The 72,089-nt window shown below is 36.8% G+C and overlaps 5 protein-coding genes across 6 annotated transcripts; all 5 read right to left on the bottom strand.

The window, feature by feature from the left end:
• Window positions 1-33,164: 33,164 nt before the first annotated feature.
• Window positions 33,165-41,308, bottom strand: LOC141683038 (pentatricopeptide repeat-containing protein At3g62890). 2 transcript variants are annotated; one of them, XR_012560078.1, is made up of 5 exons: window positions 34,872-35,674; window positions 34,677-34,746; window positions 34,394-34,424; window positions 33,632-33,665; window positions 33,165-33,521 (listed from the first exon to the last, which is right to left on the bottom strand). XR_012560078.1 is itself a non-coding variant. In XM_074487726.1 (1 exon), the coding sequence occupies exon 1, from the start codon at window positions 41,239-41,241 to the stop codon at window positions 39,529-39,531; it is 1,713 nt and encodes a 570-aa protein (XP_074343827.1). In that variant the 5' UTR covers window positions 41,242-41,308; the 3' UTR covers window positions 38,649-39,528. The 2 variants fall into 2 exon arrangements, 1 of the variants encoding a protein (XP_074343827.1); XM_074487726.1 differs by lacking the exons at window positions 33,165-33,521; window positions 33,632-33,665; window positions 34,394-34,424; window positions 34,677-34,746; window positions 34,872-35,674 and adding an exon at window positions 38,649-41,308.
• A 990-nt stretch (window positions 41,309-42,298) lies between these two features.
• On the bottom strand, window positions 42,299-47,362 carry LOC141684446 (DNA-directed RNA polymerases II and V subunit 8A-like). The gene is made up of 5 exons (XM_074489432.1): window positions 47,209-47,362; window positions 46,066-46,162; window positions 45,167-45,324; window positions 42,983-43,077; window positions 42,299-42,674 (listed from the first exon to the last, which is right to left on the bottom strand). Exons 2-5 carry the CDS (start codon window positions 46,136-46,138, stop codon window positions 42,563-42,565), a joined length of 438 nt encoding a protein of 145 aa, XP_074345533.1. The 5' UTR covers window positions 46,139-46,162; window positions 47,209-47,362; the 3' UTR covers window positions 42,299-42,562.
• Window positions 47,363-51,550: 4,188 nt separating this feature from the next.
• Window positions 51,551-53,992, bottom strand: LOC141686257 (uncharacterized). Its single transcript, XM_074491301.1, has 2 exons — window positions 53,983-53,992; window positions 51,551-52,026 (listed from the first exon to the last, which is right to left on the bottom strand). The coding sequence occupies exons 1-2, from the start codon at window positions 53,990-53,992 to the stop codon at window positions 51,551-51,553; spliced, it is 486 nt and encodes a 161-aa protein (XP_074347402.1).
• Window positions 53,993-66,759: 12,767 nt separating this feature from the next.
• LOC141686255 (uncharacterized) lies at window positions 66,760-67,899 on the bottom strand. Its single transcript, XM_074491300.1, has one exon. The coding sequence runs from the start codon at window positions 67,897-67,899 to the stop codon at window positions 66,760-66,762; it is 1,140 nt and encodes a 379-aa protein (XP_074347401.1).
• A 2,054-nt stretch (window positions 67,900-69,953) lies between these two features.
• On the bottom strand, window positions 69,954-71,982 carry LOC141684441 (large ribosomal subunit protein eL22z-like). The gene is made up of 3 exons (XM_074489428.1): window positions 71,836-71,982; window positions 71,496-71,736; window positions 69,954-70,250 (listed from the first exon to the last, which is right to left on the bottom strand). Exons 2-3 carry the CDS (start codon window positions 71,723-71,725, stop codon window positions 70,106-70,108), a joined length of 375 nt encoding a protein of 124 aa, XP_074345529.1. The 5' UTR covers window positions 71,726-71,736; window positions 71,836-71,982; the 3' UTR covers window positions 69,954-70,105.
• Between the last annotated feature and the right edge of the window lie 107 nt (window positions 71,983-72,089).

Below are 72,089 nucleotides of genomic sequence, written 5' to 3'. Positions count from 1 at the left end.
TTTAATGAATATTATTTATAATATTCATTCGAGGTATTATGACTCCGCTTATTACTGAAATATATTCTTTATTTTATTAAAGAATAAGGTGTCAATAATCAAACTTATTTTTGATTATTCAAATAAGATATTACTTTCGTATAAGTATATCTTTGGTTATTTAATATCCATTTCAAGTATAAGTTTTAAAACTTCTACTTCGATTATTTTTATAAGGATTATCTTTCTGAGAATATTATTTAAATAATAATATTCAGATATTTTCTAATATATTGGGACTAATTTATTTTAATAAATCAGCAGTACTCCAAACATTCTTAAAATTGTTTTCGAGTCTTCAAAATGATTTTTAAAGTTAGAGTGGACCCCAAAACTCATTTTTTTTATATTTAAGATCTTCCTTTCAAAGGGGATTTAAATACTCGCTCAAAACCTGGGGGATCCAGCTCTGTGGTGCATTTTACATTTGCAACGTGGTTGCTGTTTTGAGAAAACAAATGAATTGATTACTTACCCAATGTTCGGGAAGTAAGCCCATCTAATTGAGTCGGCATAAGCGACAGGCCGGGGTACGGTCTATCAAAGTGTAAGTGGCTGGGTGGCAGTCCATCAACGCGTAAGAGGCCGGGTGGCGGTCCAGCACAAGGTCCTTATGTGGCCAGGGTGATGACCGGTGGGGGATTCATCCATCTACTAGTAGAAAAGGTTACTTATTGGTATCTTTGCCTGATCAGCAAGATATCTGGTTTATGCCAAAATTCTTTTCCTTTCCAAAATTCATTGGATGTTACAAACTCTGTTCATACTTTACATAATAGAGGTTCCAGGAAATGTTTAAGAGATATATATGTGGATATATATCGGGACTAAATAAAGTATCTCGTAACTTTATTTCATTCAATAATATTTCAAAGATTGAATCTATTTAAGTTTTAACTTGTGGTCTCATCTATGGGATGACTTTTTTTAATACCTATAATACTTTGAACAGTGGTAGTTCAAGTAGCCTTATAAATGATATAAGTATAGTGAAGTATTTGGTAACTTCATCTTCCTTTAAGCTTATATCCAGTAAGTAATTATCTTACTTTTGATAAAGGTTTTCAGTAAGTTATCTATTAGATACTTGCATTATTGATTACACTATATATTATCTTGCGAGCTGTAAGGCTCACTCTTGCTTTATTTCTTCATCACACAACAACAGTTAGGAAGGATGGCCAGACTCCAGCAGACCCAGCGCAAGCGCGTGGGAAGCGTCCCGCATCTTCCCGTTGATGTCATAGCTGCTATAGCTGCAGAGGTAGACCTATCTGTAGATCAGACCATCTACTTTTGAGAATCAATTATGTATAATTATAACTTATGGCAGGTAATGGCAATTAATTGTAAACTTATTAAGTAATCATTTTGGGTTGTAATAACTTTTAAATTGTGGATTCAAAGATTTGTACTTATTTAAATTTCATCTCTGAGACTATAACGGGTTGTGGTGTGTGTTAGTGTGGGGTCACAGCATAAGGTTAATTATTATTAATTAAGTGAAGTGATATTGTGGAAAGAAAGACCGTGACGACCCGGATCCCCGACCCCGGATCTGGGGGTATTACACTACATCTTAAGGAATCAATCTGATCACAAAGGGAAGTTTGATGCAAAGGCTGATGAAGGAATATTTGTTGTTTATTCTGCTGGAAAATCATATAGGGTCTACAATCTAAGAACCAACATTGTCATGGAATCTGTACATGTTGTGTTTGATGATAAAAAGATTGATGGACTAACAGATGAAGGACATCATGAAGGACTCAAATTTGACAATATTGAGATATATTGTGATGATGGTGAAGATGAGAATGATGAAGAAGGCATCTCAAGAGGGATTCAAAATCTGTCTTTGGATAATGCACAGAATGCTGCATCCGTTGAAAGTCATAGCTCAGCTTCCGTTGAAAGAAGCAATGCAGCATCCGTTGAAAGACAAAGTGCATCATCCGTTGAAGTTCATAATGAAGCATCCGTTGATCACAGTCTGTCAACGGATAATCAATTCACTTCATCAGTTGATAGAGCTCCCAATTCCTTTCAAAGGATCAGCAACTCAGGGGGAGTTTCAACCAATCAATATTCTATTTCACATCATGACAATACTGAGGCAACCTCATCTAGAGCTAATCTACCACCTCAAAGGAAATGGACCAAGAATCACCCTTTTGAACTGATCATTGGTGATGCTACATCTAAAGTGCAAACTAGAAGGGCTACTCAAGATGAATGTCTGTATAGTAGCTTTCTATCACAGGAGGAACCTAAGAGAGTGGAAGAAGCTCTATTGGATCCAGATTGGATTTTAGCAATGCAAGAAGAGCTAAACCAATTTGAGAGAAACAAAGTATGGAAGCTGGTACCCAAGCCAAAGAACAAGAGTTTTATTGACACAAAATGGGTATTCAGAAACAAGATGGATGAAAATGGCATTGTCATAAGGAATAAAGCCAGATTGGTTGCTAAAGGCTACTCTCAACAAGAGGGAATAGATTTTGATGAAATATTTGCTCCAGTTGCCAGACTTGAAGCCATCAGAATCTTTCTAGCCTATGCAGCTAATGCCAATTTCAAAGTCTATCAAATGGATGTCAAGAGTGCATTTCTAAATGGGGAATTAGAGGAAGAAGTTTATGTAAGCCAACCTCCAGGATTTGAAGATCCAAATTTTCCAGACTATGTGTACTATCTGTTGAAAGCACTCTATGGACTAAAGCAAGCACCTAGAGCCTGGTATGAGACTTTGTCAAAATTCCTTCTAGATAATCACTTCACAAGAGGTACTGTTGACAAAACTCCCTTCTTTAGAAATGTTAATGGCTCTAAAATACTTGTTCAAATTTATGTAGATGATATTATATTTGGATCTACAGATGATAAGCTTTGTAAAAAGTTTGCTAAGTTAATGCAAAGTAAATATGAAATGAGCATGATGGGAGAGCTAACTTATTTTCTTGGTTTACAAGTTAAACAAGTTAGTGATGGAATTTTCATTAGTCAAACTAAGTACATTTATGATCTTTTAAAGAAGTTTGACTTAATGGATTGTTCATCTGCAAAAACTCACATGGCCACTGCCACCAAGCTTGAATTAAACAAGGCTGAAAAGTCTGTGGATATTTCAAGTTATAGAGGCATGGTTGGCTCACTTTTATATTTAACGGCTAGTAGACCTGATATAATGTTTTCTACATGTCTCTGTGCTAGATTTCAAGCTGACCCTAAAGAATCTCACTTAGTGGCTATTAAAAGAATTTTCAGATATCTCAAAGGGACTCCAAATCTAGGAATTTGGTACCCTAGAGAGTCTGGTTTTGATCTAATTGGCTACTCAGATGCAGATTATGCAGGCTGCAAATTAGACAGGAAAAGCACAACTGGTACCAGTCAATTTCTAGGGAACAAGCTTGTGTCATGGTTCAGCAAGAAGCAGAATTCTGTTTCCACATCAACAGCTGAAGCTGAGTACATTGTTGCTGGTAGTTGCTGTGCACAGATATTATGGATGAGGAATCAACTATTTGACTATGGTCTGACTGTTGACAAAATTCCAATATTCTGTGACAACACAAGTGCCATTGCCATTACTGAAAATCCAGTGCAGCACTCAAGAACCAAGCACATTGATATCAAGTACCACTTCATTAGGGAACATGTGATGAAAGGTACAGTGGAACTTCATTTTGTTCCAAGTGAAAAGCAGATTGCAGACATATTTACCAAGCCACTTGATGAATCAACATTCACAAGATTAGTAAGTGAGTTAGGTATGCTTAATTATTCATAATTTATGTCATCTATATAATCTGCCTTGAAGCCTGAAATGAATTTGCTGCAAGAACAAAGTTGGCTTTAAGTAAGACTTATCCTATCAACGGATATTCCCTATCCGTTGAAAGCCAAAATTATTCTATCAACGGATGTTCATTATCCGTTGAAAGACAAATACATTTCTGGTAATTTTATCCTTCAACGGATAAAATGGTGTTGATCATCAACGGATAACTATTTACCTTATCCGTTGAAGTGTCACATCAGTTACTATAAGTGAGTCACAGTCGTTGATTCTTTTACTCAACCGTTGATACAGATATACAGTGTTGTATGTCTTTGTATTTAAGGTAGTTTTCAGAATTTCTACAGTTTTATTTATTCTTGAACGGCTGTAACTTACTTAAAAGTATCATTTAATCATTTTATTTACGTTTTAATTCAAAAAAGTATAAAAGCCCAATTGAACTCTTATTTTCACTTTACGCTTTCTTGCAATTCTTATTCTCCTTCTCTCCCAAAAATTCTCAAGTTTTTCTCTGCAACCTCTACTCACAACAATGGCACCAGTAGTCAAAATTATGTCTCAAACAAGATTTGTTTATGAAAAGAATAATTTCGTAGCCTTGGTTGAAAAGAATGAAGTCCATTCTGATTATCACAAGATGATGGACTTCATCAAAAACTGCAAACTAAGCTATGCAATGCTGGAAGCCCCAACCATCTACTGTGAGGTGATTGAGGAGATTTGGACAACTGCAGAGTTCAACTCCACAGATATGACTATTGCCTTCTCTCTCAAAGGTAAGGACTATTGCATTAACTGTGATGATATATAATCTTGCTTTAAGTTGCCTGAGAATAATGCCATGACACCACACACTGATAAAGATGTATCTGCTATGTTAGATTCCATAGGCTATGCTTTTGATTCTGCTAGTTTAGGTAGTATTAGAAGGAAAGGCCTTAGGAAAGAATGGAGTTTTCTTGGAGATGCCTTCATTAAAGTTTTCTCTGGGAAGATTAGCAATTTTGATGCCATAACTTCATCTCTTGTTAATATGCTCTATATGCTAGTTTCTGATAGGTACTTTAATTTTAGCAACTGTGTTATGCTAGAATTAGGATCCAGATTAGGTAACAAAGCTAATAGACCACATAACATCTACTATGCTAGATTCTTTATGTTATTGGCTAACCATGTTGCTGAAGGTTTGGTTATATCAAATGAGAATAATAAACTCAAATGCTGGGCACAAGAGAAAAGGGTCCTTGCAGACCTTTTGAGAATGAACCTCAACAGCCAGGTGCCATTGGTACACTTGCCAATCATGAATGCACCACAGGTAAGTGAGGTAAACACTTCTATAACTCCTACTATTTCCAACCCCATTGTTTCTTTGCCCTCTAGTGTGGCCATGAAATCTGTGTCTTTGTCCAAACAGGTTCCTGCCAAAGCCACCAAAACCAAAGTTTCAAAACTCAAGTCAAAGAAACCTACCTCTGTTGTTTCTCAAAAGACAACAGTTGTAATAACTACCATAAACCCTGAAGGGAGTGGACAGGGTGTGAGTGGTGAGGGGAGGGGTGAACATCAAGAAACCCCCCAGGATAAGGTGGGAGAGGTGAGTGGTACCCAAGCTAGCCAAGCCACAGTCTCTCAAAAGACTGTGGTGGTTCAAAAGGAGTCCAACACATCCCTAGTTGCATCCTCCCAAAAGGATGTAACTATTGAAAATAGTCCCCAACCAGGGACACAGAACAAAAGAGGGAGGGACACTGAAGCCACACATTCACCAATTAAAGCCTTTTCAAGTAAGAAGAAGGCCAAGACCCTAGTTTCCACACAAGGGACACACACAGCACAGATACATCCACCTGTATCTGAGCCTTCACAAATTCAGCTTGATGTGATTCCAGCAAATGTGGAATCACATCCCCATTCTCTCATAATACAAACACACCAATCATCAAACTCTCCATCACCCTATCTGGATGTGGATATGATATTCACATCAATTCCTGATTCTCCCTCATTAAAACTCAGGGAGGAGCCCCACTCAAAACCTGATGATCATCATCTTTTAGATGATTTGTTGGATCATCATCCTATTCTTTCATATGTAGTTGAAGAATCTGTGTTACCTCACTTAAAATCAATTCCCACAGATTCAACAATTATGTCACTTTCTATATCTACATCTTTTCCTTCTTCAACGGATATCTCTCATCCGTTGACAAATGGTTGTTCTTCAACGGATAAGCTTAACAGCAGTTATCCGTTGATATCATCAGTTTCCACTTCAACGGATACTCCCTATCCGTTGATGGTCTCTACACACATAACAGAAACAATACCAACTGTAGAGGACATGGCTACTGTACAATCACTTTTAGGTTTGAGGGAAGGGAGTGATCTTTTGAGTGAGAGGCTGGGTTGCTCCCAGGAAAAAGGAGAGGTTGAGAGTCACCATATGCATGCTATTTCTTCCAGCATGGCAAAAGTGAGTGAGGGGAGTGCCACCTTAGAAGGTGAGGGTAAGGGTGTGAGGGTGTGTGTAAGCCAGGGGGAGCCCCTGATGCAAGAAAATAGAGAAAAAGAGAGAAAGGCAGGTACAGAAGCTATAAGGGTGGATCCAGCCATTGCTAGTGAGTCAATGAAAGTGGATGATGCAGAAAAGGAAAGACAATTTCAGCAACATTTCAAAGCTGCAATTGATAACATTTCCTTGGATGCTGACACTTTTACTCATCCTGTTTCAGCCTATCAATTATTGGCTGCTCAGGGCAATGTGGAGGCAGAACAGACATTACACATTGTACACACTTCAGAATCTCTTCTCAGAGACAAAGCTGCTGTTAACAGGATGCCTTCTCAAGCTGGTGAGCCATCTGAAGAATTTGGAGTGAATTCTAATGATGATGACTCTAATTCTTTGGATGAGAGCATGAACTTAGGGGGAGTAGCAGGCCCAAGTTCTGTTCCTGATCTTCCTGAATGGGCATGGGCAAAAGCCTCAACACCAAGAGAGTTTAGTGTCACTTTGATTAGACAAGTCATGACAATTCAGAAAGCCCTTCAGGAGACTACAGATGCTGGTACCAAGGCAATTCTTCAAGCTCATCTAGAATCTCTGCATCTCTTGCAGTTGCAGCATTTCCAACAAAATCTAAGTGTGGATGAGCTCAAACAGGACATTGCTGATCTGAAATCCTACAATGCTGAGAAGTTGGATTCAGTCATACCTTATGGTACTATGCAAGATTTGTTGGGAAGACTGAGAAAAGAATCTGATGCTGACAAGAGACTGGCCAGATTGGAAAACAGGGTTCAAATCATTGAAGATTCTATGGTCACAATTCTTCAGAATCAACAAACTCAAACAAATCTACTCATGCAGCTGGCCAATGCACAAGGCTTGACTCCTACCCTTCATGATAACAAAAAGGGGGAGAATAAAGGGAAAGGGGAAGGAGAGCCATCAACAACAGTTCAAATTTCTCAAGTGCTAGTTCCTGTCATCACCACTTCTCCAATTATTCAAATCAAAGGAAAGCTTGATGGAATTGATCTAATCCAGATAGCAGCAGCTGAATTGCAAGTCAAAGAGCAAAGGAAGAAGATTGATGAAAAGATGCAACAAATATTTGGTTCTACAACTTCTCAACCACAATCTGTGAAGCACAGCACAAAAGTGGAATCAATTATTATGGAACTCAAGCCAGTAGGGAGGAATAAGGCTGGGGAGACTTCTTCCAAGGATTTGAAACCTATGGTCCTCAAGCCCAACAACAGATCCAATAAGGACTCTACAAAGAATCCTCTGAAAGAAGTGGATTTTCCTCTTCCAAAGGCTGATGAGGACAAGCTTTTGGGTAGAAGTATCCCATATCTCAAAGAGACCATGGATGTGGCTGTAAGGAGAAATATGGCTATTATCTTCAGAGAGGGAAAGAGCATATGTGTGATGCAAGGACATCCCAAATTCTCAATAGCCAAGAGGGAAGAAACCAGAAGGTTGAAGGAAGAAGCCAAACAGCTAAAGGCTGACAAAAGAGCACAAGCAAAGCTTGAAAAACAGCTAAAGTCAAGTCAGGCTGAAGAACAAAAAGAAATTGAAGACAAAAGTGAAGATGAAGCTATGGGGGACATGGTTGGTACTGAGATGGAGGAAAGAAGTAAGGGAAGAGAAGAATGGCAGAAAGGGAACAGAAAGAAGGTCAATGCAAAGAGAAAAATGGTAGATAAGACTGAAGAAACCCAATCAATATCCAAACCACTACCCTCTATTCCTGAACCCATTGTGCCTGACCCCTTCATGAACATTCATGGTGAAACAATCATTCCCAAGGAGGAACCAATTGATTGGGATACCATCAAATTGCCCACCTTCCTAACCTCTTCTCCACCATCAAAGAAGCAGAAAAGAAGAATCAAATCAACACCCTCTAGAGCCTCAATCAAATTCACACAGAAGTCTAAGCCTAAACCTCAAGCCTCTAAAGATGATTATGTTCACATCTGTGACATAAAAGAAGTTTCATACATTGAACTCTATCTGGATGAGCTGGAGGAAGTAAGGGGAATAGCTGCCTACAGACAGCTACCAGAAAGACTAGTGTTCAAATACAAAGGAGATGGGGAAAGAACCTGGCCTCTTTACAGAATTCTGAATGAAGGCTACTCTACCTTGATTAGAGTCTACTCAGCCATACAAAGGGATTCTGGCTTTACCAGGACTGCCAAGACTGAGATTCTCAACAAGATTGCCAACATAAGGAAAACTTGGAGGGAGCCCAATGCTTTGCCTAGAACTTTACTCATTCAAGAAAGAGGAATTACAATTCACAAATCACCTCATTGGTTGATGGAGTTCAGAGACAACAAAGGAGTCAGAAGATTTTTCAGAATTGAAGATCAGCTCAAGATTGCCAGTAATGAAACTCTCAAGGATATGCAATCTAAGTTAGACATCAATGAAGAAGATGAAGCTGAATTCTATAGACAACTTCAACTTCAAATAGAGGAGATTGACAGGAGGATAGGAAAGAAAACAAGGAATCAAAGGAAAAGAAACTAATCTGCTCAGGCTGAAGGAGCACCCTTGGAAACAATGTAACTCTTCAATTCCATCTCAGCATACACATTTTTGTAGCACTTTTGAATTTCTGCTTTATTACAGTTAATATATTTGTCAAGTGTTTTGTTATCATCAAGCTAAACCCAAATTTATGCCTACAGTTCTAGTAGAGATAAATAGGGGGAGATTGTTAGGAATATGTGTATTAGTTTGATAATAAGTTAAACAAAACACTTAAGTAGAAATCTAGTGATTGTAGCCTCAACGGATAAGACCATCTTGACTATCCGTTGAAGGAGTAGCTTTACTTAGCAATAAGTTTAATATTGTAGCACATTTCATTCTCTGGATTCAAGTTGTAATTCTTAGATGTTGTAGGAAAGTATCAGTCATGTTGACTACTAGTGGATATGCAAATAGGAGGGCTAATTGTAAATATTTCATACCTTGTAATTTTGTATAAGTGAAGAAGTATCAACTGATATTGAAGACCTTCAACGGATAAGAAACAAAGCTTCAACGGATGTCTCTAATGCTTCAACGGATAATATCCATCAACGGATAAGTGCTTCAACGGATAAAGACTTCAACTGATAATGCATCAATGGATAAAGTTTCAACGGATAAAGCCTCAACGGATAAGGCATCAACGGATGAAAGCTTCAACGGATGCTTAGTTCATTAGCAGTTGATAGTGACAATTCATAAGCTGACAGAGGCACATGGGTTGACAGAGACAAACTGGAATGTGGAAGCCTCTAGGAGGAATCAAGAAAATGCAGCATTCCCATTCTGATGCAAACAAGGAAGTATTCAAAAGATTCACTGATTATCCTAGATTGCATTGGATAGAGAAATGAAGAAGAAACATGTGAAGAATCCTTTCAATTGTATTTTACAGTTTTGTCTTCACTTGTAAACTTGGTGTTATATAAACCAAGTAGCAGCTAGTAATTAGATAAGAATTTTCCTGAGCTGTTTAGAAATATCCAGAGAGAAAATCATCTAAATTGTACTAGGAAGCAGCTGTGATTTAATTCTTTGAATCACAGATTTTCTGAAATAACACATCTCTGGTCGAACAACAAATCCACCAGAAAAGTTTTTAAGTTCTTTGTGTTCTTTACATTTGTGTTTGAATATATATCTGTCTGTATCAGCTTCAAGCAATTCACACACATTTGTTCACTCAAACACTTAGCCTTAGAAACTGCTCAAAACTTGAAAAAGTTTTGAGATTTGCATTCAACCCCCCTTCTGTAAATCTCATTGTTAGTCCACTGGGAATAACAAGTTATTTTAAAACCGTTGCATTGAAAACCATAATATTTTACCTGAATACATATACAAAACATATAAATTAGTGCATTAAAACAAAAGTCATTATTCTGCTAAAGGAAATTTTTTATTCAAAAGTATTTTAATATTATTGCGATGCCTCGTCGTTTAAATATTATACAATTAAAATATATTTTTTATCAGCACAGATCTATATCAATGCTCTATAATTTGCAAAATGATTCTCCAATTTTCTAAAAGATTTGTTGGAAGTCTCTTGAACAGTAGATGTCATGGAAATCACAAATTGATTCCAAATAGCTAATGGCAAGATTGCAAGCATATGTGTGTTCTGCAAATGTTATTAAAAAAGTTACTAAAAACATAGATATGAAACAATATACTATTCGTATTCACATCCTGATTATAATCCTAATGCTGAATTTGCCATAATATTCTATGTGAATTGTAATCATGGAGAATATATTTGAGAGTTAAGATTGTAATCACATCCTCATTCTAATCCTGATACTGACAAACCCTGATTCATATCTTGTTACATAAGAAATCAGAATTTCTCAGCATCAAGATTAGAATCAGGATGTTAATATGTAGAGTATGCTCCAATAGATGTGAGAAATGGGAATGTTCGCTCGAACCTTCAATGTCCAAGCTACTTGAGTAACATCCAGAGCGGACAAATGTTGATGGTCGTCCATATCTGAATGCAAGAAGAGGAGAAGCTTAATAAATTACTATGGAACTTCAATGTATATTTGATAAAATAAAAAATGTGTACCTCTATTATCTTCTTTTGATATTTGAGTATAGGTTGAGAGCCCAGACATGTCAATATATAGTACGGTTAAACGAAATTGATTATGGTAGAGTTGCATAATCTTTTTAACTTTTAAACAGATATGCACTATTTTCATTGATTAATTGATTGAGAATTTGTGTAGCCATAATATTCTCTGTGAATTGTAATCATGGAGAATCTAATTGAAAGTTAAGATTGTAATCACATGATGATTCCAATCCTGATGCTAACAAACCCTGATTCATATCCTGATATTGATTCATATCCTGATGAAGGAGAAATCCAGGAACATATCACGATCTTGATCATATTTTGTTGCAGAAGAAATAAGGATTTCTCATCATCGGGATTAAAATTAGGATGTTAATATGCAGAATATGCGCCAAGAGATATGAACAATGGTTCGAATGCAACTAATATAATTAAATCACACCTCACAGTCCAACAGAATAAGATTATGCCTGATTGTCTCCCCATGGTTATTCCTTGATATCCACATTCTTGTCACTCGAACCTTCAATTTCCAAGCTACTTGAGTAGCATCCAAAGCGGAAAAATGATGATGGTCGTTCATATATGAATGCAAGAAGAGGAGAAACTTAATAAATTAATATAAAACTTCAATTTATATTTGAGAAAATCAAGAATGTGTATCTCTATTATGTTCTTCTGATGTTTGAGTATAGGTTGAGAGCCCAAGCATGTGAATATATAGTACAGTTAAATGAAGTTGAATATGGTAGAGTTGCATAATATTTTCAACTTTTAAACAGATATGCACTATTTTCATTGATTAATTGACTGAGAGTTTGTGTATCCACAATATTCTCTGTCAATTGTAATCAAAAGAATATGATTGAGAGTTTAGAAAACTTGTTTCATGAATATTGTGTCTAACACGGTAAGAAATGTAACAATATAACTGGTCACGCGTAACTTGCATTTAAGGGTGATGAAAGTGATATAGGTATAAAAATGCGCACATCGATAGCATAATCACCCGGATAGAAAGCATATTCATTAGTTCCTCTTAAAAAAATTAAATTCTGGAATATTTATAAGATATGTTGTATTTAAACTTGCCGCTAATAATGTTAAAATAAAAAGATATAGAAGAATAAGTAATAAAAAAATAATGTAGTATGTGTATCAGTGATACCACATTTTTTTACTCCCCTATGTTTGAGCAGCGTGTGATGATTATCAAGTTGTTTTGATAACCATTTTCTTGTTGTGAGTCAAAATCCCCTTCAACATGCTTAAAACCGATATCATGTTTAAACTTTTCACATAAATCTAAGATTACCCGTGCATGGAACATCATACACAAAATAATATTGACGAAATTGCAACAATAAATAAATATCTACATAAACAGATGCAATAATGCACTTGGTTTAGATATTAACCTTATAACCTACTTTAGTTAGATTATAAAGGGAGATGAGAGCTCTAACAAAAAATATGACGTTATCAAATGCTAATCAGGTTTGAAAACGACACAGATGACATAGAATTAATATAAGGATGGTTGAAATACCCGTCGACACAAATTTTGATTCTTCAACATTTTAATATTACTGATAGTCACCTTAAAGTGATACTTCCAATTTTAAACATTATAAAATGAATTCTTCAAAAAGAAGATAATAAAAATTAGTATATTCAAAATAATAGCTAAATTTTGATATAAAATTTAGTTCAATATTACCCGCCATCACGTTAGGCGACACCTCACATTTTAAACTTTGAAAAAATATAAATACTCTATATAAGTTATTTTAAAATATGTTAATTGACAACTTATACTTGATGTATACAATTTATAAAACCAAACATTAGTACATTAAAATTATTTTTTAACGGAATTTTTTCTATAAAAAAATCATTTTAATATTACTGATATCCACCTTAACACCTCCTATTTTAAGCATTATAAAATTAATTATTGAAAAATATATTATAAAATTAAAATATTTCTTTTTTCGACATAGTTTGCATGTAAAAAAATTAAAATTATATAATATATAACAATGATTTTGAAATGCAGATAAATAAAATTTTTCGAAAATGTAAACTGTGTATGCATATATTTTGAAATGCATAAAAATATCATATAAATATCACACTATCTCTTTTTTAAATTTTTGGAGATTTTCATTAATTCATTCAATATTTGATATTTTAATATCAAAAGATAATTGACCTCAAAATCAATATTACATAAGGCTACATAATTTATCCAAACTTTTCATAGTTTAATATTGCACTTTTATCTATCCAATATTGTTTTATACATAATTTGAATGAACTTAATAATTTTATTAGTTAAATACAATAAAAAGTATTCATATAAACTAAATTTATTATTTATATACTATGATACTATTTAATCTGATTTTTTTCAATAAAATGTAAAAAAATATAAATTTGTACTAAATTTATTATTTATATACTATGCAATTTCTGTAAGTTCTTTTTTTACAAAGTCAATTAATATATTAAAATAGAACACAGCAATCCTGATAGTTCAAACCTCACAAAGAAAACACTAATACAATTGTTAAACATATCAATCAGTTCAACATTACTCGGTGTCCCACACCTGACACTTTAAACTTTGAAATAAGTTATTTTAAAATATGTTAATTCAAAATCACTATGTTATATTTGATGTAAACAATTTGTATACAATTTACAAAAGTAAAACATTAGTGCATTAAAATTATTTTACAACGAAATTTTTTTATTAAAAAATTATTTTAATATTACCGATATCCACCTTAAACTGACACTTCCAATTTTAAACATTATAAAATTATTTATTCAAAAAAAATTAAAATATTTTAAAATTACAAAAATTGCATTAATTATCAAAAGGTAAATATATACAAATAAACATTATATAGTTATATTCAAAATAACATACAATTTAGTTCAATATCACTCGGCATCGCACTTTAATGTTTAAAAAACAAATATATATACTTTACATAAGTTATTTTAAAATATGTTATTTGACAACTATTATATTATAATTGATGTATACAATTTACAAAAATATATATTAGGGCATTAAAATTATTTTGCAACAAAAACTTTTTGTTAAAAAATCATTTTAATATTATTGATAGTCACCTTAAACTCACACCTCCAATTTTAAACATTATAAAATTAATTATTCAAAAAATAATAATAAAATCAAAATATTTATTTTCTCGACACAGTTTGATGTAAAAAAATTTAAAATTATATAAATTACATTAATTGTCAAAAGTTAAATATATACTATAGACAAATGAAAAGTATATCAAAATAGCTGAATTTTCATATACAATTTAGTTCAATATTACTCGCCAATATTACTCGTCATGGCAACACCTCACACTTTAAACTTTGAATATATATATATATATATAAATACTCTACATAAGTTATTTTAAAATATGTTAATTGACAACCACTATGTTATATTTGATGTATACAATTTACAAAAGTAAACATTAGTACATTAAAATTATTTTTCTAACATAATTTTTTTATTATAAATTCAATTTAATATTACTTATATTCACCTAACATTGACACCTCCTATTTTAAACATTATAAAATTAATTCTTAGAAAAATATTATTAAATTAAAATATTTCTTTTCTCGACATAATTTGCTGTAAAAAAATTAAAATTACATAAAATATAACAATGTTTTTGAAATGCAGATAAATATAATTTTTTTGAAAATGTAAACTGTGTAGGCATATATTTTGAAATGCATAAAAATATCACATAAATATCACACTATCTCTATTTTTAAATTTTTTGAGATTTTCATTAATTCATTCAATATTTTAGATTTTAATATCAAAAGATAATTGACCTCAAAATCAATATTACATAAGGTTACATAATTTATCCAAATTTTTCATAGTTTAATATTGCACTTTTATCTTCATAATATTTTTTATACATAATTTGAATGAACTTAATAATTTTATTAGTTAAATACAATAAAAAGTATGCATATAAACTAAATTTATTATTTATATACTATGATACTTTTTAATCTGATTTTTTCAATAAAATGTAAAAATGAATCAACTTGTACTAAATTTATTATTTATATACTTTACAATTTCTGTAACTATAAAAATGTCCTTTTTTTATAAAGTCAATTGATATATTAAAATAGAACACATCAAGCCCTGATAGTTCAAAACTCACGAAGAAGATACTAATACAATTATTAAACATAGCATGCAGTCTCACATACTCTTGGACCAAATATACTAAAGAAGAACTCACTCACTATTTACTTTACTATTACAATCTTACATTACTTGGTCATAATTTAGAAAATTGAAGCTCACTAAGCAACAGACTACAAATTAGCAAAAATCACCTACACTAATACTGAAATATGGCATTACAGTTAAACTTCAATTCATTCCTCTAGCATTAGCTTCCTCCATCATTGCCAATTGCATCAGCACTTCTTTGCATGATATATGATATAAGGTGCAATATCACTGTAATTTAATAGTATTAACTGCAGCAGTCCTAGCCAAATGTATTAGCCATGTAGCCAAGGAAAGCTAGCATTGCAGTCCAACACAATGTCGACATTACCACCAAATTCTTCTTGATAGGGTATAAGAGACCTGGATAGGCGTCAACCTGGACTAAAGGAATACAGGCTCAACTAACCTACTAAGACCCCCCTCCCAGGCCAATTAAGCATTGGAGCCCAGGCCCGGGTCTATCCTATTACCCGGATCCGGACCCACCCACATACCCGGATCTGGATCAGGGCTAAGACCACCATGAGGGGGGTCCCAGCAAATACATGCACATCCCACAACCCGCCAAGGAAGGATACGTGAGCACGTGACTATGACAGCTATCAACAACCATAAAACCAGACAAGCACGACGCGTGTCAGAAGGCCGTTAGGACACTCTGGAGGTGGTCCTCCCCTGGACACGTGTAAGCAATCCACCCAAGTCAGGCGTCCTCCGCTCCCAAGATCCAACGGCCCAGATTTAGAGGTAACTACCCCTAAACCCTACCTTGGGGCTATATATACCCCCAAGGCTGAAGGGTTTAGGGGTTGGAAAATATTCACTCTTGCACACTCACACTCTCTCATATATTCATACACACACAGCAATCTTTCCATTACATACACACACCTTCATCTTCTCAAAAACCCTGTTCTTATTCTTACACCGGAGGCGCCGTGGGAGCCAAACCCCCCTTCCAGTGTTGTTTTGCAGGCGCCCAACCAGCAGTTACACCTCATTCACGCACAGAAGGTCCAGGAATGGCGTCGGACGGAGCCGCCCGCTCACCGGAGTTATCATTTGGCGCTAGAAGGAGGGGGGCTCCATCCTTGGGTCTCGGTGCCCCTGAATTCATCTTCATCAGCAAACTCTTGAGAGAGTCCACTTTTAAGCCTGTAAGAAAACAAGCAACCAAACCCTTTCTTGAATATGAATGTTCATTTTAGCAACGTTTATGTGAGCTCGTTACTTTAGGCCGCGTTTGTGTGAGCCCGCTCTTGTTTGTTAAGTTTTGGTTGTTTAGGGTTTGATAATCTTGATAGTCTTGAAACCTGGGGTTTAATAGTCTTGGTAATTTTAAAACCCAGAACTGTTTTAGCTTGCTTATTTTCTTTTGTGTTCTAGAGCCTGTTGTTCTTGTTTGGTATTGTTGTTAGAAAAGCCCAGAAAGTTTGTTTGCTGTAATTTTGGAAATTTTTTATAGTCTTCAAAAAAGCAACCTCAGATCCACATTTGTAGCCTCGAATCTTGGTCAGTTGTTTGTACAATTGTGGTAATGGCAAAAGCAGGAAAAAGTACGGCTGGTAGGCCCTCCGCCAGCACCCATATTTAGGATCAAGACCCCTCTCAAGTTCAAGAACCTGGAGGAGACAGGGAGACCTTCCAGGAGCAACCACTGACGCAGCATACCCCGATCAGGGATGCTAGAAATGTCATAGAGCTCAATCAGTACAAGTACACCAATGTTCCAGTTGCAGAGGAACATATGGCTAACTTAACAAGCCATGAACTCGCTGAAGCAATCAGGCTCTACAGAGACGAACAAGCCCGAGCTCAGATGGAATTTGAACAAGATGATTAGCAAGAAGAGTCCGGGGACTCTCAGCAATCCAGGAGATCTGTCTTCGATTGAATCGGGGCTAAGGCAAAGAAGAGTCAGAAAGAGCCTAGTAAGAAGGAGACAGAAGCAACCAGAAAGAAAAAGTTAGAAGAAATCAGAGAACAGATAAGAAAGGAAGAAGAGGCAAAGCTGGAGCAAAAAATTCAGAAAAGAATGCAGATGGAGGAGGAGAGGCTCCTAGCTAAAACAAGAGGCAAAAGAACTCGGAGGGACCCTACCCCCGAACTCATTTCTGATGACGAAGATGAGGGTCAGAAAGACCTTAAAGACATGATTTACGAGCTCCAGAGAAAAATGGAGAAAGATTCTGGGTTGGAAGTTGGGGAGACCCTCACGCCCTTCAGTCACTCCCTAGAAGCCATCCCTCGACAGAAAAATCTCAAACACTACAACTTCGACTCTTTCGATGGATTGGGGGATCCGGAAGAGCACCTCAACTACTTCGAACAAATAGCTCAGATATATTATTACAATGACTTGACGAAATCCAGATTCTTCGCCTCGACCCTCAAAGGGGGCTCAAAGATGGTTCAGCCGAATCCCATCAAGAAGCATCCACTCCTGGAAAGAATTCAGAGGAGCCTTCCTTAGAAGATTCAGAGCCAATAAAACACATAAAATGCACATGTGCCACCTGGAGACAATCTGCCAGTATGATAACGAAGCACTTTCAGCCTATATGCGGAGGTTCCAGGAAGCTATCAACAAAGTTTCGAATCTCGATGAAAGGGAGGCTCTAAGCATATTTCGAAGGAACCTGGATCCAGAACACAATGAGAGGTATATTGTGGAGTTGATAAACAGAGAGCCCCAAAGCCTGGCCGCTGCTTATTCTATGGCAGCCCGGTTCATAAAAGAAACAGACGTTCTCCAGGCGATGAGAATGACTCGGAATGGAGGAAACATGAACAAATCTTCTGATGACCGACCGAAAGGGGGTTACCATCAGGAGAAAAAGTTCAAACAAAGCAACCAAACCCAGTAGACAAATGTTGTACAAAACACCCCAATATTCCAAAGATTGGATCCTAAAACAGAATCCAAAAGTGATCCCGGTCCACCTAGGCAGGCCAGAGAGCCTATGCAAGAGCCAGAGTGGAAACCACTAAACAGGACCCGGGAAGAAATACTGAAGGAGATCAAGGGAAAGCCATTTTATTATAATCCAAATCCAATGCAGACTCCCCTAGAGAGCAGGCCTTACAACAGGCAGTGCGACTATCATGAAACCCATGGGCACAAGACTGAAAATTGTCTCTCTCTAAAATACTTCATTGAAGATCAAATCAAGAAAGGCAACATGAATCAATACATCTCAAGGGAGACAAATCAGAGAGAAGAAAGGCAAAGGAAGGGTAAGAATGTAGTAAATGTGGTCCTAGGAGAGTCACACTCTCCCTCTAGGAGCCCGGGCTCAGGAGATGAGGTGTTCTCCGTCCAATCCTACCCGGAGATGATGATCTCATTCAACAGCAAGGATTATGAAGGAGTCAACCCGAATCACAACGAAGCCTTAGTTGTAACACTTGATATCTTTGACAACGAAGTAAGAAGGATGTTGATTGATAATGGATCTTCAGTAAACATACTCTTCAAGCATACTGTGGACAGGATGAAGCTTGGGAGCGTACGCTCCAATGAATGCCAAGAGGACCCTCTGTATGGGTTCGGGAACAACTTGGTCCCGATCCAGGGAACTTTATACTTGCCAGTCATATTTAGATCGAGCCCAAACCAAGTTACCCATGTGATAAAATTCTACGTGATCAATACTCCTTCATCCTACAACAGCATAATCGGGCGCTCAGCCTTGACCAGGATCCAAGCAATCACCTCCATATCACACTTGAAAATCAAATTCCCAACTCCAACCGGGGTAGGAGAAATCAAGGGAGACTATGAGGTAGCTGAAAGATGTTATAGCCAGGCTCTGGTAATGGCTGAAACCCACCAAGACAACAAGAGAAAGGCTGTAGTACTCCGGAAACAGCAAAGTATTAAGAAACATCGCCCCCACTTAAGGGATGACGCTAGAAAAGAAGTTTAGGTCATAGAGTCCCTCCCAGATCTGAAAGCAACCAAACCAAGCTCAGAAGAGCAAAAAAGCAACCAAGTCACAGAAGGGATTGAATTGAGCCCAGGCTTTGGCCAAACCAACCCTACTGTGCAAGCAACCAACCCTGAAACAATTGAAGTAGGGGAAAGCAACCAAAATGAGATGACAACCCGGGGTCAAATCTACATTAAAAAAAAATACAGAGGCCTGAATCCAACAGTTGGTATCAAATATGGATCAATCCAAGATAGAGGCTGCTGTAGAAACGGAAACAATTCTGATCAATATAACTGATCCTTCCAAGAAGATAAAGATAGGGTCCGGGCTCGAGGCTAATTTCAGAAAAGACCTGGTATCACTACTCCAAGGGTACTCTGATATATTTGCTTGGACCCCAAGAGACATGCCCGGGTTGGACGAATCCATAGCGATGCACAACTTGGATGTCAACCCCGAGAGGAAACCAGTCAAGCAAAAGAGAAGAATTTTTGCCCCAGAAAGGCAGAAAGTAGTTGATGAAGAAATTGAGAAACTACTCAAAGCCGAAATAATATGCGAAGTCAAGTACCCGGAATGGTTGGAAAATGTTGTGATGGTGAAAAAAGCAAACGGGAAATGGAGAATGTGTATCGACTACACAGACTTGAACAGTGCATGCCCTAAAGACCCCTACCCCCTGCCGAATATTGATCAGTTGATCGACGCAACATCCGGGCACGTAATGCTAAGTTTCATGGACGCCTACTCGGGGTACAACCAGATCAAAATAAATCCCAAGGATATCCTAAAGACAGCCTTCATCACCCACAGGGTGGTCTACGCCTATGTGATGCTGGATTGACTAATGCGGGAACAACATATCAAAGAGCAATGAATAAAATCTTCAAAGACCAAATTGGAAGGAATCTGGAATCCTATGTTGACGACATGATTGCAAAGTCCACAAGCATCCCCGGTCACATAGGAGACCTAAGAGAATACTTCGACAACTTGAGAAAATACTCACTCAGGCTCAATCCAGAAAAGTGCACATTCGGAGTAGGGGCAGGAAAATTTCTTGGATTCATGATAAGCAACAGAGGAATTGAAGCCAACCCAGAAAAGATAAAGGCAATACAAGAGATGAAGCCTCCCAGAACGCAAAAAGATGTGCAGAAGCTAGCAGGGTCACTGGCTGCACTCAGAAGATTCATCTCAAAGTTAGCTGAAAGGTGCCTACCCTTCTTTGACCTGTTAAAAGGAGCAACCAATAAGAGAGAAGTTAATTGGAGCCCAGAATGCCAAAGCGCATTTGAAGAAATCAAAAGGTACCTTTCTCAACCCCCCGTGCTCACCAAAGCCCAGCCCGGGGAGCCCCTATCCCTTTACCTATCAGCAGGGGCCCTGGCAGTTGGAGCAGCCTTGATCAGGGAAGAGAACGGCAAATAGCAACCAGTTTATTATGTGAGCCAAGTGCTAAAAGATGCGGAGACCCGATACTAGAGGTTAGAAAAGTTTGCTTTTGCCTTGGTCACAACATCCAGAAAGCTCAGACACTACTTCTAGGGAAGGGAGATACGGGTTGTAACTAACCAACCCTTAAGGAAGATAATACACAAGCCAGATATCTCAGGAAGATTGGTGAATTGGGCAATTGAGCTGAGTCAGTTCAACTTGAGCTTCATTCCAAGAACAGCAATCAAAGCCCAGGCTCTAGCTGATTTCATCATAGAATATAATTTCCCGGAAGATGAGCATATGCCCATGAGCGTTGATCCGGAGAGAAACACGGATCAAGACATAGGAGCCTGGGCTCTCAAAGTTGATGGTTCTTCAACCAATGAAAGATCATGAGTCGGGCTCATCCTAAAGAGCCCAAAAGGATTCACAATCCAAACAGCAATCTCCTTTGCCTTCTCAGCAACAAACAACCAGGCAGAGTACGAGGCCTTGATTTCAGGGTTGAAGCTAGCAAGAACACTCAGGATCCAGGATCTCAAAATCTACAGCGACTCCCCGATCGTGGTAAAGCAAATAAATGGCGAGTACATAGCCAAGGATCCAATTCTAGCCAAGTACCAGGCTTTGGTCCAAAGCTACCTCGCCTTCACACCAAAAACCCAAGTCATCCAAATCTGCAGAGAGGAGAATTCAGAAGCTGATGCACTATCTAAACTTATTCAAAATTCATCAGACCTGGATTGCTCCGTCTACTTCGAAGAATTGCAAAAACCGAGCATAGAGTCTGAAGAGGTCATGGAAATAGACAACAGTCCGAATTGGATGACTCCATTTATTAACAACCTGGAGAAGGGAGAGCTCCCGGAGGATAAAGGGAAGGCTCAAAGGTTAAAAGCAAAAGCTTCAAAATTCTTCATCGAAGAGGGTATACTCTATCGCCGGACATTCTCCTCCCCAATCCTAAAGTGCATAGGCCCAGGAGAGGCGCAGTACTGTCTTATGGAAGTTCATGAAGGAATATGTGGGGATCATATGTCTGCAAAGGCCCTAGCTCACAAAATCATAAGACAAGGATACTACTGGCCAACTATTCACCAGAATGCAATAGAATTTGTGAAAAAGTGCAAGGAATGTCAGTTATTCAGCAATGTCAGCCGGATGAGCCTAGTCCTGCCCTCCTCAGTCTTGTCACCAATCCCATTTGCTGTATGGGGAATTGATATCATGGGACCCTTCCCCAGGGCCAGAGGAGACCTCGGGTACTTACTAGTCTCAATTGATTATATGACAAAATGGGTAGAAGCAAAGGCAATGAGAACAATAAACCAGCAAGATTGCATCAAGTTCATGGATAATATTCTGATGAGGTTCGGGATCCCAAAAGTACTGGTCTCAGACAATGGACCACAGTTCGTTGGTTCTGAATTCGAATCCTACCTTCAAGAACGGGGTATCTGGCACAAGAAGTCATTTGTAGCCTACCCTCAAGGGAATGGCCAAGTCGAAGTAACCAATCGAATACTTCTCCGGGGGATCGAGAAAAGGCTCAGGGAAAGCAAAACCAAATGGCCAGAAGAATTGCCTAATGTACTCTGGGCATATAGGACAAGCCCCCGAACAAGCACAGGAGAAACACCCTTCAAACTGGCTTATGGAACTGAAGCTATGCTACCAATTAAAATAGGATCCCCCTCCCATCGAGCAATCAACTTTGATGAGATAGCAAATGAGGAGGGGCTCAGGACAAATATTGAGCTAATTGATGAAGTCCGAGATTAGGCGGTGGCAAGAATGGAAAAGTATAAAGAAAAAACCAAAGAGCACTTCAGCAAGAAGTCCCGGGTCAAAAACTTTCAAGTTGGAGACCTGGTCCTTCGAGACACGGAGGCTTCAGATCCTACCAAAACCGGGAAGCTAATGCCAAGGTGGGAAGGCCCATATAAAGTCAAGGAAGTTCTAAGGCCAGGAACTTACAAGCTCATGAACATGGACGAATCTGAAATCCCAAATACCTGGCATGGACTCAGGCTCAGAAAGTTTTACCAGTAAAAAAAGCAACCAAAAGCAACTAGATTTTGTAGCCTATGGCAAGCAACCAATCTATGATCCTATATTTTGTATGAAAAAATTTGCAAATCAATGAAAAGAATTTTCCTTTCTTAGAAAGTTATTACTTTTAAATTACCAATTATGGAAGCAGAAAACAACCCGGGTACATTCTCATACCCAGGTTGGAAGCAAAAAATAAAGGCAACCACTATTTGCTTAGAAAATTTCTAAGTAAATGGAGCAATCACCAATCCGGATTAGACATACCCGGATTGAAAGCAAATTTAAAAGCAAAAATCAACCCGGATAAGCATTCAAATCCGGGTTGCAAACAACCATTATGTACTTAGGTAACCCTCTAAGTACATAAAGCAAAAAAGCAAACACCAACCCGGATAAGCATTCGAATCCGGGTTGAAAACAACAATTATGTAAAGCAAAAGAGCAAACAACAACCCGGATAAGCATTCAGATCTGGGTTACAAGCAACCATTATATACTTATATTTTCTAAGTACATAAAGCAAACAAGCAAACATCAACCCGGGTGGGTTTTATACTCGGATTGAAAGCAAATTTGAAAGCAAAATCAACCCGGATAAGCATTCGAATCCGGGTTACAAACAACCATTACGCACTTATATTTTCTAAGTACATAAAGCAAAATATATATATATATCAACCCGGGTAGGTATCATACCCGAATTGAGATCAGATTCAATACCAAAAAGCAGCCCGGATAAGCATTCAAATCCGGGTTAAAACAACAATCATGTACTTAAATTTTCCAAGTACATTAAGCATAAAAGCAAACATCAACCCGGATAAGGCTCCATACCCGGAACAACCCTGATATAAACCCAATCCGGGTTAGGGGCCATAGCCACAGCCCGGATCAAGATCATTTGCGCAATGGAACCAGGATCCGGATTGCTCATAAAAATAAAAAGTACAGATGGAAGAAAAGCAAATATTTTCTACAATGGAAGGAAAGTACAAGGCAACGGAAGTAAAATTTAAAGCAGGATCCGGATTGCCATCAATCCGGAACAAATCCAAATATTACAAATAGTTCAAATCAAAGTACGAGAATTGGAAATCCTAGAAAAAAAATTACAAGGGCTGGGCCCGAGAAGCTTAGCAAAGCTGGTCCGGATCTACAGGAAACTGGGGCTGGGGCCGTCATAAGGCTCCGGTTCCCCCTGACCCTGCTCCACTGCAGCCTTGGCAGCAAGGAACTCCCGGATGAAGCTCTCCCAGGACGCCAAGGGGACGGTCTTAATGTGGCGCTCGGCGACGACCCAGGATCTGCAGACTTCAGGAACCCCGGCCTGAGCAACCTCGAAGTCATAAACATCGCTGACCTTGAACTCAGCAATTATAGCCTCCTTGTTCAAGTTATCCTTTGCAGCGAGTTCGGCCTTGAGCCTCTCTACCTCCTGGGCAAGTCCCTCAGCCCGGTCCTCTGCAGCCTTGAGCTTCTCATTCAGCCCGGACTCCACCACCCGGAATCCCTCCCGGGCCTCCTCCAACTCTCCCTGCAAGGTATCAGCCCTTATCTTCTCGGTATTAGTCCAGTTGTTGGCCTCCCGGACCTCCGTGTAGGCAACATCTGAGCAGATAGATATGGCACTCCCGAGCTGGAAAAAAAAAGACAGAAATCGACTAAGTACAAAAAAAAATGGGGGACGCAACCCGGAACCTAAGGCATGGAAATTTTGGATACCTGTCCCCATTTCCCGATGACCCTTTTCAAGGCAGCAGCCATGCAGTATCCCTCCACCTCCTCATAGTCATCTTGGGAAGGAATACTAGACATGAACCCGGCTAGGTCAACCAGGCTCTTCGTCCCTATCCTGATGAGACCCCCGTCCGGGCCCTTCCCTTCCGAATCATAGACGACCCGGTCCGAAACAACAGCTTTCCCGCGGGGAGGCCTTCCCGGGGCAGACTTCCTCTTCTTTGAAGGGGGATCATCTTCTGAAATCTCTTGGATGTTCGGATCCTCGGCCAAGGGTGCGTTGACCGGATCAGCCACATTCCGAGAAGCATAAGACTCGGCTCCACCCTCTGCATCCGCAGACCCGGATCCGGTCCCAAGGGCCCCTTTAGTTGTCTTATACGCCAATCCAAGGGAATTAAAAGCTGTTGCGTAAGCTGAACTAGACATTACTGCTCTAGATGAAGGGTTGTAATGAGGCAAACCTGAAAAATAGGAAAAGAGAAATATCAGCGCAGGATAAATATACCGGACAAAGCAACCAAAACCGGGAAGAAAATACTACTGTAAACCCGGATCAGGGAAACAAAGCTAAATATACCATAATCCGGATCATGGAAAAATATTTTATGCAAACTAGCTACAAGTAAAAAAACAAAATGGACGTTGATCCGGATCATCAGGAAAAACAAAAAGACCCGGATCAAAGACCAAACAGAGATTCCCAATAATAATTACAAGTTAAAAGAAAAAGGAACGTAATCCGGATCGCCAAGCAGGGATGGGGACCCGGATCACGAGCAGAACAGGTTAAAGAAAAACTTACAGCCGAGTTGGAATAGGAGTTTATGATTCATAAAGGTATCCCGGGTCGGCTGGAACCCGAGACTACCGCAAAATTTCCTAATCTGATCTACAGCCTCCCCCTCCAAGATCTACGGGTTGAACTTTGTCTTAACTTCCCCGGTTGTAAAATAGGGGAGAAACTCCAGGTCGAAGCCCTTCAACATCAAAATCTCCCCGTTCCAGTATTTCAACGAGGTCTGGTGCATAAGCGGTTTGGACCTACCCGGACCAAAGCCGCACTCTGCTGCCCGGAACCTGAGCTCATAAAACGGTTTATGGCTCGATCTAGAGAGATAAAAAATCTGGTGGAACAACTTGAAGGTGGGCAGGAGCCTGGCCTTGTTATAGCAAGCTATGAACCAGGTGATAGACTTAATTCTGTTTGGAGTTATCTGCATGGGAGATATCCTGTAGACATACTTGCACATGTGCTTAATAAAAATATGGCAACGAGGGCTCCACCCGGATCTTAGGTGCTCCAGCCAGACCGGGACAAAGCCATCCGCAGGGCGATGGAAAATCCTCTCATGAGGCTCGGGCCACCTCCAAGCGATGTCAGGAGTTAATTGGAAGGCAGCCCGGATTGCTTTGTCCATATCACCCGGGTCAGCTTCAGCATAGAAATCCTTCAGCTGGTAATGATCCCGGCTGATCCCAAACGAAGCAAAAGCTGCTTCCAGAGCACCTTGGTCATAAACACCCGGGTGGCCATCCTCGTGCCGCTCGTATCTAACCCGGGTATAATAAATGCTATCTTCAAACCCGGGTGGAAATGATACTTAATATCGGACCAGCGGCCGTCCAGGGTAAAGATAACCGAGTTCTCCACAACCCGTCAAGGAAGGGTACGTGGGCACATGACTATGACAGCTATCAACAACCAACAAACCAGACAAGCACGGCGCGTGTCAGAAGGCCGTTAGGATACTCTGGAGGTGGTCCTCCCCTGGACACGTGCAAGCAATCCACCCAAGCCAAGCGTCCTCCGCTCCCAAGATCCAACGGCCCAGATTTAGAGGTAACTACCCCTAAACCCTACCTTGGGGCTATATATACCCCCAAGGCTGAAGGGTTTAGGGGTTGGAAAATATTCACTCTTGCACACTCACACTCTCTCATATATTCATAAACACACAGCAACATTTCCATTACATACACACACCTTCATCTTCTCCAAAACCCTGTTCTAATTCTTACACCGGAGGCGCCGTGGGAGCCAAACCCCCCTTCCGGTGTTGTTTTGCAGGCGCCCAACCAGCAGCTACACCTCATTCACGCACAGAAGGTCCAGGAACACCGTCGGACGGAGCCGACCGCTCACCGGAGTTATCACTTCTCACTCAGGTGAAATATATCACTATATGGGTTGAACTATAAACCTTTCTTCCCTGGACTTTTGCTGATATGTTATTATGCAGATTATCTGTAGAAATTATGAGCTTTTATGTTCTAAAAACTTAGAGACATATGTTAGCTTCTATCAAAATAGAGATGATTTCTCACCAGATATGAAGATATGCAAATATGGGAAAAGGAATCTTGAATCTCAGAAGTTTAATGTGGACTGGCAGACTTTTGTATATATTTTCTGGTAGCTGGAACCAAAATAAAAAATATTGATGCACATTTTATTATAAGGAACTGTGAAAAAATAATTCTTGAGTTATGAGTATGAGAGTGAAGAAACTTTACAGGAACCCAAGATTCATCCTTCTCAATATTTCCATGGTTCTGATGGTGAGTTCTGTGGCTGATTCTCTTGCAGGAACTCACCTTTGTAATATTTTACAAAATTACGTAATGCTCAGAGTGCAATGCCATCGTCAGCAATACCAAAATAACAACAAAATCCCTCATGACATAACTAACAGACCTCCAAGGATTCTTAACCCAACAATGCTTGGAAATAGTATAAACATATTATCAATACAAAAAACAACACTAAAATTACATAAAGAAAGGAGTGCAGAGACGAATTAAAAGAAAAACAGAAAAAAGAAGAACTATGATGTACTAACCTGTTTGTTCTTTAGCAAATGAAACTCAATTAAAATCTACATGTAACCTGCAAAAAGAAAGAGAGAAAATGAGATTCTGAGATTTGAAATTTGAGAGAAGAAGAATAACATACGTATATATATATATATATATATATATCAATAATTTAACTCAATTTATAAATCAAGGAGTTATAGTTTCTGTAGATAAGTATGAAATTCAAAATTTAAAAATATAACAAATAAAGAAGTAAATCATGCATGATTGATTAGTCTAAAATCTTTTTCCATAGATAGCTTGCTTTTTGAATTTCAAATTATAAATGTAGATTAAGAATATTTATACAAACATGCCAAATCAATACAAAAAAATAATACTAAAATTACAAAAAAGAAAGAGTAAAAGAGACGACATATCAAATCAATACAAAAAATTATACTAAAATTACAAAAAAAAAGAGAGTAAAAAGTCGAATAAAAAGAAAAAAAATTAAAAATAGAAGAATGAGAGAGATAAATGTCTGATATAATTTGAAATAGTGGTTTTTGAGGGTAGATATATTTGAATAGATAGTTTTATCGTATTCGTGGATAAAATTGTGGATCTTGAGTAGCACACATATAATATTAATTGGGTAATTTGATTGGATATGAGATAATTAAGGAAATTTGAATTTCACAAAAAAATAATTGAATGTGTAAATAAAGAATGAGAGAATAAGGAAACCAATAATTATCATTGAATTAGTGTTGTAACAGATGTGAGAAAATCATGCAAATCTTTCCTTAGATAAGATGTTTAAATTTTAAAATTCAAAATTTTTCCATATTTAGTGTTTTAATGGGTAAAAAAATAGGTAAACTTATATGGATATATCCATAGATATATAGATTTTATACTTAATATGGGTCATGGGTAAATTTATTTACCCAATGGATAAATTTTGTGGATATATTCATGGATCTAGTGATTTTATACTTAATGTGGGTTATGAATAGTCATTTGGAAAATAGGTAAATTAAGGAGTAGTCATTAGCAATATATGAATTAGCCAAAGATTATGGAAATTTAAGTCTTAATTCTATCGTTCAAGCATCCGGTTTCTATTTATAGTATATACTCATTTAGAAAACGTGTATCACATCCAATTAAGATAATCATATGATTGTCCATCTTTCTAAATATTTGTGATCCCTCAAAATTGTAAATATCAACACCTGCCTGAATCAGGAAGGCTCACCTAGAAATTTGACTTCCCAGAAACATTCATTTTCCTTTTGAAATCTGAAGTCTATGGATTACTAATATCCATTATCTTTTGTGTCTTGGCTGATTAAAAAGGTGTACAAATTATGCAAAGCGCAGATAATGCTAGACGCTCCAAGGGAACAACAATCAAAATAACCTAAAGGAAATAAACACAAATAATACACTTTCAAAATGGGTTAATAGGCTAAAACATAATCAAATTGACCCAAAATTTGCAATTGGGTTACTGAACTCAAAAAATTTACACTCGACTAAGTAAACTAATATAAACTTGCAATTAACTAACTGAACTATTAAAAAATTGCAATTAAATTATTGAACTGATGGTCAGCTTGCAATTCGGTATTCAAAATCAAAAAATATAAAATAACACATATTTTTATTTATATACATTTATTTACTCAATTAAATTAATAATTTAGTTTTAATATTAAAAATAACAATTGAAATCAAATTTGTATTTATCGAAAATCATAAAAATGAAAATCGTGTTTTAAATATTATATTATAGTATTCACGGTTATATTTAGGCCATATTTTGAAGTTAACTTTTTGTGATAGAATTAGCTTATTATATTAAATTAGATGTTTGACCAAATGAAAAAGATAATATTGATGTTCAATAGTTATCTGATTGAAATGGTTTTTTGGTCTCAATAAGCTAATTTTGAAAAAGGTCCTTGAGGAGTTTTTTTAATTAGATGATTGACATGTGTGTAATTAAAGTACAAATAGCTAATTCAAATATCTATCCACCAAATACTTTCTTCAAAATAGCTAAATTGAATCGGCTATTCAAAACAACTTACTCAATTAACTAGTTAAAACAGTTACTTCAAAGTTACAACTAACAACTAATTCTCAAACATGGCGTTAGAGAGATTGGGAGAGAAGAGAGGTGGAGAGAGGAGAGAGTTTGAGAAATTTTGCAAGTTTATTTTTATTTAATTCCCATTTGCAAGTTTTTTTTTTACTCAGTAACCCTATTTACAAGTTTTTATTAATCTAGTAATGTAAATGGAAGTTAGGGTTGAGTTCAATTTTGTAAGTTGCAAGTTCGTTTTTTATTATGTTGATAATGTTAACGGTAGTGACATAAATGCAAATTTTAATTTTTTGAATTACGTAAATACAAGTTTTTTGAATTCAGTAACCGAATTGCAAATTTTAGGTCAGTTCGATTATGTTTTACCCTATTAACCCCTTTCAAAATGTAGGTCCTCAGAGCTCCGCTCCAAATGACACCTTTGAACCAGAACAACAATACAAGTAAAAGCACTAGAGAAAAATATAAGCATGCAAATACTTAAGTCTATCTGCATTCAGGATTTGCAAGGACTTCCCGTACGCTATAAAGTTGTACAATGTGTCAATAACAATAAGCCATGGAACACTGATGCTTATGTACAAAGTTCATGGAATTAAAAAGACTTCATTAACATTTCGGATAGAGCAATTATGAATTTCGTACTTCACGAGAATATCCATCGCTAATGAACACAACTCTCAGGTATAAGAACTAGTCAATTAGCACGCTACGTTTGGCATCATAAAAAATATAATATGTTAATGTTAAATAAACATGAAAGTTAAATGAGTTAGGATGGTATGGAGAATTTTACTGCTAGAGTTGAATGAAATGTGTTTTAAAAATTTTCTAACTTTTTGTTATAAAGTCATGTTAATAATTATTTTCGTCAAAACTATACCTATATTTATTTTTTAACACTTAAATATTTTTAGGCATAGTTATCATTGAGCTAAATACCTAGTCATTTTTAATGATTTTTTATAAGAAAATAATTATCATTTACAACTATTGAATTCCATTTCTAAATCATATACATGTCCAGTGTCACGCATGAACATAGGGGCGGGGAATATTGTTTTTTGTAACTAAATTAACACATTAAAGCAAAACAACAAATAATAATATATTAGAACAATATAATATTTATAAAATCATCAGCTTCTCCAAGAAATTTGAGCTCGGCTTCATTTGTTAAGAACTCTAATAAAAAATGTTAAGCATGGGCAATTTTTCTTAAGCAAACATTAAGTGGGTCATTTTTTTTATTTTTTGCAAATTTAAATTTTAGTGGTAAAAAAGTATTTTATTTTAATTCTGTGTGTAAAAAGTTTAGGTTGCCGTTGGTGTAAATCTTATGAACCTCTATAGTTAGAAATTTAAAATATAACAAAAAGTCTCCTGGCCCCAATTTCGATGGCGCCTCCTTCTTAAATAATATTTAAAAAGTTGAACATAGGAAGTTTACTTATTTTTAAAATATTCATAAAAACTATTACTCGTTAATTTATTATTTTCAGTGGTAGAAAGAATAATTATTTTGTAGTCGTTATAGTTAGAAATTTAAAATATAACAAAGAGCCACCTCGGATCCGTTTTCGATGGCACCAGTTCTTATATAATATTTAAAAAGTTGAATATAGTAACTTATTTTAAAAAGATCAAAAAACTCGTGAGTTTATACTTTTAGTAATTAAAAAAATTGAATATAGTGAACTTGTTTTTAAAAAATTCATAAAAAAATATAATTATCTATTCATATAATTTTCTATTCACAAATATTTTACCCCATTACGCTTGGACTTTCCATTCTATGACATCACATATTTATTGCATAATAAGTTGAAAAGAGTTGCATATCACTTGCAAAGTTGCTCCACAATCTTTGCAAAAAAAAAAATCATCATAACGGTTAATGGATGAGAGTTGAAACCCATGTGGGAAGACACATCCATCTTACGCTGCCGTCAGAAAATTATAACATTACACTTATCATTTTGTACTGCTGCACCCACATGACCATACTGTTACAAACATTATGTACAGTGATAATACAATCTTTGCAAACATAACAGACTGATTAGTTTTCTTCACATTACAATTCTTTATTTTAACAAAAATTGCCTAAAAATCTCTTTATGAAACTTTCCTCTAGCAGTCCATGCAACTTCTTTTCAGAACCACCGGTAACTAACCAACGGTCTTCCCAAATCTTTGTCTTACAGAACCCACGAATCTTATAGCATCCTGCAAATTTTTGTTCATGACATAGAGTTTTAACAAATATATTTAAATCATTACCAAAATCCTTTAATAAGATATCTTCTTTAAGATATGGATATTATGTCTTACATTCAGAATAGAGGACCTAGTATATTTAATAACTAAAATGCCCGATTATCAAGAGATCCCGATCCTACAAAATAAGAATATTTATCCGGTCACTATCCTTGTAGACTACATTTTGGCCGCGAAGTTCAATCAGGAGGCCTGGTTTTTATTGCACCATTATCATGCTCCTAACATTTGTCAAATCAAATATACTCAAATATACTACATGTCCTGTATCATAAAGGACATGTATTAGATTACCAAAAAAATGGTTTTAAGAATGCTAAAATGAAACATCTAGTTTGAAAATAGAGTGCAAATCAAATTTTCTATAGTAATTTTACTCAAACACTGACTTAAACAATTAAAATCAAGCTAAACATAACATCAGGTAGCCTAGCAGGAGAATAATTGAAACAATTAGACCAACTCAAGACCCAACAGAAGCAAGACTAATGTTTAGCTTACATGCATTACTATTTTTTGCAATCATGGAAATATCACACTTGGACTACTTATATACAAAACTAATGTTATTGATGCTAACGGCTAGCCTTGTACCATTTGGTCTCTAGCATGGCAATGCATTTATTGAAATAACAAATAGCAATTTGGTTCTCAAATAATTAATGGGGATACAGATAGGAAAATCTTGGCTTGCTAAGTTCCAAAACTGGCCAAAAACATCAAAAGTTGTTCTTGTATTATTAAAAGAAGGAAGGTAAGGCAATAGAGGAGTCAAAAACATGTAATATGGCCAGATTTTTGGTTGAAATGTAAGGAAGGAAGGTATTTAGCCTTCTTATCAGTAAGAAACTAAAAATAATTCACAGGATCATCATCAAGCAACAACTCATCTTCTGGATCTAAGTACATAAATTTACCATTTGTAGGACTGGTGAATGCAAGAACACAAAGTTATTCCAGCACTCTTAAATAACAATTATGTCATATTAAGATTCAAAAGTTGAAGAGGTCTTCCTTGTATATGCCATATTAAAATAACAAAATTTAAAATATATAAGCCAAAACTGAAAAAGAAACAATGATCAGTAGAAAAATGGTTGGACACCAGTAGCTTTACACAACTCCTCTTATAACAGACTTGGCATGTGTCCCCTAATTAAAACTCAAGCATTTTTTCAGTGACCCCAGCGCCAAAAGACCCTGATTGTTATGAGCAACAAAAGTATATTAACACAATCAAAAACACAATCATTCGAGAATTATAAATTATTGGATAATCTGTAATTGTACTCTAATATTTGTAATAAAACTGATTTAAAATATCAAATAAGAGATTATCAATTGTGTTCCCACATAAATCTTATAATAACTATAAACATTCATTGATTGAAGTATTCAATTGTAAACTGAACTTAATCAAGAATGAATAAAGAATATGAGTAACAGTCATTATATTTCTACCTATCACTTAGGAGATAAAAATAGATAATATTTCGTACCACTCACATGTTTTTGCTTCGATCAAATTTCTGAAATGGTAATCACATCAGCTTATACATAAAATGCATTAGAATATTGCAATAAACTGACACCTTAAGTTATCCCAAAATCAATGTCCAACCAATTCTGAAAATTCTGTTTTACATCAAAGACAAAATTCATTAAGCTCAACTATAAATTCTTAAAATGCAAAAGAGTTGCAGTGTCATCAAACCCGTTCGCAAAAAGGTGATCAATGGGCTCTTTCTCTATGAAATTCACAAACTTGGAGGATCCAGTACGATCAACTGCGTAATAAGGTCATAGATCTTTGATAATGCAAATGGATTTGAATGAATTATGTAAATGATGTGCATCATGCGTCCTAATCAGAATTTGACATATCAATTAGCACAAACTAAATTTATTGGAAAATTTATGGTAAATGATATATATGAATCTATATGAACAAAAAAAGAAAGCTAAATAGAGTACCCCGCATTGATGTGTAAACCACTGCTACATGAAGCTGCATAAGACATTGTATAGAACTCGTTGTTAACTTATACATTTACAATTCAGCAAGGCTTCGTAAGAAACATTCATATACAACTACCCAGCTTGAGAATGTGTACCTACAAGTATAGAGAATGTCCTCCCAAAACTAAAAGTACTCTTGCAGGTAAGTCAATCGCATACAAACTTAAAAATAATCAAAGATTAATGGTAGAAAAAATGTGTTTAAAATCAAAGAGTTTGCTACCTAAATATAGAATGAAGTAACTTGTTCTTTAATTAATGTATTAATAAACCAAGCTAATTTGGTCAGATACACAGGCAGTTACTACATTCACAAGGGAAATTCATTTGTTTGTTTATTTACGAATGTAAAAAATATGGTACAAATCATGTAATTGTACCACACTAATCACAATTATCCAGACCATATTTATCAGAATTTTGAAAAAGAATTATTAGAGGTCAAATTTAAAAAATAATATCGTGCTTCAGTATATGAAAATTAAAGCATTACTTCAGTAGCACAAAGAATATCGAGAAAGCACAAGTTAATTAATAATCATTGAAGCCTAATTTTAAAAAATAATCTCGTGCTTCAGTATATGAAAATTAAAGCATTACTTTTTAGTCTCCAGTAAAAATCAAAAGTATTATAAGTTGTGCTTTGCATACAAATATGAATAGCTGAATTTAGCTATCTAAAAGATGAAGTAGAACATAAAATGAGAAGAAAAATACCTTAATAAATAGTTGTGTTGATTTTATTCTCCTGCACAACCCATCAAACAACTTGTATGCAATTATATTTTAACAAAAACATTAAATTTAAACATACAAACATAGCTGTAACAATCTTGAGAACAAAATATATCAAAATACATGCATAAAAATATGATTATAGAAACACATGAATTCATCAAAAATGAACCCAAACAATAAGATCAAAGCTTTAACAGTCTTTAAATACATGTTTAGAAATGATTAGAAAAAAAGTCACTATTTTCAGATCTTAAAACTCAACCTCATAGTGGGTTGATATTTTTTATCTTTCTTCTCTCCCTCAAAGAAGTTTGTCTCCTAGCTAAATTCACCTGCAAAGAAGAACATAATTCAAAATATAAATAATAAAACACGTATCGGAGAGAAAGGTAAATAGAGCAAAATGGAGAGAGAAGAACACCTTATATTATTGAAGAAGTGATAAAAGAGCTCTTACCTGAATGATTAATTTGAATTTTGAATTTTGAATTCATGAAATCTGTAACTTTCAAAAATAAGCTTTCTCGGGAAGTTTCGATTTTAAAAGCAAAAGAACGCACATGGTTCAGTTTGAAACAGAGAGGAAGTATGTGATGTGCAGATCACTCACTTTACCTAAAAAATAATTGTAGTAGAAGTTTCGCCCCTAATTATTTTCACTATTTTATCAGGATGAAATCACGAAACTCTCAGCATTGTCAAAAACTCTCAGCTAATAATGACCTAGCGCAACCAAAAAATTGTCATTACCTCAGCATTCTTTACTTATCTATGAAATTGCTGATTTGGACAGGATTTGGTCTCACAACCTAGGAAGCACCGACACTCCAAAAATGATGCCGTTTGCGTGTCGGACACAGCCGACACAGCGACACGGCACCGACACGGCTGAGTACGTGTCCGACACGCCATGTAGAAAAAGGCAACCGATACGCGACCGACACGGGTTCGACACGCGACCGATACGGGTTCGACACGTGACCGACACGGCCCACCGACTCGGCCCATATAAAAAAACCCAAAATCATTTTTAAAAAGCCCAAAATCTTTTTTAAAAGCCCAAACCATCTTATATTAACCCTAATTTTGTGTATCTCTGTCTTTTATAACATACCCTCTCCATATTTAATAACCCTATATTTATACAATCAAATATATACATACATCTATATAAATATAACACATATAAAAATATTTTTTATATTTTTATAACTTTTTTTTGACGTGTCCCGTATCCAGGACACTTTGATAATTGACGAATTCCCGTGTCCCGTGTCGCCGTATCAGTGTCGGTGCTTCCGAGCTCACAACAAATGACTACATAACATATGGATTGAAATATTGAATACAACTAGAATAGTTCAAAGCCTGGTTTCCTTGTAAACATAATACAAATGCACAAAATACACTTTTAAGCATATTTTTCTAATTATAGTAATCCAGAAAATAATTCTATAACTGTTGTCGCATTCACATAACAATTAAGTTGTTTGTATGTGATGCAGATGCAGACCATAGTTATATATCAGGTTGCTGGGTTGAACCTGCAAGTTCTAAGGCCAAGTCTTTTGTTAGTTGATGTTCAACAACAATCTTGCTAGCCATTGGATTTGACCAAAGTTCCACATGCCGGTACAGTGAACTCTATGTATACAGATCAAGCATTTATTCCTACAGTAGACAGATCAAGTAATGGTATAATGGCACCAGCCAGAGTTTTGACATGTACGGATAAAATAAAGTACAATTTATTTAGTGAAGGATATAAGCTAGGACACAGATCAGTGAGCTTTGTGGCAATGTAAGCAATCTTACTGCCAGAACATTCTTGCATAATGCAGGTAAATGCAGTTTGAATCTTCTGATTGAGTGTTTTCCATCTGGTCCATGAAATAGTGGCCAGTAACAACATATACGACTACTATTTGAGAAGGGCTGGCTAATGTTATTTTTTGTTTATTCACTAGTTATTTGTAGTTTGAGAAAAAGATATAGTATTTAAACAGATAATTCACCTAGAGCTGCACAGTAGCATTAGCATTTTCTGAATTAATAATAGCATCACATGTAGGATGGAGTGTTCAATAGTCATGAACTACATCTAAAGCAGGTCAATTTTCTTTCATTATTGTGAAGTAATATAATGGCTATATAAGTCTTCCCATTTCTGTGGATCGGCATAATAATATATTTAGCAACAAATCTTTAGTAATAACTAATAAGCATTAAATTTCTCAATCAAAATTCAATCAATCCCTACGGGACTCAAGAGAAGTACCTTAATCAGTCAAAAAATTAATGCACTGGCAGCTCCTCATTGCTACAACAACGCTTTAATTGTCCAAGAATTACATTTATGTAGGCATTTTAGGGAATTGACCAAGCAGGAAACGTGGATCAAAGTTTTATTAATTCAACTTGCATAGAAAGGAAAAAACTCGATCTCAAAAATTCTGAGGTAGATAGATGTAGCTGGTCATCTAGTACAGGCTCTGGTCAGCAACGAAAAGCCTCAAGCTAAGTTCCATATTGGTGCCAGCAAGATAAACCCTTCGCCGCAACCCCAGGTCTCGTTCCCAGTAAGTTAATTTGGTTTGTGTGTGTGTGTAATAATTAAAATATGCAACAATCAAATGAAAAGATTTGGGCAGCACTAAGAGAGTGACTTACAGAGGATCATTTTTCCGAGATTGTATTAAGAGTCAGTGGTCTGCAACTCTACCGATTAGCATTGAAGTTTGTATCCAGAAAGATCTACAACATTTCTTCACATCTTGACTTCTGGGATACAGACCCTGAGTACAGTGATCGTGAGCAAAATTTCTGTATTTATAGTACTCCCACTGCCCCAAAAGTTATTGTACACCAAATATAAGAACAACTGAAAAGTGGGCAATCTCTTTGGCATAAAATAGATGGAAAAATTCGATATATATTTCACGTCCACATAAGAGTGGACAAGTTCTTACCAGAACAAAACACACTGAAGAAGATAACTGATTTAGGTACGCACTTAATGGTTCATTTCCATGTTATTGTAAATACATATTTAGAAATATTCGGCATACAGAGTATAACATGTGGTATCATGAGTGCATCCAAGAATTTGTACTTCCATTGAGACACATGACCTGCAAGTTATACTTTTATAAGAGCGAATAGACATAAATTGAGGAGCGGTATGGGTGTAATACACTAAATTACAAGTCATTATAATTAACTATGCTTCCTTCATCTACCTTTGATATATATATATGTGGAGATGATTTTGGAGGAGTCATTCTCCATCATCCAATTATAATTCTACTTATTCTATTTAGTTTTTGTCTCCCTGCACATTTCCTACAATGTAATGGTCCTACAAACCTCGCTACAGTACTCAAGACATAGAAAAAGATTACCTGTTCCGCTCATCAAGAGGACAGTATCGGCAAGACCTGGCTCTGGAGGCAACCACTCCTCTGGCATTTCCGCTCTCTCTAAGGTATTCAACATCATAAAAGTTAATTATAGATCTCGAAACAACAAGTTTAATACTGAAAATACAGAAATTTTGTGCTAGAACAATAAAGAAAGTATGAATAGACCTGCAGGATTAGACATGTCGAGCATAAGCATGTAACAGTAGTTACTAATAAAATACCTGCAGTACTGTTAAAGCAGCCTCCAACAGGGTGATAACATTAGGACTTCATCAGTTCATCTCTACAGATTTAATAAAAATTTGTATTATGGAGCTAATGGTATCTCCCACCAGAATAAATGATTAGGCAACTGAATGTTTTAATTAAGAAATCAATTAAGCTTTGAAATGAATCACATAAAAAAATGATCTTAACTCCTAAAGTAGCACAATTATATTCACAAAAAATGCAATCTTAATCATTTGATCAATATAAATTATTCTGCAAAATATATCAGTTCATATAGTTATGTATTAAGCCATAATACTGGAGCTTAACTCCCATTATATGGGGGGTGCTGGTCCAGTGCAAGCGTATGTTACATAAAAATTAATTTGCGGTATGGTATGCTATAACATACGCTTTTCCTGGACCGTCCACCTATCCCAGCAGGCTAATGCCAGCAATTGTGTTATTCTACACCTACAGTAGAAGTGTAGAACCTCAAAAAATGAATATTCGATTTATGAATAACCTCGTTAATAATTTTCCAGCCCCGCATTATAGGGATAGTGCAATTTTAAACTCGATAAATGAATAAAATTATCCGGTCCTGAGGGTATTCATTTGTGGTTTAACAGTATATCTCACATTTTCTAGTTTCGTTTGCATAATAATGTTTTCCCTTGATCGAAAAAATCAAGCAGTGATGCTGACAAACCAATAAAACAATGAGCAACAGAAAAAAATACAAAAACGTTCTAAACCTATACAAAAGGGTAGCTGCGCCGGCGAAGAACACGTAGAAATTCTTATTTCATGCGCAAAAAATATTCGAAACTGAATGCATAACCTGAGCTGTGTAATTATGCACTATGGTCATTTCAAGAAGTTGGAATTAAGTCAAGCATTAAACACCTGCAACATACTGTAAACCAAAATGTCAAAATATTATAATATAATACAACATTTGGGTATCTGGCGGCACATGAGAGAAGATTGACATACATCCATCTCTTGACTAAACGTTAAACTAAACCAGGGAGCCTATCCGGAAACAGTTCATGAGATCCGTGTAAACCAAGTATAACCTTCTAAATTGTTTCTTCATCTAAGCATTTAACAAAGCTCGCTGGTTAAATCTCCTACAATTTGGCACTTGGGAAAAAATACAATAGAAGCAAGCAATGACTAATAATTAACTACATATATGCATATTAGTTAATGAGGTCATTGCATTAAACTCATTATAAAATTGTAATATATATTGAAATTTTGGTACAAAAACATTTAAAGTCTAACCCAGTTGTCTTTGTAACTTGAAAACATAAGATATATATGCTAAGATTGCCTAAAGTGAATACAAGAAAATGTTATTATTGGACCATAGCTTTTATCAGTATTATGATATAACTTGGGGACAAGGAAGAATACAGCAGTTATGTGACAGAAGAGAAGAAAGAATATACAATATTTTCCCTTCTTCAAATTTTACCAGTAATCACCACAAGAGCATATACCTTTCGTAAAATGGTGAAAGCGATTACAATCTCTTACAACAATCTCTCGACCATATATATTAGATATCATCTTAATGGCAACATGACAATCTCTACATATCCTTAGGTTTTTCACAATGCATATAGGTGTACCTGCACTTGTTCGTAATATTGCAAATGCAAGTGCTAATTTTTCACTGTGAAGCCAAAGTGCCTTCTCTTTGGCCTCTTCATCCAAATCGAGTAATACTTCCCCTGTGTTGCTAGCATATCCTTCTAACTTTAATCTGCTCATTATCTCCTCAAGCATCATATATATTTCCCTAGTGTCTGGATGAGACTCATCTCCAACAAAAAACTCATGTATTACACCATCCAGCTCAACCAAGCTGCAGCCAGGAACTTTCTTGACTCCTTTTGTCTGCATAAGATCTCGTACATTTCGGACATCCTTCCAGTCACCCAACTTGGCATACACATTTGATAGGAGTACATAAGCTGCGCTGTTTGTAGGTTCTAGTTCAATTAATTTCTTGACCGCAATCTCACATGACTTTATGTCCCCAGCTATTCTAGACCCACTTAAAAGGGCACCCCATATAAGAGCATCTGGCTCCATTGGCATTGAGTTTACAACATCCCATGCTTTGTCTATAAGACCAGCTCTTCCATAAAGATCAACCATACATCCATAGTGATTAATCGAAGGAAAAATACCGAATTCCCTAGTCATTCTCTCAAAGTATGCCCCCCCTTCATTCACTAATCCAGCATGTACGCATGCACAAAAAACACCTAAGAACGTAACAGCATTGGGTCTAATCCCACTACATACCATCTCTGAAAAATAGGCAAGAGATTCAGTAGAGTGGCCATGCATAGCAAAGCCAGTGATCATTGCACTCCAGGTAATCACATCCTTCTTAGAACCCAAATTATCAAATACCCATTTCGCCCTATCAACCCTCCCACATTTCGAATACATATCGATCAAACAAGTACCTAACACATCATCAATCTTCATCCCACATCTCTCAATATAAGCATGCACCCAATTCCCATGTTCCAGAGCGCCCAATTTCCCACACGCAGACAACAGAACCGACATCGTATATTCATTAGGCCTAACACAATCCCCACCCAACTTCTGCATTTCCCTAAACAACCCCAAACACTCCTTATACTTCTCATACTTAACATACCCATTAAGCATACAACTCCAAGACACAACATTCTTAACCGGAATTTTATCAAACAACCTCCGCGCCACATCAACCAACCCCACTTTCACATTCGCATTCACAATCGAGTTCCACGACGGTAAATCCGGTTCAGCTATTTCATCAAATACTTGGTGTGCACACGCCAAATTATCGCAACACGAGTACATGTTAATCAAACAAGTTTGAACAAAAGGGTCGGAACCAAACCCGAAGCGGAGAATCTGGGAGTGAATGTTTTGGCCAGAGAATAGGTGAAAAGGGGAATTGAAGGAGGTGAGGAGGAATGGAAAGGTGTGGAGATCAGGGGAGACGTTGTGAAAGCGCATTCGAAAGTAGATAGAGAGTGGGGAAGCAATGGCATTGGTGTAGGAAGAAGCATTGGGTTTGGATTGGATTCGTATTAGAGTGTTCCAAATGAATGATTCGAAAGATGGGTGCCTGAAATTTAGAACTGGGTGGGTGGTTTGGATCAGCTTGCTCATTGCTGAAGCTGCTACAGTGCTACTGGTTTAATGGCGGGAATATTTTATTTTATATCTTTACATTCAAATGTCTTCCCTTTATATAGTCGTACAAGATTCTAAATTTATTTTATAACGTAGGTCATTAAAGTTTTTTTTTTTCAAATTACGCCGTGAAAGTTACTCTCCCTCTATATCATTGAATTTTATACATTACTTTTTTGCACGTTTTTCAATACTCATTTAAAATACAACTTCACAATAATTTTTTTTAAATTTTTTTTCCCTACGTAAAACTTTTATTCAAAAGAAAAAAAAATAAAAAATATATTATGAGACTATACTTTATAAAAAACTCGAAATGCGTGCAAATAGTGAACGTTTACAATTTTATGGGACGGAGGTAGTATAGGTTTAATTCTATTTTATATTTTCGTAAGGGGGGAAGGATTCAAATATGTGAACCGTTAGTCGTTAGGTCAGGATCTCGTCGGTGAGTCTATTTCAATTCTGGTCATACTGATTACACAACATTATTTGCGGTGAGCATGTTATTGTATGTTTTGTTATTCACTAATCACTAGTGTATTCTTTCAACTTTATTTTTCAATAATTTGTAATTATATTTGTCACTTGTTTCATCTGCAGATATGTGTCATGTTCTTCAGTTTGTAAATAAACTTCTTCGTATATTACGGCATTAGTTTTTGAGTACAAATTTGAAATGTTTATGATGCTTTAGCTTTGAAATCTGGAAGCCTAGAATAACTACTTGAAAATACTGAAATAGCATCAAAAACCTGTTGGGAAGTGCCAAATTCCACTTGTCGAAAAGGTTCTTGTTGGTAAGTTCCACAAGTTCTATCGTAAAGACTGGATAAGTATAGAAAGGAAAGGGCATGGTTACAGTGATTTAACAAATTTGGGAGAAGTAATATGACACCTAAATTGATTTTACAATGATGTTGCATAATTAGGGAAGCTCTAATTTTAGTGTAAACATATAATTTCCTCCTTCCAAACAACGCAAAAGTGTTTTAAATGAATACCTAGATCCATATCAACATAGCACAGACCATAAAGTACAAAACCGTTGAAAAATACCCTTGCCTGTCTCGAGAGAAATCTACTTTCAGTTAGTTTTCATTTGCAAAAAAAACAAAACAAAAGCCAAGTTTATGACCAGTACGTTCGATGGAAAAGGTCTGGTGAAACCAAGACCTACTATATCCGCACAATTAAAGTAGACAACAAGTACCTAAATTAAAAGTCTTGATTAACTTTCTTCAAGGCAGACTAAGGTATATGCAGATAAAGGGTGCAGCTCCACCCCTTTCATATTTCAAACCTTCCTCATACATAGAAAATATTTCTTATGAAGCTCCAATTTTTCCATCTTGGTAGCATCTCCCTTCAGCATCAATAGAAGTCCTCCAAATGATACACATGCCACCCTAATGCCAAAAAGAAACAATAAACAAAAAATCATCCAGCAATTTACAAGAAATAGAAATATATTTACCTTACTTTATCATAATTGATAACAAGAGCATAATTGTTTTTTTAACATCGGTGGTGTGGCCACGTATTGGGAATGACCAAGCCACAATATAATACAAGCAGGGCCTGATTACAGACATCTCTGAGCAGAAAAATCTGACCTTGTTAACTAACAAGGCCACTGTAACAGACATAAGGGATCTGCTTTCAGTGACTACAAATTACATGCTTAAAGATGTACAATCAATAAATATATACATACTTTTCAGGATTAGCGCCAGATTCATCATCTGATAGCTTATACAGCAGCCCATGCATGACGTACTCAAATTTATCCACTAGTGACTTCCCGTTGCCCTGAAATTTTGGTGCATGTCACCATTTCAGCTACAAGTTAGTTAATTTTTTCAAGTGCAAAAAAAACAGCTGTAAACAGAAATAGTAGTGTCGCTCATATATTCAAAAAATGTAACTTGGACTTCCATTAGGCTGCTATATGCATATCTATACTATTATACTTTGGGTTGCTGTCCTTCATTCTAACTAATACAATAATAGAATAATATTATAAGTAATAACTAGCTGATTGCCTGTACTAATTACAACACATTACCTTTTAATTAAAAGTTGAACATATTGGGCCTGTTTGGCTACGCAAAATAAGTTACTTATTCGCTTATAAGTCAATAAGTACTTATCGACGAGTGTTTGTCGACCCAACTTATAAGTCGAATTTACAACTTATAAGCTGATAAGTTGAATTTTAGCAACGACATACTTTTTTCAACTTATTTTGATTTTTCGCTTTTTTATTAACTTGTGTTTTAAAATTTATGTTTTTACATGTTTTCTAATTTAAAATTTACGAATTAAGATAATTATATTTAAAATTTATTTATTTTAGCTCAGTTAAGTAAAAACATTCTGACATTTAACCAAACACTTATTTAACTTATAAGTAGTCATCTACTTATCACTTATAAGTCCTTTATTCATTTTAAGTCATAAGTTACTTATTTTATGATTTCTCAAATGGGCACATTATTTTTTATAAATACACCTAAAAATACCAATTATACTTTATCTTTAAATTGTTGATATTGTATTTTTCTAATTAAAACACGTTACCTTTTATTTAAATCATATTACCTTTTATAAACACCTAAAAACCAATTATACTAGATCTTCCTATCATTAATACACCCCCAAAAATACCATACGTAATATTTTTCAATCATTAATAAAGTATATAAAAACGCATACACCGTAAGGGCTATACGTAGTAATTACTATGCCGTATAGCTTGTTTTATAATTAGCTGCAATCCAGCATCATCTCTTTACTGGAGTTTGGATGGGATCACACAGCTTAAGTAGAAGATATACGTACTTGAACCCTGAAGGGTTCAGAACTCCAGCTGAAGATGCATATGACTACGATTTTGGACCAGGGAAAAAAGTAAAATATGTCTAATCCATATTAAATTTAAATGGCCGCAGAAAACTGAAGGTTTGAATTTCAAAATTCTACGGGTAATTTATATTTTCATCCCAAAAGTATCCAAATTTGTACAAATAAACAAAGTAAGATATAGACTTATAGTACCGCGGTGCCCACCATGTTGGTCAAATGCAACATCAGTCCCTTTTCCTATTTTTATCTGAACATACCCTAACGTTTACATATATCTTATGTACCCTTCCCTCATTCATTTCTCCTACTCCAATTTTTCCGCTCAAGCATCGGTTTCTTTGTTTTTTCCAGCCAAAATCACTGACTAAAATTCATATTTTTACTCACCACGAATCACATATATTACTACCTATTGTATCCTCTCGAATAACATATCTTCTAGATTCAATAATCTAGATTGTTTCAGAAAGCCTAATTACTGTATGTTCAAAATCATTGACCGAAAACCCAAATCAAGGTATTCAGCAATAGCTATAAACTTGGCTGAAAACATATACGGTAGGGTATTTTTGGGAAAAAATAAGAAACCGAGCCAATGTGAATATGTGACATACATTGAAGGCACGGATGTACACTTTTTTCTTTGAGTATTTATGTTAATTATCATGGATAATTTAACACAGATAATTTTATGGCTAGCATGTATATAACCCTAATCTGAAGGTACAAAACAAGTCGTCATAAAATTCATTATAAGCACTCGGCAAGTATACATTATAAGCAACTATTAACTATCCATCTGGTGAACGCCATTTCAATCAACAAGTAAACATTATAAGCAACTACTATCCAATTTGGAATGTATTTTTCACCCTAAGCACTCAGCTTGACTTCTAGAAATAAGACCTGCTAAGTATAGACAAACAAGCTTCTAAAGTCGGAAAAAATCATGTGTGTGACTAGTATTCAAGAAGTAATTGGTCAAGGTTTACAATTATATATATAGGTAGTTTAGAGTGCAATTACCAATTACCTTAGGTAAAAGGCTTGTAACAGCTGAACCATCTTCATTTATGGTATCAACCAATACCATCCTAAACTTATCCCCAACACGAACAGGACATAATTCGGTGTTCACATCTAGTTGCAGCTGCATGTTCAATTGCTCACTTTGTGCTTCGATGCGAGAAACTAAAGAACATGCAAATATAAATATTGGGCTAGAAATTAGTAGAATACTAGAGCAAGGACCAATGTATATAAAAAACAAATTAAACATGTGATAAATCTTAATTTATTAGGAAAATAAGCATCACTGTGAAGTGTTCTCAATGGACCTGCCACGGTAAATAATTAGAAGGTACAGTTATTGCAAAGAATGATTACTTCACTAGTAATCACCATGTTTAGAGTTGCATAATAAATCAGCCTTACTCTACAAGACAGCATGACTACAACGTAGAACCGGAATATTTATTTTAAAATTATATATATCATCAGACAATACAGCCTTGCTGCCTTGGTATTACTAACTTGTGCAAAAAAAATGAAGTTTGGCTATGAGTTTTAACACAAATTATTAACAAATTAGTATAAATGATGCATCATTTAGAAAGAACCATAACATATACTAAAACAATTTATGATGACATAACGAATATATGACAACACTTGGTCAATCAAATATCACTATACATAAAACGTAATACGCCACAAGAAAATAATATTTTAAAACCAGTCTAGATGATAAGCTCAGCAGGAAACAAGAAGATGATAGGCTCAGCGATAAACAAGAAAGGAGATGGTTCATACAGATAAATATTACTAATAAATATTCAACTATGTTGAGCAGACAAGAATTCCGTATATAAATACACTCACTGAGTCACTGGTTTACAAGAATAGAGATCAAAATCAGATGATGAGGAGTACCTTTATCGTACTTTTTACCATCTGCATCCAAGCGGTCAACCTTAATAACATCATCGAAGTAAAAGTTAATCATCCTTGCTTACACCCAAGATGTGACCTGAGAATATGTAGATTTAAAGAAACAAAGTCACCATGAGACGGGAGGGTGAAGAAAAATCACAAAAGAGAGCAGTACATATGTATCAGTGACAGCCTAGCAGGATATTGTGTAGTAAGATAGTAATAAATACGTATAAATATAGAATAGTATGTTTGTGACATTGGTGAATATATATAATTGATGTCAAATCATCAAAATATGTAGAAACAAGATAATGATATGTTCTGATACTATAATTTCATTTCAGATCATGCAATTGGTCCATATGACATGTTCGGATTTTCAGAGAACTTACAATTAAATTTGGTTCAATTTCATGCAATTGAAATATAAGTTCAAGTACAAGAATGTTAATTGAAAACCCAATTTATGTCATTTAGAATCCATCAATTGGAATGAATTTGCTGTTTTTAAACACAATGCAAGGCACTTGTTTCGTTTCACATGAATCATTCCAAAAAATTCAAAGTTATAAGTAAACATTGTGCTTCAGTAAACTCGCAGCAAAAGAAAAGGCGGTGGGGAGGCACTAAAACTCTAGATTACAAAAAAAAAGAGTAGTCATAAAAAACAACAATCAAAATAAAGAAATACCCATACTCAGCCTACATTGACATAATAGTTCTGACGTGTTCATTGTAATTTTAACTGAAGAATAACATGATGTAGATACTTTTTAGTCAGTTTCCGCCTAAACAAGCACAGATTAAACAAATCAGTTACAGCCCCTTTTATACTGTACTTAACCAAGAAAATAAATTCAGACATGCAATGCCTCAATAATATGTGTTAGAAAAACAAGAAACAGATAATCTTTGTGTTCCAGGATAAAAAGGGTAATAACAAAGAAGAACACATAAACGCGTATATATCAGCAAATACAGAAGCCCAAAATGATATATGTACAAGTAAATGGTGTGCAAATGCGATTCAGAAAGAATTAGCAAGAAAAAAATTGATTCAGAACGAAATAGAAAAAAAACAACACAATAAATAAAAAATTAATGAATATTAAGGAGTATGAGGAGGGAGAAGGCACTAACCCCACACAGCAGAAGGAATTAGGGTTTTGGACTCAGTAACAGAGTGAGTGAGTTTGAGCGAGTGTTGTGTCCCCAAAAAGAAACGCTAATTAAAGAGAAGCGGGAGAGGTGTCACTTGTCAGATGCTCAAGATGTTACTCAAATTTATTTATATTTTATTTATGGGATTTTCTACGCAATAGTCGCTAACTCTCATGTAAATGAGCTATTTTTATTGGTGGTTGAATAATAAATGTTAATGACCCCCTGCATTCAAGGGCACACATTAGAAAGACCGTTTATTTATTACTTGATAAAAATTTTACGAAAGTATTGTGTCGTAATATATTTTTCCCTGTATTTAATAATTTTGTAAGTAGAAAACTATTCTGAAAAAATATTTGCTCACTTATTATGGTTGTTCATTTTACATTTTAATCTTTTAGCTAATTTTATAGTACCCTTGAAATAAATTTTAAAAATACTCTTTTCGGCCTTTTTAGTTATCTTTTTTAGAGAAGTTACTCATCTTAAGTAGCAGTGATAATATGTTCTCCTATTTACCCTTAATAGCTACATCAATTAAATTAAGTATTAAAAAGTATTAAATTAATTATTTTGTGCATCTCTGATGAAGAGTCGTGCTTATTTGAACATGAATTTTGGTGGCAGGATTCGATTATGATACGGAGACGGGGACAATAAGTGTCCGTTTTCAGAAATTTTAAAATAAGTAACTTATGACTTAAAATGAATAAAAGACTTATAAGTGATAAGTAGATGGATACTTATAAGTTAAATAAGTATTTGGTTAAATGTCAGAATTTTTTTTACTTAAATGAGCTAAAATAAATAAATTTTAAATATAATTATCTTAATTTGTAAATTTTAAATTAGAAAGATATGTAAAAACATAAATTTTAAAATAAAAATTAATAAACAAGTGAAAAATCAAAATAAATTGAGAAAAAGTACGTCGTTGTTAACATTCAACTTATTACCTTATAAGTTTATAAGTTATAAATTCGATTTATAAGCTGGGTCGATAAACACTCGTCAATAAGTACTTACGGACTTATAAGCGAATAAGTTACTTATTATGTGAAGCCAAACAGGCCCAAAGTGATTGTTTGGGATCCAATTAAGGCAACTTATGTGATTAGAAAGAACACTTAACTTAGGCATAGTGTTCAGCAAATTTAAAAAACAAACTTAAGTTTTTTTTTGACGAAAAGCAAATGCATTACTCAAATAAACTAGCCAACAAACTTGACTCTACTTCAACAGGAACAGACCTCCTGTCGAAAACTCGACCTGGGAAAAAACATGACTCTCTCGTTATACAGTGAGCAGCCATGTTGGCAGATCGTTTAACCCAAAACAATTCAATGTTTAACAACTCAATCATCCTGCGACACTTCAATATTGTACTACCAAGAGGAGATAGCATATTCGCCTTACTACGAATGACCTGAATCACTCCCAAGCAGTCTGACTCAACCACCACCCGTTTCCAACCATTCGCCTGAACCCAGCTTAAGGCTTCCTTCACAGCCATAGCTTCTGCCAGCTCTGGTCGGACTATCTCATTATAGACCTCAGAACGTCCCTGAATGACTTGGCCTTCATCATCTCGAGCTAGCAACCCTATACCATACTTAGAGTGTTCATTAAACAATGTTGCATCGATCGATATCTTAACTGTATTCTTTTTAGGTTTTACCCAAGAACTAGCTCCAGCCCCTGGAATAACATCCATGTACAGAGCCTTAGTCGAAATTGTTTGGGCTTCTTTCAATTCTGCAAGATACTGCTTGGCCGAGAACACAACATAATTCACCTCACTCTTCTTGTTGTGCCAAACCAATTGGTTTCTAGCGTGCCATATGCTCCAGCACAAGGTTACAATCTCCCCATGATTTTCTTTGGTTGATTTGTCCAGCATGTTCTTTAGCCATCTGTCAAAAGAATAGTTACCAGCATCCTGATACACATTGCTTCTCTGTCTCCAACACTGAGCAGCAAAAGGACAACTCACTAGCACATGAATGGTTGTTTCTTCTTCTCTATTACACAACGGGCAAAGTAATGGTACTGGAACCCTCTTCGCCTGCAAATTTACACGCGTCGGTAAGCACTGAGTTGAAGCACGCCAGATATGATTTAGAACTTTGAGGGGAGCCTTAATTCTCCATATTAACTTCCACAAGTCTCTACTACCTGCTGTAAATCCCGTGTCCTTTTGTAATCAAATTAAACGATAAGCACTACGAACTGTGTACTCCCCAGAGATATCTTCATTCCAGTATAACGTATCAGTATCACTTCCACCACCAAACTGGACGTTATAAATACAATTTTGGTCCCTTTGATTAAATAAATCTTCGAGAATCTCTTTATCCCACTACTGACCATCTTCTGTTCTAAAAGAATCGAATGTGACCTTGCTCAACCCCTGCAGATCACTTGTAATATACTGGTTAGTCTCGTCCTATAACCAAGGTTGATTCAGAAAGTTATCCTTTTTCCATTGCCCACCTGCCACCTAGCCCCTGCACTAACCACCTACTTAGCTTTCCAGATGCTCCGCCAAATAAAGCTAGGACTACTCCCTAACTTCGATTCCAAGAAATGACAATCTGCAAAGTATCTGGACTTATACAACCGACTCGAAAAACGATCAGGTTTAGTCATTAACCTCCAACATTGTTTACCAAGTAGAGCAAGTTTAAAACTGTGAAAATCTTTGAAACTTAACCCACCATTAATCTTATGATTGCTTAAACGTTCCCAGTTCATCCAATGAATTCTTTTTTTAGTATTCTCCTTTGACCCCCACCAATATCTCGAGAGGCTTCTCTCAAAATCTTTTATAATATCTGTAGGTAGTAAAAATAAGCTCATGGCATATATAGGGATAACTTGAGCTACATGTTTAATTAAGATTTCCCTACCCACTTGAGTATTCCAATTCTCTTTCCATAAATGAACTCGCTGTCTCATTTTCTCTTTGAGATACCCAAACGCCTTAGATTTATTCCTCCCTACCATATTTGGCAAACCAAATATTTCCCATCCTCACCAGCCTCTTGCATCTGGAGAATCTGACAAATTTGGCTCCTGCTCTCCGTGTCAACGTTAGAGCTACATATTATGGAGGATTTTGACAAATTTACTTGTTACCCTGATGCCTCTTCATAACACTATAACAGGTCTGTCATCTTCAACGCTACAGATTCAGTTGCCTTACTAAATAAATAACTATCGTCAGCAAATAATAAATGATTTATACGAGGGGCATTACGACATACTTGCACCCATTGAATAATATTTAACTGAAGTTACATAGTTGAGAATCAATTGAACCCACCAATCATCAAACCCCACCTTGCACAATAAAACCTGCAAAAAATCCCATTCGATTCTATCATACGCCTTACTCATATCAATTTTAAGAGCCATGAAACCTTTTTTACCTCGACGCTTCCTCTTCAAATAGTGAATCATTTCATATCCAACCATAATGGTATCCGTGATTAATCTCCCTGGTATGAAAGCACTTTGATTTTCAGCTACTACCCCATCCAACATATTTTTCATGCGATTAGCTAACACCTTTGTGATAATTTTAATCAACACATTGCACAGTTCTTTGTAACATTGTAAAGTTTGCTTAATATATAGGGCGTAAGTCCCCCACCGAACCAGGGCTCTTTTTCTTAGGAATAAGAACCACATTGGTGTCGTTAAGCCCCTCTGGCATGTTTCCATCTTGAAAAAAATTTCTGACTAACCAAATCACATCTTGGCCAACAATCGACCAATGCTTTTGATAAAATGCTGGAGTCATACCGTCTGGACCCGGCGATTTATCTGGGTCAATCTGAAACAGGGCTGCTTTGATCTCCTCTTCTGACACTTCCTGAAGCAACTTTGTATTCTGCCTAGCTGTGATCTTGGTATATATATTTCCATCTTGAAAAAAAATTCTGACTAACCGAAACACATCTTGGCCAACAATCGACCAATGCTTTTGATAAAACGCTGGAGTCATACCGTCTGGACCCGGCGATTTATCTGGGTCCATCTAAAACAGGGCTGCTTTGATCTCCTCTTCTGACACTTCCTGAAACAACTTTGTATTCTGCCTAGCTGTGATCTTGGTATATATATTCTCCATTACTTCATACCAGTTCGTTCGAGTAGCTGTAAATAGATGAGTAAACTGTTCTGTTATATAATCAGCCAGGTCACCCTCCCAATCAATCCAGTAACCTTCATTGTTCTTCAACCTAGAAATATGGTTCGTTCTTTTACGAGTAGATGCAAACGCATGAAAATACCGATTGTTTTTATCCCCTGACTATAACCAAAGCTGCTTAGAACGCTGCCTCCATAAAATCTCCTGTTGCTCAAGAATACGAATCAGTGTGCTCTTTAAGTCCTTATACTTCTGCACCGAAATTATGTCTCTGCCTTTCCTATACTTTTTCATCTCAGATTTACAATTTTTAATGCGAGCACTGAATTTTCCAGTAATTTCCTTTCCCCGTTGATAAAGATTTTCCCCACAAATCTTCACTTTCGTCTGAATATCCATGCTAGATGTCATCTCCCAACTTTCAAATACCAGCTGACGGCACATAGGCTCTGTCAACCAAGTGTTCTCGAACCTGAAGTGTCTTTGGCCCACGAACTTTGAGTCTTCCTCAGGAACTAACAAAATCGGACTATGATCCGAAGTAGAGCCTTCTAAATTATAAAGTTTCACCGACGGGAATAAGTCTAGCCACGATGCTGATGTTAAGGCCCTATCCCAGCGAACTTCAGTCCATGCCTCTGTTCCAAAAACAAACTTAAGTTAAGTACTTTATATTTTGCTTAAGTTGAATATTAGTGGAGAGGTACTTCAGCGTTATTCATTCTAATCGAGAATATTTTCTTTTGTTCTATAAATTAATTATAGTATATTATAAATATTGTTTAAAGATTCATTCTTTATGAATAATTAGGCTATAAATTATTATATATGATCTAAATGATTACCGGCGGTAAAAAGGGCACTACATATCTATTATACAAGCCGACATGAAAATTGTATACTAATGCGTGCCAAACAACAACGTATCATTAAGACACGTTCCCATCTAGAGATGTACATGAGCTACGTAAACTGACTAAACCGACCCAACCCAATTATTTTTTAACTCAAAAAATCGGATTCAATATAAAACAAATAATAGATGATTTGTTACGTACTCAATATGACCGTAAATGGGTTGGATTAGGGTAAAAACCTGAACGTAAATGGGTTGGGCAGGGTTACAAATATTTTTACATTAATCCAAAGCAACCCGATTTATTAATATGTCATTCTTATTTTATTAAATTTTTTAAGTGTGATACGTATATATACATTTTTTTAGATATTTTTCTTTGACTACTATAATATATTAAATAAGTTATGTACTATCTTTTTTCTCTCACCTCCATCTGATATCTTATACCTTACGATATGATATATATTACTAAAATTAAAATGTTAATCAAATTCAAACATAACACTATAATTATAAATTATACACATTTTAGTTTATTTATAATTTTAAAATTACCGACAATTTATAATATTGATTTTTTTTTATAAAATCATTCAACTCATTCAAACCGACCGAACTCAACCCAAACCGATGTACAACGAGTAGAGTTAAATTACAAATTTATATTTTATGAATTGGGTAAAAAAAATTCAAACCAATCTAGTTGGGTCGGGTTGTAAAAATATCTTCAACCCGACCAACTTGACCAATATGCAACCCTATCCCCATCTATAACTATCATACGAAATACACCACGGAAAATATTGTATCACTCGAAACATATCCCTGGAAGTAGAGTATTACAAAAACCACGGCTACAAAGTAGCCTATTGAAAAGAGAAGTCCCTAGTAACATCATATTAATCCAAGTTTTTACGAACAAAAACTACAATTTTTATGACTTATCAACATAATGAACAGTATTTCCCATTACTATCTCGATCAAAGAAAATTATAAAAGAAAATATACGGAATAAACAAAAACTTACAAAATAAATTTATAACCCATAGTTAAAGATAGTTTAGCTAGACAACAAAACATCGGTTCCCATAAAAAGGATCTTTAATTTTAAATTTTAAATGTCTTCAATTCATCATCAACCAAGATATCTACAATTTCCTTCCATGTCTCTGACCCCTTAACACTTATTTTATCTTGTGTGCTCAAAAGTCCTTCACATGACACCATCTTTGTGTTTCAAAAGTTTATTATCATTCATATTGATGGTGTGTTTGTATTTTCGGGATGTGGTCCGTAAGGTGTCTGTGTTGATTTTCTTTTTAGTTGTCTTGTTGTGTTTCTTTTCTTTGATTCTCCTTTTTATTCATATGACTAGTCAACTGTGCTCTAGTTTGGTAGGGGAGGTGACTATCATAGACTACTTGGACACATGGAAGGTAGAGAGAATGAGGGGATATGACATGGTACTTTGGTGAATAACACGTGTAAAAGTTTAGAGGATAAGGTTGAGTTGTGGGACCTACGGCTTACGGATATTCAGCTTTCGGTGATAACTTCTTATCATTTGTGATCTATAGATACTATACCTTACGGACTCCGAAGGCGCGTCATGCCTACGGGGTCGTAGGCTTTTTATTATTAATAGTTTCTTAGATCCATAGTGGAAATGGAATGGGAGAGACCACATTTTAACTTTAGGGTCCTTACGGCTACAACCGTAGGGAGACTACAAACCTGATGCCATCAGATGTCCCCCTCATAAGTGTAGCTTTCTTTAGGAAGCTTTCTTCAGGAAGCTATTGTCTTGAATTAGGGGTTGGATACTGTGACGGCCTCAACCCCGGGGTCAGGAGTTGACGTCACTAAACACAATTACCAAAAATATAAATAACAGAATTATTATTAAAATATACTAACTTTACCCCAAACCAATATCCGATCCAGGTTCAAGTATAATTCAGGTTCTCAATACTATAAACTTTTTATTCAACATCTAACACACTCTAACTTTATTCAGCAACTCCTCAGACCTCATGGCCTGATACAAACTACCTCAGAGGAGCCGGGTCCAGTAGGGGCGGGAACATAGGTCGGTCTGACCGATCTTCTAGGCATCTGCGAGATATACATAACAGTTTACAAGGTTGAGCATAATCGCTCAGCAGTACCAGAATATGAATAACATAATAAAACAGTAATGTAACAATGATAGGAACAGAACTGTAATCATGATATCAACATTATGCAACAAAAATCAGAGAAAACTGGATATCACTAACTAGCATGCTCCATCAAAACAACATAGCAGTGTGCTGTAAAAATACCAGAGTCCAATTTTAGCATGCTAGTCACATTTATAAAATCGCTGTATCAACTACTCGTGCCCTTACGGGGATCACAAAACCAAATCAGATACGTAACGGATATGTGAAGACAGCTGATCAGGCTATCAACACCAGACGGCTTCAACTGCCATCCCCTTTCATCTGTTCCGGAACTCAAAGACTAGCTAGGTCTCTAACCTGCTGGACTAATCGATTATACAGTGCGCGCAACTGAATTAGCCTCTTACGCCACCTCAATAGGCCCACTCTGGCCCCAACGTATCCCATATCTGATCATTTTAATCCAGTTTTTAAAAAAAATCACTTTTACCTATCTCTTTTTCAAAACCAATTCTGTCACAGCACACTATTCAAATCCTCTTTTCATTTAAATCACATTTAGAGATAGGTGTTTTCAGAAGTTACTTTTCCCCAAAACATAATTTTAAACACATTTTCAAATACAGGGGATACGTAACTTAAAACTTTTATGTTCCATTACGAAAGTAAAACATTTAGTTATTCACATATACTGAACCATAAAAGAATGGTCAGGGGTACTTGCCTTACAATGCTTTACAAAACCCTAAGTAGCTTTCACGCTGACTTTAATCCTGGGAAAACTCGATCGAAATCTACAAATACAGAATACCCTAATCAGTTACACCGACATGCTTGATATCCTCAAATTCTAACAACTCAATCCGATAACCCGACTCGTATTATTATTATACACATAATCACGTAATCACATATTCCGAACATAAATAGGGGTAACACGTAGAATATAGTTATGTACATTTACAATATATTTTTAGAAAATTTTGGCTGCATCTTATTTATTTATAAGATTAACCGTCGATTACGATCGACGTCAAAAATCACAACAATCAACAATATTATTCCACCATTTATACAACGTACATCCCAACACCAATCAAAATTAATTATTTAAATCCGAACATATTTTACATAATTATTTTATTTTATTTATTTATAAAATTTAGGACTCGGAACATCGTCATCACCGTCCACCGTTGACTCACCGAAGTTCATCATCAACGGCGGCACAATTTATTGGCGCCCGATATAATACGGGTTCCCAAATAAATCATACTGATTAATATTATTTTTCCCGCAACGAAAATTGTTATTTCACAAATAGTAATCAATTCATTCCTGCAGAAAAAGAAATATTAATCAAATTTGTAATAATCAGCCCAACTGCACAACTTCGGCTCAAACAGAAAGAGGCCCAAACAACCAGGCCCAATTGCAAGGCCCAACAATAAGCCCAACAGAAGACAACCCATCAAAGAAACACGAAACAACACCTCACAAACACGCCGCACAGCCGCACAAACACTGCACAACCGCACAACACACGCGCCTCCGCGCCACACACACACGCACACACACCTACACACACACTTACTCACACAGGCACACACATATATAATCATATGCATATACACAAATTAACAGCACAAATTGAACCAGCCAAGCAAGGAATTCAAGCGGCGGCTCACCGAAAACGGCCGAAAAAACAAGAACGGCGGCAACCCGGAGTAACAGGGAGGAAAGAGTGCAAGAAAGAAAGGAATAGAGACCAAGGGAGAGAGAGCCGAGATAGAGAGATTGAGAACACAAAGAGGAGGATGAGGAGGAGGAGGTGTAATAATAATAATAAAAAAAAAAGAAAAGCAGTTATGTTGTAAATCGTGTAAGGCAGCCACGTATCAATTAACAAGGATACGTGTTAATTTCTATTTATAAGAAGTTAACACGTGTCCTTTAATACTGGGAAACAAAAATATTAACCCCGAAATATGAAATAAGCTAACTAAGGTGTACGAAAGATGATTTCATAAAATTCTGAAAGTAATGTCAAAATTTCGTAAATATCCCGAAGTTTATAAAAATATAAGTTTCGAAATTTTAAAACACTTCTGAGGTGCGCTTTATACCCGCTTTTTGATAAATAACGAAACGACGCGCGCATGAAACGAATCCTGAAAATTCCCAAAATAATTTTAAAATTCTCAGAATATTATAAACTTAATAAAATATGAGCTTCGTAATTTTTGAAGATTTCAAAAATTAAATATGGATTTTACAACCAAACACACTCAGAAAATCATTTAAAATAATTAATTAATACAATATTGATTTCTCAATTTTATAAAGTCCTAAAAATAATTATTGAAATTATAAAATTATAAAACCAATTTTAAAGATAATCCGAATATTTTTGGAATTAAAACTACCATTAAATCACTTTTTATAAGCACAATAAAATCATATATCTCACTAATAAATCACACAATTCAATCTCACATAATAACAATTATACTTAATTAAATAACAATCCATAACTGCTGCCAAAATCAATACACATATTTTATTTATTTGTTTAAACCTTTATTACACTTCCAAATATTAGAAATAAATGAAAAATACACGAGTCATTATAGATACGATACCTTAAAGGGATTTTAATTGATCAATAATGTCAATAATAATTTTCCTTTTTCAAAAGCGGTTACGTTGTTCATTAAGGACTGTGAGGTGGAGGTGACGTGTCTTATTGAGAGATCCGGGTTTTGAGGGGGAGTGGGTTTCACGCGCTCACTTTTTCCCTTTTTGTGGGGCCCTTGAATCATTAGCTTTCAAGGTTTTGACGGTTCACCTCCTTAGAAAATGGGGGAAGTTATTAATTTCAAATATATTCATTTGTTCATTTTTATTCTTTCTTGTTATTCACTTTTGATTAAGATAGAACTGAAGGAGGCGTCCGGAGGGATAAAAGCGAGGTTGTTTGACTTATTCTACACAGTTACAGTATCTACAAACAGGTATCCGTCTTAACTTTACTTTGATTTTGCGCTTGTCTTTTATCACTTGGGGTATGAACGAGTAATGTTTATGATGGGTTAAGATGCAAATTTGGGTTTCGTAACTAGAGAATGTTTTAAGCGAGTGGGTTCTGAAAAGGTAGAGGGGTTCTTGGAGGATGCATGGTGGGAGAAAGTAACATTTGATTGTTAAGAGAGTAGGGTTTAATTGGGTCTGAGGAGGAGGATTGGGTTAGTAGAGGAGTGATCTTGGTATGGGTAAGGGGAAAGCTATTATGTAATTAAGTTGTACATTCTTTGTTTTTCGTTTTTATTTATTTTTCATGGTCGGATTATTGACAAGGCCTTTTCTTTTTGTTTGTAGATAATTTATGGATGGGGAAGCGAGGGAGGTTTGTGGTGAAAGAGAGTGATAGCGAAAGTACACTTGATTCTGAGAACGAAGCTTTGTCTGCGTCGCTAATCGGAGAAGAAGATACCGACAGCGACGAAACCTCTAGGAGCGATTCTTCCGGAAAGGGGGGGTCTGGAGATGAGGATGATCTTCCCCTTCAGGAGGTGGTGTCTAAGGGTCAAGGCCCAGGGCCATCTTCTGGGGGATCACACTCCCGTAAGGGTGTCCCTTCCATATCTCATGGTTGGGGAAAGGAGAAAGCAGGATAATCCCTTTTTCCTGGTATTGGTCGAGGGAGAGGGAAAGAAGTGGCTGACTTGGCTAGGGCGCAGAGGCAAGAAAATATGCAGGGGAAAAGTAGAGTACGTATAGTGATGGGAAGTTCAGTTGGGGACCAGGGATGGATAGATGTAGAGCAGAAATTTGTAAAAACTCCTTCGGATGTTCAGAGAGAGAATTATTTTAAATCTTTTAGGGAGGTCAGTTATTACAAAGATAAGCAGTATGGGATTATCCCGGGCAAGGCGTTATAAAAGCTTTTGGGGGATATGGAATATATTCATAAGCCCCCCAATTTTGATGCTAGTTATTTTGTTGAAGTACGGTACGCCTTCCAGATTCCGGAGGAGTTTGAAATAAGGCTACCTGCTGAAGGGGAAAGGTTGTGGCACAGAAGAGGGGAAGGATGGGTTGGCATCCCATTGAAGGCGTTCAGGGTTGGGTTGAGATTTCCTATGCATCGGTTTATGCATACGCTCTTATGTGAGATGAGGATAAGAATTGGTCAGTTATGTCCTAATTCGGTGAGGAAAATTACTGCCTTTATAGCTAGGTGTACTGAATGGGGTTTGGATCCTACCTTAGGCCTTTTCTGGTCTTTGCACAAAATGCAGGGGTCTCGAGGTTACTATCCTTTGCAAGAGATCCAGTGGAGGGGGCCATAACCTTATGGGGAATTTTGGTGCAAGGCCCTTCGTCTAATAAAGGTTGGCATGGCGAGTTTTTAAAGTTTAAGGGGGGAGATTTGGCTTATTTGCCAGAGTATAAAAGACCCGATGGTATAGTGGGGGCAGTGAAAAGGTATGAAGTGTTGGAGAAGAATGAAATTTATTATGTTGTTCAGTTTGTAGGGGGAAGAAGGAGGGTTTGTGGCCAGTAGCAAGCTTCTGGGACCCTGAATTTTTAGTAACTCATAACCGTAAGCGTCCGACATTCATTTGTTTATAGAATCTTTTATGTTTTGGATTTCGGACTATCTTCTTTCCGTAGAGTATAAGTCTTTTTTCCTTTTTACCTTTATTTTCCTTTGTAAGTAACTGAAAAATTCTGTCATTTCAGTTTTGCTGAGAGAACTGCCTATTTCCGCTCATATGGATCGCCGAAGAATCTTGAAACTGGCTCATGAGAGACAGTTGAAGGCGAGGGTGGCTCTGGAGAAAGGTGAGGATGTGTCTTCGAGAACTACTGCTAGTCAAGCCGGGGTCGAAGGAAGTGTTTCAGTATCTGTTGGAGGGAAGAGGCCTACGGAATCTCGTTTGGGCGAGGGAGAGGTTGCAACCAAAAGGGCGAGGACGGAAGAAAGGAAAACAAAGAAAACTCTGGATCCTTCGGTTATTAGTGAGAAAGGAACGGACTTAGTTGATTTGGAGCCGACTCCGGCTTCTTCTTTTGAGGGGAGAAACGATCTGAAAGCAACGGTCCCTGTGAAGATCTTGGTTCTAAGTGTTGGGAAGCTTCAATCTGAGGAGATTTCAGAGAAATGCACCATCCTTCATTTCGCTACAGGTAGATTTGTATTTTCTGTTATTTCCCTTCTTCATTTTCTTTATATTCTTATTGTTGTTTTATTTGTTGCCCTCTTTTTTTTAGGGGAAAGTTGGTTGGCTGAATAAAGGGGGGTTAATGCTCCCTTAGGAGCATTGGGTGTGTTCTCTCTATCTCCCGACCGTAAGAAGGTTATGAGTGAAGCTGATGAGGATGCTATAATTCAAACAAAAACTCTGTTGGGAAAGGTATGGTTAGAAAAACATATGACAATGTTATATCCTTAGAATTATTTTCACGTATATTTTTCATTAAACTTCTAGTTGTCTTAAACTATGTATGTATTTTCTTGTTTTCAGTTGGGGACTCGAGTGGTAGATCTGGCCGGTCGAGTGGAGAAGGGTAAAACGAAGGTGAAAGCGGAGCAGGAGAAGGTGAAAACCGAAATGAAGGCTAAGGATGATACCCTCGAACAATTAGGGGAAATGAAGAAGAAACATGACGAGCTGCAGCAGGTCCTCAAGTCTGACAACGAGGAGATAGAGCGCTTAAAAAAGGACAACAGGGAAAATCTCGAAAAACTGCAGTCGGAGCAAGGGGTGTCCGCAAGCCTTCGTTTGGAGATGGATATGTTGCAAAAGGATTTGGATGTCAAGACGGAAGAAGTCCGGAAGGTAACTGAGACTTTGGAGAAGGTGGAGCAGGAGGCTCTCATTACCTATAAGGATAATGTGGATAAATTCTTGGCTTCGGCCGAATAGGAGACCTAGCTGTATGAGAAGGCAGGATCGATGCATGAAGAGGGTTTCAATGATTGTTTGTCATTCGTAGGCGAAGGGAATGTTGTGGATCTGAACAAGCATAGCGTAGACCATTTCCAAGCTCGGGAATTGAAGAGGATGGATGAGCAGGAGGCATCCGAGGCTGCTAAACTGAAGGTGGGTAAAGAGGGTGGAGGTCCGAATACGGAGGGTGAAGTGATTCTCCCTAGGGTTGAAGACATAGCTGCAGACCCCACGGTCAAAGGGAATCTTCCAGGTTCTGTCATGGAAGAAGTCCGGAAGGTAACTGAGACTTTGGAGAAGGAGGAGCAGGAGGCTCTCATTACTTATAAGGATAATATGGATAAATTCTTGGCTTCGGCCGAATACGAGACCTCGCTATATGAGAAGGCAGGATCGATGCATGAAGAGGGTTTCAATGATTGTTTGTCATTCGTAGGCGAAGGGAATGTTGTGGATCTGACCAAGCATATCGTAGACCATTTCCGAGCTTGGGAATTGAAGATGATGGATGAGCAGGAGGCATCCGAGGCTGCTAAACCGAAGGTGGTTGAAGAGGGTGGAGGTCCGAATGCGGAGGGCGAAGTGATTCTCCCTAGGGTTGAAGACATAGCTGCAGACCCCACGGTCACAGGGAATCTTCCAGGTTCTGTCATGGAGGTTACGACTACGGCATAAGGGGAAAAGGTTATCGGAGCTCAGGGCCCTTCGGTTGTGCAGACTGAGTTTTCCAACAATTAGCTTCACATATATGACTTCGGGCTTTTTTGTTCGTTTGTTATTGTTTATTGCGTGCTTTCCTTAAACGACTTGGACGATGGTAGTACCCTAGCACTATTTGGTATGGTCTGTGGTATTTATTTGGATATTTTATCAGCTGGAACTTAATATGTGTTTTAAGATTTTTATGACTTTAAGTATTTTGTCGTTGTTGGTTGTGATAATTAATTTTAATCTTAGGAAGAGGTACTGTTTTTATTTTATATGTTGTTGCTTTGGATTTAAAGATTTTGAATTTACCCTCTCTGGATTTGAATTCAAGGGTTTCGAATTTACATTTAAGGTTTAATTTATGAATTTACATTTCAGGTTTTTAATTTGCCTAGGGGGTTGCCTTATCGGAAAAGGGCATTTTCTTTAGGAAATGTAAAGTTTTTGGGAGTTGAATAGTTGTGGTTTCATTTATGATGGGCAGTAAATGATTGTTTGAAATCGAGGAGTTATTTGTTGACTGAAACGGTTGGGAGATGGGCTATATAGGGAGTGTGGTTAGGGTAGATGTGATCCATCCTTCACCCTTTCTTATATATTCTTTCTTTATATCCGAAGGTAAAATAAAGAGATGTCTTCAAGTGGTGGAAAGTCCGCAAGGGAGATCCAGCTGGAGGAGTATCTGAAGGATTCGAGAGACAACATTAGGTCCATGTGGGAGACTATAGTGGCGAAGAAGGAGCAGGTGCAGATGTTGAGCGAGGCCCTTCGTAGGCTTCAGAATGAGAATAATGATTTAAGGATTTCGTTGGGCCGTAGGCCACGTTATCCTTGATGTAACTTTGTTTTCAATTATGTAATATATTTTGTGGAATGCCAAAATAAATTTTCGTGTTGACTATTGGATTTAATTTCGTGTTTTTATTTTCGTGTTGTTCTGATTATTTAAATAACTGGTCAAAAAGAAACTCGGGAAAATGAAAGGTTTAGTAAGTTGTGCTAATTAATGAAACGTATTAGTTTGAGGAGGAATTTCAAAAGGTTAAAAGAGTCATTTAATGTAATTAATACTGCTAGGTTAAATACAAGGAGGTGAAGAGTCTCTTTGTCTTATATAAAGAGTAGTTTTTCCCAGATAAACTCATAAACGAGCCCTTTCTTCTTTTCTTTTTCCGAAAGCAAAAACTTGAAGTTTTCAATGGAGTCCCAAGGCAGTTGCTCAAGTAATAAAGGAAAGAAGGTTTTGAAGAAGGAAGAGGAGCTACTGACTACCATTTCCAGAATGCAGGAGAGGATTCGTCGTCAGGATGACAAAATCTTGAAGTTGGAGTTGAAGGTTGAAAAGCTGCAAGAGATCTTGGCTTCGGTAAAGGAAGAAAACTATCGCTTGAGTATCTTAATGGGGGATGCTTTTTAAGTTCTTTTATTTTTGTTTTGTGGATGTTTTGAAATATTTTCATTCGGTGAATTGTATCCCATAGGGGATTAATGTTTAAGTTTCTTAATAAAATGTCATGTTTTATTATTTCACATATATGATTATTGTGGAAAAACCGATTTGAGTCTTGTGTAAATCGTAAACAAGTAGTAGTTTGAATTTAGAGCAAAAGGCGAATAATTTGTCATAAACATGCATGTTTGCGTGATAAGCACTTTAATAAACGTATCACGTACAATAAATGTTTTTAAGAGAGAACACGCTATAAAGATGTTTGTATAACTTGATTTATGGAAACGAACTATTTGGACCGCAAGCGATAAACTGCTTGTGTTAGTTCTCGTAACAAATAGTTATTTAAGGAACTTATTTGTGCCGCAGGCAGTGAGCTGTATATAGTGGTGTTGTAACAAATACTTATCTAGGTGAACTATTCGGGCCGCAGGTAGTGATCTGCATATAAAGGCGTTGTAACGAATAGTTATTTGGGTGAACTATTCGGGCCTCAAGCAATGAGCTGCATATAATGGAGTTGTAACGAATAGTTATTTCGTTGAACTATTCGGGCCGCAGGCAATGGGCTGCATATAATGGCATTGTAACAAATAGTTGTGAGGTGGCCTTACCCATGCCGCAGGTCGTAGGCTGCATATGTAGGCTTTTTAATAGGTAAGCTTTGGTAGAGGGTTAAGCCCGGGCCGATTAAGGCTTTAGCAGTAAACGCAAAAGATATCATCGGTTCAATATTCATAGCAAATGTACTAATATACATAGGCTTCTATTTACAACATTCATAACATGTTAAACCAGTTAAAAGGCTTACTGATAGAAACGTTTGAGATGGGTGGCGTGCCAGGTATTGGGAAGGGGCTCTCCGGTCAATTGCGCGAGGTGATATGTCCCTGGCCGTGTAGCCTGAGTTATGACATATGGGCCTTCCCAAGTGGGGTCCAGTTTTTTATTTTTGGAATGAGTAGAAACTGAGGCAGCTCTAAGCACTTGATCTCCAATTCGAAATTGTCGGGGAAGTATTTTTCCAAAGTGAAGAGCCGTCTTCTGTTTATAGTTAGCCATCCGTATAAGAGCATTTTTTCTTCTCTCTTCAAGAAAATCCAGATTTATCCGTAGGCTTTGTTGGTTCAACTGAGGGTTATAATTCTGGACTCGAGAGGAAGATTCTCCTATTTCCACTGGAATGAGAGCTTCGGTGCCATAGGTGAGCCGAAAGGGACTTTCTCCAGTAGGCTTGCGAGTGTCATTGCAATAGGCCCATAGTATATTTGGCAATTTTTCTACCCAGAGTGCCTTCGAATCCTGAACATTCTTCTTCAGACTCTGTAAAAGGGTTCGATTAGTGAGTTCAACTTGGCCGTTAGATTGGGGGTAGGCCACAGAGAATCTACGGTGTTGTATCCCGTAGGTGGTTAGGTATTCCTCAAATTCAGATTCGATGAACTGTCTTCCATTATCAATAATCAAAATATGATGAATTACAAATCGGGTAATGATGTGTTCATGAAAGAACTTTTGACATGTTGCTGAAGTCGTGTGAGCCACAACTTTGGCTTCGACCCGCTTTGTCATATAATCAACATCTACTAGTAAAAACCGAATATTTCCTTTGGATGGGGGAAAAAGTCCAAAAATATTCATACCCCAAACATCGAAAGGAATGGGGGATAAAATAGCTGTGGGAAAAACCGGAGGCAACCGGGGAACTGAAGCATGAAACTTGCATTTGGCACAGGTTTTTACGTAGTTTAGACAATCTTTCCTTAGGGTAGGCCAGTAGTACCCTTGCCTGATGATTTTGTGAGCTAGAGCCTCTACAGACGAGTGGCTTCCACAAATCCCTTCATGGACTTCGAGCATGCAATAGTCTGCTTCTGAGAAATCAACACATTTAAGAAGAGGGACCAAGAAAGATCTTCGATAAAGAGTGTCATCCATGTTAGTGTAATGGGCAACTTTGGAGCGTAACAATTGAGCAGCCCTCTTGGCTTGAGGGAGAATTCCTTCTTACAAATAAAGATAGATCAGAGTCATCCAATTAGGTCCGTAAGAGAGCACTAGTATTTCCGAAGCTGTTTCGGTCAAGTGATTTGCCGAAGGGGATGTCAGCAAGATTTTGTAAAGGCCCATAGAAGGGGAGTGGTCTTCGTCTGTGGCTATCTTTGCCAAGGTATCGGCTCTTTAATTTTCCTCTTTCATGATCCCTTCAAGGGAAGCGATGTGAAATTCTAGGAGTCGGACTCTAGCTTCTTCAAGATATTTCACCATTAGGGGGGATTTGGCGGTAAATCCTCCAAGAACCTGGTTGACTATGAGTTGAGAGTCGCTGTAGGCCTTTAAGTGTTGTACTTGAAGGGCTTTGGCTAGTCGTAAGCCCGCTAGAAGCGCTTCATACTCTGAGCAGTTATTGGTAGCAGGGAAGCTGAACCTTATAGATTGCTGGATTTCGAACCCTTCGAGGCTTATCAACAAGACTCCAGCTCCACTGCTATCTGAGGTGGAGGACCCGTCAACGAATAACAGCCATGGAGGAAGTAAATGTTCCCACTGGGGAGAATTTTCCGTTAGAGTTTCAACTTCTGAAGGTGCGGAACATTCAATTAGAAAATCAGCCAAAGTTTGACCTTTAATGGAAGGGCGATGTAGGTAGGTGATGTTGAATTGGCTGAGCTCTATGGCTCAATTTACCAATCTTCCAGAGAGGTCGGGTCTGTGAAGGATCTTCCGAAGGGGCTGATTGGTGTAAACTCTAATATCGTGCCCCTGAAAATAGGGGCGAAGTTTCCTGCTAGCTAGGAGAAGAGAATATGCCATTTTTTCAATAGTGGGATATCTGGTTTCTGCATCTCGTAGAACATGACTAACATAGTACACAGGGAATTGTCTGCCTTCTTCTTCGCGAACCAAACATGAGCATATGCCTGATGGGGCTACGGCCCGATACAAATACAGGGGTTCTCCTGAGAGGGGTTGGGAGAGAACTGGTGGAGACGATAAGTAGCTTTTTAAAGAATCGAAAGCTTCCTGGCATGAAGGCGTCCACTGCACTTCTCTAGATTTGTTCACTCCTTTCAGGGCATTGAAAAAAAGGATGCTTCTTTCAGCCAACTTGGAAACAAATCATCGGAGAGAAGTCAAACATCCATTCAACGACTGAATCTGCTTAGGCGTTGTTGGGGGTGCATTTCCAGTATGACCCTAACCTTTTCTGGGTTAACTTTTATCCCACGTCCACTAATCATATGGCCTAAGAACTTCCTGATTGCTACTCCAAAGGTGCATTTGGAGGGATTCAATCGAAGGCCGTGATTTCGAATGGTTAAAAAAGTTTCTCTAAGATCATGCAGATGTCCTTTTTCAAATTTGGATTTGACAATCATGTCGTCTACATATACTTCCAAATTTCTCCCAATTTGGCTGGAGAATATCTTGTTCATGGTTTGATGATATATAGCTCCGACATTCATTAATCCCATAGGAAGAACGCGGTAAGCATATACCGCTCGATGGGTAATAAATGTTATTTTAGCCTGGTCTTCGGGAGCTAGATTGATTTGATTATATCCTGAGAAGGCATCTAAGAAGCTGAAGAGAACATTTCCGGCAGTGGCATCCACCAACTGGTCGATAGTGGGAAGGGGATAATAATCTTTGGGAGTAGCTTTATTTAGGTCTGTGAAGTCAATGCAAACTCGCCATTTTCCACTGGACTTTTTGACCAACACAACATTCGATATCCACTCGGGAAATTGTATCTCGTAGATGAATTTTGCTTTCAGTAACTTATTGATCTCTTCATCTATGGCTTGTTGTCTTTCAGGTGCAAAATTTCTCATTTTCTGTTTGACTACGGTTTTATTGGGATCAACATGGAGTCTATGAATAACAACAGACTCATCAAGGCCCGACATATCTTCGGGCCTCCAAGCAAAAATGTCTGGGAATTCCCGTAGGAGTTGAATAAGCTCTTGCTTCCAGACGGGCTGCAGGCTCGATCCGATGGAAATTCATCGAGTAGGATCCTCTTTTACTAGCTCAACATTTTCCACAGGTTCCCCTGGCTCAACTTTAGGTGTGCGATGGAGTTCGGCTTTTGTCAGAGAAGTTTCAGAATAGGAAAATGAAATCTCAATTAAGAATACCTGCGAAGTATCATCTTGGGAAGTTCTAGGGGTCTTGGGGGAGCTTCCTTCTTTCTGTTCCCCGTAGGTTTTTTTTTTTTAGGCTGAGTTTAGGCCAAGCTTAAAGTAGCGGAAAAGCAATACTGAGAGGCTACGAAATCAGTAATCAACTCACCGGGTCCCATGGGAGTTGGGAATTTAACTTTCATGTGAGGGGAAGATATAATAGCTCCTAGAAAGAACAAAGGAGGCTGCCCGATGATAGAATTGTAAGGAGACGCCATATCAATGACATAATATTTAACCATGGAGGTGACCTCCTGCGGAGAAGTGCCGAAAGTAGTGGGGATGTCAATGGCTCCCTGAACAGGTACGACATAATTCCCAAAGTCGTAGACAGGACCATGTACCTCTTCAAGCTTCACATCTTCTAGGGGAGTATTCAAGATCATTCTTCTAAGGGCATGTTTGAAAATTATGTCCACAGAGGAGCAATTGTCAACTAACACCTTCTTGACATCTTGGTTAACCATATCAAGAGTAACTATAATTGGGCCATTCCGACACACATTTCCCCTGGGGTAGTCAGCATCTGAAAAGGAAATGGAGGTGCCTATGAGGCGAAAGGCTTGAAGTGGTGGATTTATTTGCATGATCTCGCAGGACGTCACGTTCCCTCCTACAATCATATCGACCACATGCCGTGGGGGTGCGGCTCTTGCGGCACCTTCTAATCGTGGAGGGTTCAGTCGATCCCGAGGAAGAAGGTAATCATTCAAGAGTCCCCTCTTCACTAGCCTTTCCAAGAAGTATTTTAGTGAGGTGCACTCATCCGTGTTGTGCCCGATCCTTGCATGATAATCACATAAGCGGGTTCGATCTCTTTTCTCTGTGGGCGTTCTCATAGGATTAGGCACTTGGAAAAAATCCTGGGTTCTTATTTGTTGAAGTATATAAGATGGAGTTTGGGTTAAAGGGGTGAAGTTGGGTTCTTCTCGGATTTGTCTTGGGACAGCCCTTTGATCCGTTGGAAAATTTCTTTGGCCTCTCCCCCTAAGGTCCTTCATTCCGTCTACTTGCATGGCTCTTCGGCTGGATGAAGCAGGTTCTCCCCGAGCCGAAGGATAATGCACGCGAATCCTTTCATCAGTGGCAATATAAGCTGAAGCTATAGTGTAGGCCTCGAAAAGGTCTGCAGGCTCTCGATTGCACAGCTCTTTACAGCAGTCTCTGCATTCCTGGTAGTTCATGTTACAGATGAAGGAGTCTACAACACTTTTCTGTTTCAATTCTCTAACTTTGGAGGCCGCATTCTTGAATTTCTCAATGTAATCTCGTAGGGTTTCGCCTGTTCTTGCTTTACATTTTCTAGGGATATTGTATGGACAACATGAGGGATATTAACACGGAATTTTGATAGGAATAATATCTTGAACTCTTCCCAAGAGCTGATAGACCTGAGAGCTAAGCTTGAGAACCAGGTTCTAGCATAGGCTTTGAAAGTTGAGATGAACAGTCAACACTTGGTGATATCGTTATATCTATGACATATCATCAAATTTTCATAATAACTTAAATGATCATTCGGGTCAAAAGTACCGTTAAATGATTCTGAACCGGTGATTTTTACTCCGAGATTGACAGGCGTAGCTTCCAATGCTTCAGTGAAGGGCGATCCTCCTGTAATTGTGTCAGCAGCAGCTCCGGGGTATAGACCTTCTAACCTGGCTAGGTGAGTCATCATATCTTCCTGTCTTTCTATGGGGGTAGCCGTTCGATGAACTCTCCTTGGATGATACGGAGACCTCCTGACTCTTTGGGCTGGGGTTGGCAGTCTGTACCGGGATCCTTCTTCATCATGCGAAGTACCGTTTCCTGATGATTCAGAGGAAGGAATCCTTCGGGCCATATGGGGAGGGCGTTCCCCAGATCGAAGGGTGTTGTAGCTTGGATAAGAGCCTTGGGAATATTCATCCTGTAAACTTGGTTGAGGATATTCAGGTGAGGAAGACCTAGAACGTCTCCCCAGATAAGAACTAGGAACAACTTCCGTGTAATATTGAGGGTGATGGGCTTCTTGTTGATTTGCAGCCATCTGCGCTGTCAAATGGTCCATCTGTTGTTGCATATAATTCTGTTGAGCCCTTCAATTAGATAACATGTTATGTGTGGGAGAATTATTGGGCGTTTCAGAAGAACTGACGTAGGTATGAGATTCATTATCTGATCCGTTACTCATCTTTTTATGGGGGGGTTACTAGACAAAGAAAGAGGGGGTGTCGTTATGATATGGTGATTAGTATTCTTTGTTGTATCCTCGGCGGCGGCGCCAATTTGATGGTGTGTTTGTGTTTTCAGGGTGTGGTCCGTAAGGTGTCTGTGTTGATTTTCTTTTTAGTTGTCTTGTTGTGTTTTTTCCTTTGATTCTCCTTTTTATTCCCTATGACTAGCCAGTTGTCCTCCAGTTTGGTAGGGGAGGTGAATATCATAGACTACTTGGACACGTGGATGGTAGAGAGGAGGAGATATGACATGATATTTTGGTGAATGACACGTGTAAAAATTTAGAGGATAAGGTTGAGTTGCGGGGCCTACGACTTGCGGATATTCAGCTTTCGGTGATAACTTCTTATCATTCGTGATTTGTATATACTATACCTTACGAACTCCGAAGGCGCGTCATGCCTACGGGGTCGTAGGCTTTTTATTATTAATAGTTTCTTAGATCCATAATGAAAATAGAATGGGAGAGACCACATTTTAACTCTAGGGTCCTTACGGTTGTGACTACAAATCTGATGCGGTCACATATGTTTTTACAGAACTTTCCGATGATGTGCGAATTAAGCCAACCATCGGGCCTATTATTAGGCACTGTATAATGGGCAATTTTTTTTATATCACCAACTAAATTTTACTCCTTTCCTGTGATTAATTTAATTTGACCCAGCAAAACACAAACACCACTACTGACTATTCGTTAAACCTTGTGAAGAAAATTTCAATTTGCAGAAACTCAAGTACATATTCCGAATTAGTAATCTCCCAGGTGCCTATACTCTATAAATCAGTAATCTATTTACAAATAATGTAACCTGGAAAGAAAAAACATGATACCTAGCCTTCCCTTCAAATAGATGGCAAGGGGAGGCAAGGACTTTACTTTACAAACAACAAATATTTTTTTATAATTATGCAAGAATTCAGAACTAATTATCTAACTGAGAGCAGAAATGACCAATAGTCATCTGACAGACAATAAAGGAAAATAACACCTACAATCTTCCCAAGAATTGAACACATGTTATGACAAAACAAAATAGCTCCTCATAAGTAAACAAAGTTGCAAGATGTCCAAGAAACTTATAAAGACTCTGTCTAATAATAATTCAAACAAGAGATGACAAAACTCCAGCTACTAACAATAAAATAAAAGGGACAACAGAACTAAACAATTTAATCCTCTTCCTCTCCCTCGTTATCGGCAATGTTGAAGTACCGCAACTCATAAACATTTCGGTCTTTGTTGGAGGCAATAACCCTCAACCAATCCCTCACGTTGTTCTTCTTCAAGTACTTCTTTGTCAGGTATTTAAGATACCTACAGAGCACAACAGAAAATGGCAAGTAACATGTCATTATCACAAACACAAACAGGATTTCAGCTACAAAAGCAAAGCTCATGCAATACATTGCATAACTATGTGCAAGAAATGTCAGCTGATCCACGAAATTAATTAGCACACTGTAACACACAATTAGCCTAGATTTATATTAGTAGAGAAAACAAAGCTATGTTTGAAAACTCAGTTTCTAAGTTTCAAAACATAAAAACAGAGTAGAACTTTGTGTTTAACTTGTAGAGAAAAAGAAAATATTACAAAAAGTTACAAAACCTGATCCAAACTAAACCTCGTAACTTTCTGCAATAGAAAAATATAAGTTCCCACCAATGAATATATTATAAAACTGTATAAACAAAGTTCAGCTAGTAAGAAATTAAATCAACCGGAAGTGAAAATAATCATAACCTAAATCTTTAAGTTGACTAAAATTACCTTACACAACAAATAATAAACTAGCAGAAACAATTTGTAGTTCCTATAAATAATCATATAGTAACCTAAACTTCTAAATTGACAATCACAACAACATTACCAAGACAAACAATTAACCAGCAGAAACAATTCTCGGTTCCTAAAAACATAAACAAACATATAACAACTTAAGACAAAACCAGGACAAACAATTAAGCAGCAGATACAATTCTCGGTTCCTATAAACAATCATATAACAACCTAAGCTTCTAAGCTGGCGATCACAATAACATTGCTTAAACAAACAATTAAGCAGCAGAAACAATTCTCAGTTCCATAACAAAACCTAAACTTGTAACAACACATTTCATAGAACATCCATCGGCATAACAAAAAATATCAAAGACTAGGCCGATAATGTTCAGGTGTGTGCATATTAAACAGCAAATTAGTAATCATCACCGAATATAAACTTAACTCCACATACAGCTACAAATCAAGCTGTCTTACAACATTTTATCACAAATATACATAATATGGATATATAAAGCGAAGACGCACTAATATAGACTAAACTCCACATACAACTTCAATACTAAACCTTTTTACAACATTTTATCACAAATATACATAATATCAATATCGAAACCGAAAACACAAAGACACCACATACAACTACAATTTTAAACCGTCTCACAATATTTTATCACAAATATAGATAATATCGATATCGATATCGAAGCCGAAAACAAGCAAATATCGACACGAAAAGAGCACGACGAATGGAATAAAAGTGAGACAACTACTACCTCTTGGAGAAGTTGCTATCGGAGGTGACAGTGATCTTGCTCTTCTCACGAACAACAGTAACCGAATCGCCGAGAGCGCCAGCCTTACCGCCGACCTTAATTCGCTCCTGAAGAAACTTCTCGAGAGAAGCGATGTCCATGATCTTATCTTCCACCGGCTTGCCACAGTCAATCACGAACGTCGCTCCCTTCTTCTTCCCCTTTCCGGCGCCTCCGGTGACTTTACTCATCTTTGCTCTCTCTGTTATTGTTTAATTAAAATGAATTGATTGTTAGATCTAGAATTAAAATGAAATTGATGTATACGTACAGATTGTGTGTGTATAGGTCGAGAGATTACCTGGTGGAAATGTGAAGCGGCCGTCTGCAACTCTCGTTAGAGATGAATGGGGATAAGTAGGTTATAAAAAGAGATGAATGTGTTTTTTAGGGTTTTGCGGTTAGATTACTGGATCGGGCCGGGTTGGATTAGTTGTACAATTTGGGCTTCAATGAAAATGACACCAATATAAAAGGTGATACTGCAGCCCAATCCTTATTTTACAACATGCTATCACATTGCCATTGGTGTATACGGTATAAAGCAAATTTAAT

The sequence above is a fragment of the Apium graveolens genome, chromosome 9 (genome assembly GCF_009905375.1).
Source record: "Apium graveolens cultivar Ventura chromosome 9, ASM990537v1, whole genome shotgun sequence".
Classification (NCBI taxonomy): domain Eukaryota; kingdom Viridiplantae; phylum Streptophyta; class Magnoliopsida; order Apiales; family Apiaceae; genus Apium; species Apium graveolens.
Note: the sequence above shows the minus strand (reverse complement) of the source record. Positions and strands in the feature narration are given on the sequence as shown.

What these genes read in the sequence shown, in the direction of transcription:
- LOC141683038 (XM_074487726.1), bottom strand. Translation starts at nt 41,241, where the DNA reads ATGAGCAAGCTGATCCAAACCACCCACCCAGTTCTAAATTTCAGGCAC.
- LOC141686255 (XM_074491300.1), bottom strand. Translation starts at nt 67,899, where the DNA reads ATGAACTACCAGGAATGCAGAGACTGCTGTAAAGAGCTGTGCAATCGA.
- LOC141684441 (XM_074489428.1), bottom strand. Translation starts at nt 71,725, where the DNA reads ATGAGTAAAGTCACCGGAGGCGCCGGAAAGGGGAAGAAGAAGGGAGCG. An exon ending in GATAGCAACTTCTCCAAGAG is followed by an intron (nt 70,251 to 71,495) that starts GTAGTAGTTGTC and finishes TGTGCTCTGTAG; the next exon opens with GTATCTTAAATACCTGACAA.
- LOC141684446 (XM_074489432.1), bottom strand. Translation starts at nt 46,138, where the DNA reads ATGATTAACTTTTACTTCGATGATGTTATTAAGGTTGACCGCTTGGAT. An exon ending in TGGTAAAAAGTACGATAAAG is followed by an intron (nt 45,325 to 46,065) that starts GTACTCCTCATC and finishes CATGTTCTTTAG; the next exon opens with TTTCTCGCATCGAAGCACAA. An exon ending in TTACAAGCCTTTTACCTAAG is followed by an intron (nt 43,078 to 45,166) that starts GTAATTGGTAAT and finishes CCAAAATTTCAG; the next exon opens with GGCAACGGGAAGTCACTAGT.